Source organism: Rosa chinensis, unplaced genomic scaffold (assembly GCF_002994745.2).
Source record: "Rosa chinensis cultivar Old Blush unplaced genomic scaffold, RchiOBHm-V2 RchiOBHmChr0c22, whole genome shotgun sequence".
In the NCBI taxonomy this organism is placed as follows: Eukaryota; Viridiplantae; Streptophyta; class Magnoliopsida; order Rosales; family Rosaceae; genus Rosa; species Rosa chinensis.
The window spans coordinates 129,739-193,117 of NW_020126835.1; the positions used below are offsets into that span (position 1 = coordinate 129,739).

Genomic DNA, 63,379 nt, shown 5'->3' on the forward strand with positions numbered 1-63,379 from the left:
TTGGAGGATAATCTATGGGCAGTCGTGGAGTGTGTTGGATGTGTTCAAGGCCATGATCTTAATTAAGGTCCCTTGTCCTTATTCTTGATGGGCTATTTGTGACGCATTGCTCTTAGACACTACATATTTTTCAATAGAGTTGATCTTTTCATGAGCACCTTGAGCTAGTGAGGAGCATACGTAGAGGAAGTCAAGGCCTTGTGCCTTGAGGTTGGTGTCTCATATTTGTCTTCTCCGAAGGTCGTGAGCAATGGAGGTCTACAAAAGGGGTTTTCCGTATCTTTTCTCCGCATTTAGATTTTCATTTTCATAGTTAATTTTTGTGCCTTCGCCCGAACTTCACTCTCATGCCTAAATCCAACACGGATTTTAGCTTTCGAGCTCATTTGCAACATTGAGGACAATGTTGGTTTTAAGTGTGGGGGTGAGGGCTCGGACGCTATTAAAAAAAATAGATTAGCTTTTGTAATTAGAATTTAGTGGTTAATGTCTTTTCCAACCCCATGACGAGACATGGACTTAACTTGTTATGATTGTGGATAGATTGAGCATGATCTAGGACTTTGAATTGTTTTGTGATTAAGTGTATATGTGATCTATGCTTGACTATATGTGTGCACATAGCCTATGTTAGGTTCGTTCATCATAATTAGAGAAGCAAATATATTATTCGATTAACTTGCATGCCCTTATTTGTGAGTTTTTGTGCCTATATCGATAGTGTATGCATCGTTCATTCACTTATTCTTTCATGCGTGTACAATTTCATGACATTGCGTATCTAGAACTTGCTTGAGACCTCTCGAGGCTACTTTTAGCTTACAATGGGATAGAAAGGATTGAGGCATTAGGCATAATACCACCATGGCCAAAGAAGCATGTGCCCAAAGATATTTACCACTAGATTGCCACTTTGAGCCGATGTATATATTTAGCCTTTTTGTTCATTTGCACCACAAATTCCTACCTAGACTATACACTTTTATCCTACCCTTCCATGGTAGTTGGTGAAGCGATTCGAGAGAATGACTTTATGTTTGAGTGCTTCAAAAGAAAGAAAAAGTCAAAAGTGTGAGGTTACAAAAGAATAAGTGTGGGGGTGAGTGGATTTGTATAGAAAAGAAAGTTCTCGATAAGTTCAAAAAAAAAAAAAAAAAGAGAAAGTTTGTGAAAATAGAAAGAAAGTTCAAGGAAAAAGAAAAGTAGAAAAAAAATTGTGTTGAAAAAAAAAAAAAAAAAAGGTATTACATGGTTTACTTAGTGGGTTGTACATTGGGATTAGAGTGAGTGCCTTAGCATTCGAAAACAAAAGTCATATGTCTCTACAAGAGAGAGTTGTTTCATCGATTTCTATGGACTTTGTATTTCCTTATCCTTCATTTCTTATTGCCACTCGCCCTTAGCCCCAATACAACAAAATAAAAGACATCTTGATCTTGAATGTTGTGAGCTACCTAGCGGAGATGAGATCGAAGAGCAAGCATATGGCGGCGCATGTTGTGAAATTGCTTTTGAGTGAAACACATATATATGGCCCCTAAACACTTGAGCGGTAATACTTAGTGAACCTATGAAAGTTTAGTGGGTTATGTCGGGTCTTTTATATGCCTATTTGATTATGGTGGATTGATTTGACACATGGTCAACACATGCATATACTTGAGCATTTTTCACATGTGCATCTTAATTGCCTTACAAATTCAAAAATCTTATATTGTGCTTACATCTACTTCATGGTCATATACATAATTAGTTCTCCGAGGGTTATGGTTGGAAAGGCTAATACCGTATTTTACTTATGTTTGTGAGTTAGTAGATTTTTGGATTTTGTTTCATTTAGTTTGCTTGGGGACAAGCAAAGTTCAAGTGTGGGGGTGTGCAAAGGAACTCTTGTCCATTCTCACAATGTGTTTCCACATGAAAACGATTGACTCTTATATCTTTCAAATAAAGTTCGAATTAAGGTATGTCCAACACATTAAGTAAAAGAATCGACACTCTATTAATAGCCAATGATTACATCAAAGTTTCTCAACCAAAGTCTAATCCAAAAATAAAAATCAAACTTAGACAGATTGTAGTCACTCAATCCGTTTGGTGACTCCAATCAAATATGACCAGGAAAGTAGGAAGAGATGTCGGTGGAGCGAGGCTCTCTTAAGTATCACTAATCTCAATTACTTTCCTAGACATCATACTTAATTAGGTGAGCCAAGTGAGAAAGAGTTAAAACAAAATGTCATCTATTGATTTAAGGCATAACTACCATTACATAATTCTTGGAAATAAAAGATTATTCTAAATAAAAATCTGCGGCATTTTGTCTTCATCGCCAGATTTAAAGTCTTCTTGAACTCGATGTCTTGACCACTGTGAGGCAGCTACCTTCTTAGGTACATTGCAAACTCAGGCCCATTGATCAGACGTTCCATATCAAAATAGATACCATGAAGAGGATTCTCCCTTAATTGAGGCGCATTGGCGCAATGTGCATGGTCCCTAGGACCTGAGGCGTTGGAAGATTATGACCATGGCCAACGTTAGCTCTATGGTTTCCAACCCTTAGTCCCTAAAAGTCACGGCTCCTATGGTGGCGTGATTGTCGCCTATGGCGACTACCTTCATGAGCATTTTGATCATATGGATCATGACGTCTATGGCGACTTTCTCTAGCCATGGGACGATGCTCTGGATAGCTATCTCGAAGCCTATCAATTTCTGTTCTCACAAGCTCGTTGTCTTGCCTTTCAGCAATTTCCATAGCTTTAATAAGCTTTTGAAAGCTTGTGATCCGTCTTGCATTTATATGAGTCCGAAATTAATCACAAGACCTCATAGCATAGACAGGGAAGGTATTGAAGGTTTTCTCAATCAATTGTTCTTCTGTGATCGTCTTGCCACAGAAGTGCATCATTCCTGTGATACGGAGAGCTTCCGAATAAAATTGTATGACTGTATCAAAGTCAAAGAAGTAAAGATCATTCCATTCTGCTTCTAAATTCGGAAGGATGAAGTCACGAACGTTGCCATAACGTTCACAAAGCGCTTGCCAAAGCTTTATGGCGCTATCCTCATTCATGAACTCAAACTGGAGGTCTCTATCCATATGACGCATCATTAGGGCAAGTGCCCTGGAATTGTCAATCTCAGTTTGAGGGTCTGGAGCAGTTCCTTCAGAACAAAGCTCTTGGATTGTGTGCAATAGATCACGGGAAATAAGATGGAGCTCAACGTCCTGAGCCCATAATAGGTATCTTTTGCCTGCATAATCCAATGGAACAAAATCGAGTTTGTTTGTGTTTGACATCCTGAAAAAGGGTGAAACAAGAACGAATTAGTTTCGGAGTCAATGCTTCCACAAAAACTAATATTAATAAGAATTCCGAGCTACGCTACCAAGAAATCAATTTCAAGAATATTTGGATTAGACCGAAACATTGATGTTTAATATGGTCACAATTTGATGCTTGCGGACGCTCTTAGTCCGAATATTATGAACAATCTTAGTTCATTGATTACGAACGCTCTTAGTTCGTTTATTATGAACACTCTTAGTTCATTTGTTACGAACGCTCTTAGTTCGTTAAGCTTGAATCCCCACAATTCCGCTTATTAAATACTCGAAACCATGTTCATATTTATACAAATCCTGCAGCAAATAAAGGAATTTAAAATACAAGAAAACAACAACTTTAATCACAAAACTTACTTGTTGATTCAGGGTTTGGATCACGCGCGTGTTGATGCAGGCGTGATGGAGCGAAGCTAACCAGAGGAGATGATGCAGCGAGGCTTGCAACGAGTCGGATGCGCGGGGCTGCAGATGCAAGGGCAGCAGCGAGCTAGCTGCTGCAGGGATGCAGGCAGCAACGCGTAGGAGGCAGGGAAGCAAGGCTGCAGGGAGGCTGGGATGTAGGCAACAGCGCGCAGGAAAGCTGGCAGATTGGAGCACAGGTTGCAGTGGCGGGCTGCAGGGCTGGTGTGCGGGCTGCGGGGCAGCTACGCTACAGTGGCAGTGTGAGCTGGGCGAAAGCTGCGGGGCAGCAGATGCTCAGCGGGAGGCTGCGGTGTGCGGCAGGGAGGCTATTGGGGGAAGGCAGGGCTGCACGGGCTAGGGCTTGTGGTAGCTTGCGGCAAATTTTGGTGATGAGGGTTTTTAGGGTTTTTTTTTTTCTTTTTCTTTTAGGCTAGGGTTAGGGGTCGTGCTCGTGCTGATAACGTGTTGTAGTAAAAAGGAATTGTAGGGAGAATTATCATGTATTATTGATAATAGGAGCCCATTATATAGTTTGTTACAGCGTACATAAAAGGTAATAGAATCCGAACATAACTAGGAAATCTAGAACCTTCTCCTATTACAACTCTACGACTAAAACCCTAGTTTGAAGAGGCACACATGATGTCGACTTCCTTCAACATTTTCCAAATTTTGCCAATCAAGTCAACCAATTTCCAGAGACTTGCTTGGATGGACTGAAGCAATTCGATTGTTGTTTCCACGATTATATATATGTAGCTTCCAAAATCCTTTTGCTCAACTATATATGCACCACTTGCAGTTTGCATATCATCTTCATAATGATGTTTTCAGTATAATGAGTGGTAGATCTATGCATTCTGTTTTGGTTGGCCTTGTGTGCCTGGCCTTGCCTCTGCTATTTCTTGTTCAAGTGTTGGAAGCTCCAACAACAATTATGTGCTTGGAGAGTGAAAGGCAGGCTCTTCTACAGTTCAAACAAGGCCTTGTGGATGAGTCCAATGCTCTTGCCTCTTGGAAAAGTAAGAAAGATTGCTGCAAGTGGAGAGGAATAGCATGCAACAACCAAACAGGTCATGTTACAGGTCTTAATTTCTCCTTTAGTTATGATTCATATTTCAATTATAGTGAAGTTCCTTTAAGAGGTGCAATGAGTCCTTCACTACTTGAATTACCATTTGTAAATTACTTGGACCTCAGTTATAATGATTTTGAAGGAATTGTGATTCCCAAGCTCATTGGCTCTTTGAGTCAATTGAAAGAACTCAAACTTGCACATGCTAATTTCAGTGGACTTGTTCCTCCCCAACTTGGAAACCTCTCTAATTTGCACACTCTTGATCTTTCCGGGAACTATGATGCTAGTAGTTATGAAAACCTTGAGTGGTTATCTCATCTTTCTTCCTTAAGATACCTGAACATGTCATATCTAGATTTGTCTAAGGTTGTGAATTGGCCACAATCTTTAAGCAAGCTCATTGTACTGACAGAGCTTCAATTATCCCAGGTTAACCTTCCTGATGTCAATCTAAGATCACTTTCCTTTATTAATTCTTCCACCTCTCTTGGAACTCTCTTAATTCTTCAATATTTTATTGGATAGCCAATGTCAGCAGCAACTTTGTCCATATTGATCTCTCTCATAGCCAACTGGAAGGTCCCATCCCAGATGTCTTCACAAGCATGCTTTCTCTAGTAACACTAGATCTGTCTTGGAATAAACTTGAAGGTGGGATACCAAAAGGCTTTCAAAACTTATGCAGCTTAGAGTCGTTGACCTTATGGAGCAACCAATTGTCTAAAACATTGAGGACTCTGTTAAAACCTTGTCTTGTGCTGAGAACACACTTATGACCCTGGACTTGAGTTATAACCAGTTTTGGGGGTCATGGCCAGATTTGGCACGATTTTCAAAGTTAAGAGAGTTACATCTTGGCAAAAATCAACTAAATGGGTCTGTACCCGCGAGTGTCGGGCAACTCTCTAGTCTTGAACATCTATCTCTCTCGGGGAATTCTTTCACTGGTGTCATAACAGAATCCCACTTTCTGAAGCTCTCTCGTTTACACTATTTGGGTCTTTCTGGTAATTATTTCTCTATCAACCTGAGCTCTGATTGGAATCCACCATTTCAACTTACTGGTCTGTTAGACATGTCCTCCTACAAGCTGGGCCCAGCTTTTCCCAAATGGATTCTAACGCAAACAAATCTTACCGGTCTTTATCTCTCTAATGCTGGACTATCAGGATCATTACCTAACAAGTTTTGGGATATATTTTCTGGCTTATTTCAGTTAGATCTCTCTATGAACCAAATCCATGGAAAACTACCGAATCTGTCAACAATGAGCTTGAGTAATGTTTATTTGTCTTCTAATCTACTTTCTGGTGCAGTGCCATCATTTTCTCCTGAGCTCAGAAAGTTGTATCTCTCGAATAACAAGTTTTCTGAGCCGCTGTCTTGCTTCTGTGCAACGCAGGCTCCATATTTGGGTTTGATTGACATTTCTGAGAACCAACTGTCAGGAGAGCTTCCAGACTATTGGAAGCAATTCCAAGGATTGGAAGCTTTGAAATTGGAGAAAAATAAATTATCTGGAAAAATACCAAGCTCTTTAGGCAATCTAAAGAGACTTACGTTATTGAGTTTAAATGCTAACAACTTTTCAGGAGAATTGCCTTCTCTAGAGAACTGTACCAACACTACGTCAATAATGGCATCAGACGACAGTTTTGGACTGTCGTCTGATGAGGTTGGGCGCTGTTGTTAAAGCCTGTGCCGTCTGATGGGGTGGTCAGACAACAGCACAAAACTGTCGTCTGAAGAAGGATAGTACAAGAGCAGGTTTCTAAATACCTGTTGTCTGAACACCAGAAAAGACAATAGTAGAAAACCATTGAGGTTGTGCAAAGCAAATTAAGTCAGGAGAAGATGAAGGCTGGAGACTTGTGAGGACAAGTCAGAGAACATTGCTTTTAGAAAAAGTGTTGTCTCTATGAATCTTCAACATCGAGGAATAGTTGTTAACTGTTGAGTGGATTTTATTAACACAACATATGTTTGGAAATATCAGTCTGTTAATGTATCATAGTGCATCATTTTTCAAGATAACTATTGTTCTGTTAGTAGTTGAACAACAGAATATGTAGTTTTGTAGTTGTGTTTCGTACAGTTGGGCAACTACACTTGTTTCAGGGATATTGTAGTTAGGTTTTACACACAACAGTTTTTTTCATTTCAATTTTTTGAAGTTCAGTTATTAGACAATAGTTTTTAGTCATAATTGAATTGTCTGTGAGATAGGATTATAGGACATGCATTCTGGACATTGCATCTAACAAAAACCTATTGATCAAAATATCCACAAACACATCCAACATTGATTCCAAAAACTTTCCATTGTTCCAAAACATACAAATTCCATCAGCAGTATTCATATCCCAACATTAACATGAACATACTAACCCTGCCTAAACATAAATGTCAAAAAAATCAAGGCCAGAAACATGACCACTTCCTTCTCTTCATCAACTTCCTCTTCCTTCTCAACAACATGATATGCAAAGTAGAATCCAACACCAAACTGACCAATCATGCTAACATCAGATCTAGTAGCCAAGGCTTCCATGAATTTCTTGGTGCCAGACCTTGCAATGGTACCAAGGTTGTTGACCAAATCTGAAAACACAAATAGAGCAAACTCATTAAGTACCTCATTGAAACACTAGTCTATTTTTCCACTTGAGCTTAAACAAAAAGGAAGGAAAGAAGAAGCTAGGAAGCACAGAGGAGAAATAAGGCACAAACTCATAGGTCTTTTCATTCAAATATAGCACAAAATACTTATATTTACTACAGCTGCAGCATTATTAGAATCCCCCACTGCAAATAACCAGACAAGATAACAAGCTTAATTAGCAGCTTCAATTGGTTCAGATTACCAAAAGCAGGGAGATTAGCCAAAGAGCATCCAAGGTTGCTATTTATAATTTTGGCAACCATATAGAGTAATGCTTTCTAATGAAGTCTTTTTTGAGTTTCTCTAATGGAAGAATTACCTATTACTTTGGCAAAGGACATGATTGCTGCAATAACTGAAAGCCATTACATGCATGTTATGGAAATCTGATATCTGTGACACAACAATCTGGATGGCTCAAAATATCAGCATATACAGAGTATCCCTATATGTACATGACACCTGATGCCCTTCCTTGTGATAACAGTTTTGACTTCTAATCCCACTAAATTAACAGAACACAAACAATAAATCAATAGGCCTCAAATTCTCATTACACAATGAAAAAAAAAAAAAACAAAAACATGACTTCATGAGCAAGACGTACCTCATACTAAATGCAGTAGTAACCACATAAGAAAAACTAATCAGTAACAACGCAACATTTACTAAGCAAGTTTATAACTTCAATTGGCACAGTTTGATTAGCCAATTTTATAGTGAGCTAATGCAAAAACAAATAATAAATCTTTGCAAAGAGTCATAGAGATCTGTAAAAATCTATTTCCAACTTTGAACTAAACCATATGCACATATTGGACTCGACTAATACTAACAGATCTGTAAAATAAATGATGAGCTAAGCAACAGCAATTACCTTCTGGAGAAGGTAGAGTTAGAACTGACGGTGATCTTTTTCATTGACCACGTATGTAACAAAATGATAGGTCAAAGAACAAGAATCCAATAAGAGAAACATAAAGTCATAAGCTGGAGGTAGGAATTATTGAAACATAGAATAGGTTGCATATTTGGAAAATTGAGCACTTCCTACCTTAGCAACAGCCAAGATCTGCAGATTTTTGCAATTGAAATTAAAAACCTAGCCCACTCCATCCAGTACTCAAGCTGATTATGAGATTCCACAAACTTAACAAGATTTTTGCTTCGTATCTTGGCTTCTTGGATCAAATTAATGAACTGCAGGGCTCGGCTAAGTTAGATAGCTTTTCAACTGATATATGGCTAGCTTTTGGATAGCCATTATCATCTGGCAGCCAACGAGCACATTTAGCACACTGTAAAACAAAATCATGAGTAACTAGGCTTATATGCTACAATAATATTAACAGGGAACACCACAACAACCAAAAACAGTATGCTATAATACAATCACCACATATCTTAAAAACCGTATTGAAATGATCTTTGTGTTCAGGGGGAGTAACATATATAAGCCATTCAGCACTTGTTGGCTATTCAATGATGTACTCTTGTACTCTTTTTAGCCAAATCCAGCACTTCCTACCTTAGCAACAACCACAACCCGCAGATTCAATTTCAAAAACCCTAGATTTTGCAATTGAAATTAAAAACCCAGCCTCCTACTCCATCCAGAAACTTAAAATAACAATTCAGATCTGGGCAAAATCTAAACCGCTTTTCCCAATTTTCTCAGTTCGATTTGTGCAAATAACCCACTTTTTTTCAAAAACCCATTCAAAATAGATAGTAATCAAAACTCAAAACACGAATTAAAGCAGGGAGAGAAACAAGACCTCAAAGAGAGAGAGTCATAGAGGAGAGAGTGAGTGAGGGGTTTTTATATAAGGAACATTCCATCAGGAAATTCGTCTTCTTCCTTCTCCACAACGCCGGAGGAGTCGGCGGGGAGTAGCGGCAGAGGACCGTTGATATCGATCGGGGATTGGAGCTTCGACCGTGGTGCTTCGGCGACCATGGCTGGCTTTCTCTGTAAACATGGGTAGAAGCCGGCTTGGCCTTAGCAGATATGCGTGAGAAGATAGCCGTTAGCGCGGTGAGGAGGAGCGATGGGGAGGTGAGCCTAGGGTGGGAGCCTGGTCCCTGGATTTTAGTTTGTATCAAGGGAGTACGGGGGGCTGAGACAGAGGTCAGAGGACTGGGTCTGAGAGAACAAGAGTAGTATTCAGTGGTAAGAGAGTGTGAAAAGGGGGAAATTTAATTTTTGGCCCCAAAAAATGGGCGGGCAAAATGAAAGTTTTCTTGGTCGATGGAGGGATTGAGTAAAAAAATTGAGTTTTGGTCAAGTGTGAAAACTCACACAACATAAATTCACATTCATTGTCTGAAAAAGAGTCTCACAACAAACTATAAAAGCAACAAAAACTGTTGTCGGAATCCATTTGTTTAAAGGAATTTTGCACAACAGAATAAAACAGCAATAAATGACTGTTGTCTGAACCAAACAAGTCAGACAACATCAAAATATAGTGATTGTCTGATAATAAATTACACAATAGCAATGTAAAAAGAGTTGTCTGAATAGATTTATTCTGACGACATCAAATTTCAACCATGTCTGAATAACAATGAAACAACATCAACAATTATTATGCTGTCTAACACTAGCTATTTGGACAACAGCAATCTGAAAATCTGTTGTCCCTTTAAAAATGCGGACAACATCACACCTATTTTACAATAACTGTTGTATGATTGAATCATACACAATAGAATACTTCTTGCTGTTGTCTAATAAATTCATACGACAGTTAAAATGTGCGCAGTTGTCTGATGCCATTATTGGTGTAGTGCAAGTTATTGATGGTTGACCTTGGCAACAATAACCTGTCGGGAAAGATACCAATATGGATTGGCCAAAGTCTAACAAACTTGGTGATTTTACGCAATGTTTTAAAACGCTGAGGTATAGGCCGAGGCGTTTTCGGGAGAGCCTCAAGAAGGCGTTCGCCTTGAGGCGTAAGGCGTAAGCCTTACGTAAAATGAGATATATTCATGTAATTATTACTCTTATATATACCACATTAAGAGTATCCAAAAAAATATTATCTATTGTCATTCACTCGTGATCTTTCTTTTGTTATCCCACTAGTAGAACTCATTGTTACCTGGCATTACAAATAGCTATTAAGACTGTAGGATTGGAATGTGATATCGATCCTAATTTAGGATTGAAAACTAATCACAAGCCTAACACAAGACTGGAAACTGATATATGTCTGAACTAAACACTCCTGCAATCTATCAGAAAAGCAGCCAAACAGACAAGCATTGTAGAGGATAACTAGACAAATGAATCAGTCTTAACCAAGTCATTGCGCATGTCAAGACTGCAGCTTTGCTGCACCCAGCTCACAAGCGTGATTGTGATATAAGCCATACAAAATAAACCTTCACTACATAATGCCTCATGATCTCTCAGGATTGTACTAGAGTTTCAATCTCCATACACCCTATATAGCCTAGCTTCAAACCAGGGTATCAATACCATTGTAAAGATGAACACTTTAGTTGCGAATGAATATACAACGTTTTCCATCAAAGTCTTATTCTTTCCACTACTACAAAAAAGTCATCAGACGACGGTGGATTTCTGTTGTCTGATGACCAAGCTCACCGTGGTCTAAGTGAGTGTTGTGTGATTGAAAAATCAGACAACGGTGATTCCACCGTTGTGTGATAACAGTTTGCTCAACAGAAAACATATTTCCGTTGTGTGAATTCTGCGCAGGCATGTACCTGGCATGGCATGCGCGGGGATGACTCGGTACATTCAGACAACAGAAAGAAATGTTGCTGTTGTCAGAGATTCATAACACACAACAGATATAAGTCATTCTTTGTTGTCTGAGGTTCATAACATACAACAGATTTTACTCATTCTTTGTTGTCTGATATATATAAACACACAACAGATATAACTCATTCTTTGTTGTCTGAGATTAATAACACACAACAGATATAACTCATTCTTTGTTGTCTGAGATATGTGACACACAACCAAAGTAAAATTATTTCTCTTGTCTGTTGATCACTCAGACAACAGAAGATGATTTATTTCTGTTGTGTGTTATGAATCTCACATAACAGAATTTTGTTTGCTTTTGTTGTTGGTTGTTAGTTCACACAACAATTATATTTGTTTTAACTGTGGTGTGAATATCGTAATCAAATTGGCTAACGACCAATAACTGTTGTGGGAAAAGCCTTAATTTTGAATTCTTTTACAGTCATACAACACATTGTTTTGTATTGTGTTGTATGAATGAAATTTGGACAACAAGAAGAATATCCATATAAACGTTTTTCCAGAAATAATATTCAATATATGACCATAGAAACAGTACTACAATCCTTATAATTCAAGCTAGGACAACAGAGATTGAGTCTGTACTTGTAAAATGTTCTAGCTAGGAAGACCTAAACTACATAGATTACGACTGCTTTTCTTTAATGCACCTTCATTTGTTCTTGCAGAAGCTCTCTTGTAGGCAAAGATGATAAGCAGTCTTTCGATCTCTTAAGCCATCGATCCTATACATGATCGACAAGGACCCTGCAGAAGCTCTAGTATTGACTCCAGTTCTCTGCTCACCCAATGACCTTACCCTTTGAACACATTCAAGATTCTGGCTGATTGAAACATTCTTCAACAAGTCCTAAACGCATTCAAAATGACATTAATTGCTTGCTGCTGTTGAACACAAGTTCTGAGTGAGTACCTAGCAGGTTACCAAAGAAATTAACAACTAAAATATGTTGGATTCACAATCTCATTGGTTTCATAGTAACCATAACCTTATCCGCAAAATATCCTAGGCTTTCACATGAACAGCATTACCCGAAATCTAGAACAGTAATGGACTTCAAGTTTAAAAGCAAGCAATCATTAAAAATCATAAAAAAAGGAGGAATAAATCTCAGAGAGTCACAGGTAGGTTGGAGAACAGCCCAAATTTTCATGTATTCAGCACATCTTTGAAAAGATGATCATCCTTTAATTTCTACCGGAGTAGTCCTGACATAATGCAAACGGGAAAAAATTACTACCGGAGTAGTCCTGACATATTGCAAACGTAAATTTACAGATTAGTGTGCTAAAAATTTGTATTGACAACTAAAGGATGTCGTTCAGAATATAACATCCCCAAGATAAAGACTTCAGACGAATAAATTTTGAGCTAGACTTGTGTATTCAGATAAGAGGCCTCTACCTTGAGAAGTAATGTACTTCGTTTACATGCATTAGTTGCATCACCAACTCTCAGAGCCAGCAGCGGGATCACAGCTTTTCCAACTTCAATGCCCTGCAATTAATATACAGACCCATACTTAGTTTGTTCATTTAAGCATTTTGAAAAACAAACAATACACCAAAATATAATGAAGAAATCTTCTCCGTAAGGTACTTCAATTAGACATTTATAACACATATGAAGAAAATATTAGCAATAAGGTGCATCTCATTAAGCATTAAGAACTAGGACAAAAGCAACATACCTATTTTCACCTGATGCCAAACGATCAAGCAAGTCATTCAACTCCTTAATCATTAGTCCACCTGAACTAAGTCCCTGTCTCCGTTGCGGCACCTTGATCACAAATAACAAATGCAAAACATAAACATTAAAACCAAGAGAACCAAATAACAAAACTATGCACCAAACTCCAATCACACTCAAAGACTTTGAGTCACTAATGCTGAAAACAATGTACCAGACCACAAGGTCAACCGACTCTTACCAGACCACACACATCACCAATAGCTAATTTTAAAGTAAGAGAACACAATTCCAATGCTGAGACTGTTCCATTTGCACCTGTAGATCTGATACCTTTTACCTTCCATCCATAAAAAACAAGAAAAAAAATGACTTTATGAAATTTAGTCTCGAGTACACTGTCAAATGAAAATAATGATTTTGATAACATAAAAATTGTTTGTGTAGACTTGACAAAAGTTTTGAAAGCATACCAACCTCAGGACCTATAGCATATATAAGCGACGGAGTTGGATAGGTGGCATCCCATATTGGAACAGATCCATCTCTTGATATCCTGCTACATATAGTCTCTCGACATAAAAATTTTCAGCATCAGAAAGTTGGCTGGGAACACCACCAGTCAAAGGCCACTTTGCACCCCCCTTCTTCAAAGTGTGTTTCGCATTAGACTTGTCAACTAAAACTTCCTTAATGACCAAAAGACACAAAATCAACAAAGGAAGAGACAGGGAAGAGGAAGAATACTTGAATTCTCCTTCTATATGCTTCGTGAAGTTTTTCAGCCGAGACAATCTCATTATTATAGAAAACCTAAGTGATGGTTGATGATAGTACCAAGATGCAATGTAACTAGAGTTTATTGTGTCACAAAAGAACACTACCTTGGACAGAGCTGAGGAGTATTTCCCATCTCTATCCACCAAAGCAAGCTTTACCACTGTCATACACGGTTTAGTAGTAGGTATAAACATAGGATACTGCACTGCAGTCCCATCAATCCTTTTCTTTTGGTGAGACATTAAGGCAGACCAGCAAGCCTTGTCATAGACATGCAGTTGTCCCTGATTTGTCAAAGTGAAAAGCAATGTGTCACCATTCTCCATTGCACCAGTAGCTGGAAGTAAAACCATATCTGCAAATGAACCAACAAGTGTAAGGTCCACACGACCTATGCATTTCAGAATTTCTATTCCTAAAGACCAATCCACGCTCAGAACCTGTGATTTAGAGAGAAATTATTGCAAAGTTGAATTAGAGAAGACAAATGAAATATCTAGATCCAGGAGCAGACATGCAGAGTTAATTATACAAGTCTCCAGGGCGAAATGCTTTACATGAATTCTTAACTGCTATTATCAAGGGCTGAAATGAATCTATCTTTAACAAATACTATTACCAGTACCTCTAACAGTAATATTGAGTATCACAGGAACATAGATATAAGTAACAGAACTAACAACAAAGTACAAAACAAGATCAATTGAGTTGAAATCATACCGTGAGAACTTCTTCAGACCCAATTCCTTCACCTCCATAAACAAAGAGTTGGCCCCTAGGATGATGACTTAACCTATTTGCAGACCAGTGTAAAACTATGACAAGGAGTCTCTTGTCATCTGATGATAACTCTAGCTTCGCAACATTGTTAGCTAATTTTTTAGATCTATGATCCTTGGTAGACTCAGCAGTTGATATATCCCAAAACATTATATCACCATCTACATAGCCAACAGCAAGACTTGACCCATTATCGCATACCCAACAAAGAGAGCTTATCTCTTTCTCCACCTGTTTGCTGCCTGATGTAGCATCAGTCAGCTCAGTTCTTGTGCCTTCAAAAGAATTATGGACTGTTTCTTCCTTCACTTGCAGGTCCTTGGAACCTCTTACAAGCACAACTTGATCTTCTAAAGCATCCCGAGAACAATCAGACCATTCTCATATGCAATCAGCAGTCTGCAAAAGGACATAATTTTCTAAATGTGCTAACTAGAACAAATAACCCAACTACATATGAAACTGCAGCATCTTGTTTCATCTATGGATTAGTATTGTAGTTGATGTGAATAAGAAAATGTACATGACAGTATCTATACACATAAATTTATATGTGTGTACATGCTCATGTGTCAATGTGTTTGTTTGGGCACAAGTGTGTGTGTGCAAACATATTTTTTCAACTGAGGGAAATAGTGATGCATCAAGCTTAGGCCCTAAATTAAAAGGAGGCCATATCGACTCTGATAATCACTAAAAGAATATTCAATTTATAAACTATATGCCTAAAAGGCTGAACCCCTCATGTTCTTGCCCCTCCAGTTCAGCCTGTCAATTTGCTTTTGGATTAGAAGCATTAATATAATCTCAACAAGAAACTAAGTTTGCAATAGTAGAAAAACATGTGACAGCCTAGCGCATTGGTTATATAGAAAAATCTCGACACTGTTTTCATAAGGATTTGTCATGCCTGTTTCCCTGAGAACTGGGTTGATGGAGAACTCCAACAACAGAAAGATTATCAGGCAATGACATTCCAGCTGCTTCTGCAATATTGATAGATAAGTTTAGCATTTGAATATAGTATACAGAAGAAACAGTGATATACAAAATCTCCCTTTCTTCATGAAAATGAAGCAAGATCCACTCAGCAAAATAATAAAGAAAATTGGCAAAAACCTTAACTAACCTTGGCGGCGACGAGGGCGAAATTGCCAGCACCGACTCCTTAAGGCCATAGCTACCGCGCTCCCGATCGAGGTTCAGAAGAATCAGTCGGATTGCGCTGAAGCAATCACTTGCTTTGCAGAAGTTGTCAAGGAATTTCTGAAACTTGGAGCGCTTTAGGGGGAGGTTTCTTCACCTTCAATTGAGAGGTGACTCAAACACTCAAACCCATAACAATTTGAATAGATTCTCACCGTTTCCGACTAAAGGAAGCTCAGCCATCCAACCTAATTAAACGAAGAAATTAACTTCACAAGCATAATCATAATCATATTGGCTGAGATCGAGAAAGACTTACGGAAGCTTTGACGACGGAAGGGAGAGAGAGACAGAGTGGGAGGTGGAGAAAAAACCAAGGCTGTTGAGGACGGTGACAGCGAGAGAGAAGAGGGTGAAGGTGAGAAAGCGGAGGAAGAGGCTCCTATGAGATTGAAGCCATTCGAAAGGGATGGGTTTGTAAGAGATGGCATGGGTTTCTAGGTTTAAGGTCGAGAGAGAGCTGGGCGTCAAGTGTTGAGAGGAGGGCTGTGTTTTTTTCTTTTGGACACGATGTGGCAATTAAACCTAACTAAAAATTTTTCAAGTTATTCACACAACAGAAATCTCACCAACTGTCGTCTAAGTGCAGCACTAAAAATCAAAATATCAAATCATGGAGGGAAACATGGCGCCTTCAGTGTTTTGGCTCAAAATGTTGCCGCCCAATTCCATCTTCACACAACAGAAAATCTTAAATCTGTTGTACAATTACAACAGCTTGCACTAGGCCTATCTAGGGGAAGATATTCAAGCAAGTTTTCTCAAATTTTGATTACTGGTTTTTCAATCACACAACGGAAATAGTATAACCCGTTGTCCTAGTAGCCCAAATTTCAGTGTTTCAAGAGCCAACCAAGACTCCAAAGTGGAGGAAAATCTGCCGCTAAATTTTTTAAGACTCAGACGACAGACATTACTTCATTTCCGTTGTGTAATGTAGTTCTGATAAAAAAGTTTTCACTTTGTTGGCATTCACACAACAGAATATAACAAGTACCGTTGTGCAATAAAGCTTACTTAAACACACAACAGATGATTTATGTTCCATTGTGTGATAAGTGTTGTGTGATTAACTTTTGTAGTAGTGTTCTATATTTCCATATGAATTCTAGCTTTTCTATCAATAGCATCCTACCAATTACATAGACTGTAAAATTGCTAAAACATAAAATCATTGCAAACTGCCAGGAATTAAAAAAATTGATTATATTCTGGGCAGCATATCAATTAAACAAACTAGTTTAAGCCTATTAAGTATATCAATCAAAGGTTCAGCTCCAAGCCTCCATCAAATCAGTGCCTAACTAGTTGAATCATTTAATCAAAGTTTTTATAATTCTATGATTCCAATCAAACAAAATCTGGGCAGCATATTCAAAGTTTCATAATCCTATTCAAAGTTTGATAATGGGATTCAAAATTTCATAATCCAATCACTCATTCAAATATGAAGACTCTCAAATGAAATCTGGACAGCAAATTTGAAGACTATCAAACAAAATCTGGGTAAGGAGTCAATGATATAGAACTTCTGAATCAATTTCTTTTACTGCAATCTGTAAAATAATGAAAAGCAAAAACCAAAACATTCATCTATGGCCAATTTGATTGAATTAAGCAACAGAAATACTCAGTTGTAACAATCAACAATCACATATTCACAAAGCCTTTGAAAAGCAGAGCCTAAGCCTTGAATCACTCATTCAAAGTGCGAAAATCAAATTCATATCATACCTTCAAATCTTTTGCTGCCAATCAAACTCCCATAATCCAAATCTCTTGCTCAGTTGCTCCAAGTCTCCAACTCAAATTCCAAGTGAGAAAAGAATCTCCCTTAATGTCAAATTCTTGAGAAAACTAATGGGTTCTAAGATATTTTTATCATTTTTCTGGGTTAGGTTCGAATTTTGCTGCGTTTTGGAAGTGCAAAGGCTGAAATCTGTTCTGGAACTCTGTTCTGCTATTTCTCGCGACCTAGACAATGCTTAAAACACAAAGCCTAAACCGGCGTCTTTGGGTTTTGAAAAAAAAAATTTTTACTGCGCCTGCGCCTCTGGTTCGCCTTTCACGCCTTGGTCGACGCCTTTGAAGCCTCATCGCCTTACAACCGAAACTCACTCAATTTAAGGGCTGATTTCCGCCTTTTGAGCCTCAGGCGAGCCTTGAGGCACGCCTTTTAATTCATTGATTTTACGCTTACGGTCCAATGAGTTCAATGGAATCATACCCTTCTCCCGCAGCAGTCTAGCCACCATTTCATGTTTTGGACCTCTCTCACAACAATATTATTCAGGAGCATTACCACATTGCTTCAATAACATAACGGCTTTGGCTGATGATTTTCTTTATGCTTATATGGTTGTAGAAACTCGTGTGGAAAGGAATAGAGATTGAGTTCGGGAACAATATTTGGCATTTGAGAAGCATTGACATTTCAAGCAATTCTTTGGTTGGGGAAATTCCGGAAAGCATCACTAGTATGCAAAACTTGATTTCTCTAAACTTCTCAAGAAACAAATTTACAGGAAAGCTTCCTGAGAACTTCGGTAACATGAAGAAGTTAGAATCTCTTGATTTGTCAAGAAACCAGATATCTGGTCAAATTCCTCCAGTTTTTCGAGTTTGAATTTTCTTGGAGTCTTGGACTTGTCATACAACCAATTGTCTGGAAGAATTCCAGCAAGCACCCAACTTCAGAGTTTCGATGCTTCTAAATATATGGGAAATCTTGGACTCTGCGGACCACCACTCTCACCAAATTGCCCTGGAGATGCAACAACTGAAGATGATCATAACAGGGAACACGAAAATGATGGTCTCATAAGCTTGGGATTCTTCATCAGTACAGTGTTGGGATTCATCACTGGGTTTTGGATAGTCTGCGGCAGTTTATTGCTTAAGAGTTCTTGGAGATATGCTTATTTCAAATTCCTGGACAATGCAAAAGATTGGATTTATGTCAAAGCTGCTGTCTACAAAGCAAAAATGCAGAGGAGGCTTCAAAGATAAATCGTAGGGGCTGCTGGCGCGCATTCTGGGCAATGAGCTTAATTACCCAGAACTGGAATTTCAAGGCTTAATGTGGAAGGTTTTTAGATGTCTTTGCTTTCTCTTTCAGCAAGAAATAAATATTATGGTTGTTTCTCTTGAGAAATGTAATATGGGCTGATACAAGCCCTGATGATATTATGCTTTTTTTTTCTTCATTGAGACATTTGTATAATTGATGGATGATAGCTAATTTGAATAGCTGCAATTTGAAAAAACAAAAACTCGATGTCATTATTGAGCAGGTCATTATAATTAATCATTCATTCCTTTAGTTAGTTTCACCTTCGGTAAAATTTAAATCTTGGATTTTAGTTTAGAGGAGGTTCTTCTCCTTCTTCTATACTACACGACATTTGTCCAAACAGAGTCAGTGGGTGGCAGTTTACCATTTATCTTTGAGACTAGCTTTTGTCAAAACGGTGGCTTTCGGTTATCACGTCACCATTTATCTTTGAAGTCTCCTCTGTAATATCTCCTTGCATATACATGACATAGTATATCACAAAAGTTAGGAAAAAGGAGAATGGTTGTTCATCCTCTGAAGATAAAAGTTAGGAAAAAGGAGAATGGTTGTTCATCCTCTGAAGATATTGCGTTTTGACCATTGTGAACTGTGAAGTATGCCCACAATGTGTTTGATGAAATGCAAAACAAAGAAGATAAGTTCATAAACTGGTTCCATATAGGGTCAAGTGCAATTGGTTCTAGCTGGCAGTATATTTCATTTTGATAAGTACTGTGCTGCTACATTCTACAACATCGTGATCGTATATGTTTAAAGGCTATGAAACCTTCAAAGTCTGTGATAGCACCTGCCAGATTCTCGACTATTTTATGAGTGAGTCATACATGGACTTCTATATGATATGCTTCTATGCTTGCTTATTTGGTTGTTCAATTAAATATGTTTGAAGATTTTAATTTTTTCCAATTATTGATTGAATACATATTGTATATGGAAGATTTTAAGTAGAAGACACTAAGATGGGACAAACTTGGTCGAAGATGTATATTCTTTCGGGTATATGTTTTGAGTCCTTGACATGAAGATGTATATTCTCTCGTGTTTCTTAATCAATCCCAAAGCTCAATCAGGGTGAAACGCAGTAAAAATGCACAAATTGTTTTCATTCAAAAAGTATCTGTTTGAATTTTGTGTTCATTTTCTGTGGCAGAACTTTTATTCTAATGCCAAAAACAGATTTGAAGTTCAATAGTAAAAATGCAGACCAGCTGTTTGAGGTTTTACTTGTGCAAGCGAAGCCTTGTTTAGTATCTTCTGAGCTCTCTACAGTTACTCGTTCGCCGAGCTTGCAGGTCAGTGATGAATCTATTTTATTGATTTCATACATTCACTTTAGTATTTGTAACTTTTCAGCATTCAAGTCCACACAACACACAATGTAGCTATTTATAGCTAGATTGTAGAGATCTTTCTGTCGCTTTATTCATTATCAAATGCAGAGACTATATTTACATTATGAGTAGCAAGTGTTGGTTGGGCTTCTATGCTTGCTCGTTACCTCTGCAATTAGTTGTTCAAGAGTTGGGAGCTCCAGGCCTCCAGCATAAGATTTGATATGAACGGCCGAGTACAAGGCAAGAGTAGTGCAGGGGAGACGTCAGAGATAAATGGCAAAGTAAAATAAGTTACACAAGTTGTTTCTTTATTTGTGGTGTTTGACAGGACTTGCAATAGAAAGATATTCTAATTTATAGTATGAGTGAAGCGGTAATCATATGAAACACACAATATATGGTTGTTGAACAGGAGAGGATCGATAGACTCGATCAGGAGTGGATCTAGTATCATGCTGATTTTTTTACTCTCCTGCAGGAGAACTGCCTAACCCAATATAGAAGATTCAGCTTAAGTCCTCATCCAAAAGCACGTTAGAGGATTTAAAATGTCGATACATCAAGCCTAAATGTCTGACTGCTTTATTGAAATTTGACAAAAGCAAGCAAACTTGATCCAAACAAAAAAAAAAAAAACAGAAGAAGACATAAGCAAGTGAAAAAAGAATGACGCGTTATTTGATCCAATTGTAGGAGTATTAGCATATATAGTTGTCATTCAACCTGTTAAAATATTTAAATAGAACACAGTCACAGCAGACACTACTGATAATGCTTTCGTTTGATCACAGGCTTCTCTATTATATCACCTCAACTTGGGGTTCTTTTTAGCCAATTTAGACCCAGATGCCCCAAATTGTTATTTACAGAGTTGGTACCCTTTTGTATCTTGTGTAGCTTGCTTCAACATCTCTACTACCTGATTCATTGTTGGCCGGTCTTTAATACACTCTTCAGCATTTGGATATTGATGGCCAGAAGCAAAAACAGAAGATGACTTTTGTTCTAGCTGACAAGAAGAGCTGACCAAGTCTATGATGTAGTATTATAACATTAACATTAAAGCACAAGAAAGCATTTTTAAGTAGTAAGAATTTTGATTTTTCCCCTTAATTGACTTTCAGCTACAGAAATGGAAGAACAAGATCAGGGGACTGGTGTGTTGAAGTAAACAGGGGTTACTTATTAAGGCACAGAACTTACAGAATGATAATTTAGTTCATGCTCTTTTATATTACTCTCAAGTTTTATGTCCAATTTCGCTTTGTACTAGACAGCAAGAAGAGTGCAATGGCATTTGAAGGTTTTGAACTCAAGAACTCTTATACCATGTGACACAACCACAGGGTCCCAACAGCTAAAGCTTTTAGAGTACAGAATACATCAAGATAATGGACAGTTACCGAAGTGACAGTGTCCACCAAGGTATGTAACTGAAGGTAATTATATTAGTAACACATACAATTTTAATTCCAAAACCAGAGATGTCACTATAAATGCAGCAAACAAGTAGATGTATGACGAGCCGGGTATATGTTTTGAAAAGAATGGAATTGAGAGAAAGTAAGCAAGTACCAGCAGGAACGTAGAAGACTGTTGCCACTGCAACTGTCTGAACCAGAGTGAAAGCTTTCTCCATTTTCACGAATTTACAAATTTCTCAATTTTACAAGAGAAGAGAGTCTTGGGGTCCAGTTGAGGCCCAGCCTAAGTAAAACCACGTGATAATCAGAAAGGAGAGAAACATAGAATGATTGTACAAAACCACGTGATAATCGACGAAGGAAAACCCAATTTCCAAATTATGCCGATCAAGTCAGTCAATGAAGCAACTCCATTGCTGTTTCCACGATTGTACATATGTAGTTTCCAAAGTCCTTTTGCTTCAACTATATATACTTCACTTTACAGGTTGCATATCATCTTCATAATCATGTTTTTCAGTATAATGAGTGGTGGGTCTATGCATTCTGGTTTGGTTGGGCTGTGTGCCTGGCCATTGCCTCTGCTATTGTTGTTCAAGTGTTGGAAGCTCCAACAACATCATGTGCTTGGAGAGTGAAAGGCATGCTCTTCTCCAGTTCAAACAAGGCCTTGTGGATGAGTCCAGTGCTCTTGACTCTTGGAAAAGTGAGAAAGATTGCTGCAAGTGGAGAGGAATAGCATGCAACAACCAAACAGGTCATGTCATCACTCTTGATCTCTCTTATAGTTATTACCATTCCATTAAACGGAGAGGTGAAATTAGTCCTTCACTACTTGAATTGCGATATCTAAATTACTTGGACCTCAGTTATAATGATTTTGGAGGAATGATCATTCCCAAGTTCATTGGCTCTCTGAGTCAACTGAAAGAACTCAAACTTGCAGATGCTAATTTCAGTGGACCTATTCCTCCCCAACTTGGAAACCTCTCTAATTGCACACTCTTGATCTTTACCATAACCAAGTTGTTAGTCCTGAAATCTTGAGTGGTTATCTCATCTTTCTTCCTTGAGATACCTGAACATGTCATATCTAGATTGTCAAAGGTTGTGAATTGGCCACAATCTTTAAGCAAGCTCACTTCGCTGACCGAGCTTCAGTTATCTTGGTGTGAGCTTCCTGATGTCAATCTAAGATCACTTTCCTTTATTAATTCTTCCACCTCTCTTCAACTCCTTGACCTCTCTGGAACTCTCTTAATTCTTCAATATTTTATTGGATAGCCAATGTCAGCAGCAACTTTGTCCATATTGATCTGTCTTGGAATAAACTTGAAGGTGGGATACCAAAAGGCATTCAAAACTTATGCAGCTTAGAGCGTTGACCTTATGGTCAAACCAATTGTCTGAAAACTTTGAGGACTCTGTAAAACCTTGTCTTGTGCTGAGAACACACTTGAGACCGTGGACTTGGGTTTTAACCAATTTTGGGGATCATTGCCAGATTTGAAACGTTTTTTAAAGTTAAGAAAGTTATATCTTTCAAATAATCAACTAAATGGGTCTGTACCCAAGAGTGTCGGCAACTCTCTAGCCTTGAAAGCTTGTATCTCAGAGGGAATTCTTTGAGTGGTGTCATAACAGAAGCCCACTTTTTGAACCTCTCTCGTTTACAGTATTTGAGTCTTTCTGGTAATCGTTTCTCTATCAACCTGAGCTCTGATTGGAATCCACCATTTCAGCTTTTGAGGTTAGATATGTCCTCTTGCAAGATGGGACCAGCTTTTCCCAAGTGGATTCTAACGCAGACAGATCTTACTGATCTTTATCTCTCTAATGCTGGACTATCAGGAAACTGCCGAATCTATCATCAACAAGCTTGTTTACTCTCAACTTGTCTTCTAATCTATTTTCTGGCGCATTGCCATCATTTTCTCCTATGCTACAAGGCTGTATCTCTCGAATAATAGGTTTCAGGACATTTGTCTTCCTTATGTGCAACGCAGTCTCCATATTGGATGTATCTTGACATTTCTAAGAACCTATTGTCTGGGGAGGCTCCTAATTGTTGGATGCAATTTCAAAGTTTGTATCTATTGAATTTGGGAAAGAATAAATTATCTGGAAAAATACCAAGCTCGTTAGGCAGTCTACAGGGAATTGGGATATTCGGTTACATGATAACAACTTTTCAGGAGAATTGCCTTCTTTAGAGAACTGTACCGGATTATGATGGTTGACCTTGGCAACAATAACTTGTCTGGAAAGATACCAACATGGATTGACCAAAGCCTAAAAAACTTGGTGATTCTACGCTTACGGTCCAATGAGTTCAATGGAATCATACCCTTCTCCCTGTGCAGTCTAGCTGCCATTCATGTTTTGGACCTCTCTCACAACAGTATTTCAGGAGGCTTGCCACATTGCTTCAATAACATAACCTCGTTGCCTACTAATACTGGAGTTGGTGAAATGTGGAACTTGTGTGGAAAGGAATAGAAAGAGAGTTTCCCAATCTTATAGGTATGAGAAGCATTGACATTTCAAGCAACTATTTGATTGGGGAAATTCCGCCAAGTATAGCAAGTATGACAGAGTTGAAATCTCTGAACCTGTCTAGAAACAAATGACGGGAAAGCTTCCTGAAGACTTTGGTAACATGAAGATGTTGGAATCTCTTGATTTGTCAAGAAACCGGATATCTGGTAAAATTCCTTCAAGTTTTGCGAGCTTAAACTTTCTTAGTGTCTTGGACTTATCACACAATAACTTGTCAGGAAGAATTCCATCAGGCACCCAACTTCAGGGTTTTATGCTTCCAATATATGGAAATCGTGGACTTTGTGGACCACCGCTGACACAAAGTTGTCCAGGAGAAGGAACTGAAATTGATAACAAAGAACATGATAATGATGGTCTCATAAGCCTGGTTTTTTATCAGTGTTGTGCTGGGATTCGTCACTGGATTTTGGATGGTCTGCGGCAGTTTACTGCTTAAGACTTCTTGGAGATATGCTTATTTTAGATTCCTGGACAATTGCAAAAGACTGGATTTATGTCAAAACCGTTGTGTACAAGGCAAACTGCAAAGGTGACTTCAAAGATAAATGGTAACTAAGCTACATAATAATTGGTTTTTAGTGTTTATGTTTTCTGGCTAGATATACTTGTAGAACTCTTTCAAATTTATAGTATTACAATCGTTTGGAAACACAAAATATTTGTTCAATCTTTTAGAATATTGTTTTTTGACTGTCATTTGTTTTGACATGATGTTAGGAGATTCTGGAATTCGAGGAATGAGCCTAATGATCCCGGAGTGGAAGATTCAAGGGTTAATGTTGAAGGTTTCAGATGTCGTTGCTTTCTCTTTCAGCAAGAAATAATTATTATGCTTTATCTCTTCAGAAATGTGTGTGATAATGGATTGTATGTAGTATGAGCTGGTATCACTTTTATTCCATCTTTCTGGCTGTAATTTAAACCTAGCTTTCTCGATTGATTTCAAATAATTACTTGCAATTATATATTGTTCCATTCCAGAGCATTTCAATTAATCTGATCTATTCCAATCAAACTTCAGAGATTTTATTACTCTGCATCTATGGGGAATTTTGGACTTTGCAGATCATAGCTAACACTCAAGTCCCCGAAATATGCGACTGCTCAGATCCTGGTATCTCTAGTGCAGAGGAAAAACTAATGGTATCAGAAACCTAGGATTTTATTACGATAGTGCATAGCTTGGATTCTTCAGAGGATTTTGGGAGTCTCTGACACTTCACTACTAAGTCTTCATGAGATGCGCCTATTTCAATTCATGTATGGTACAAAATATGATTTATCTAATAATACTAGCAGATCATCATTTATTGTTTTGTACTTACATAAATGTTTGTAGTGTGGTCTTTTTTTCTTTTTATAAGATGATCTTAGAAGTTGCAGCCTACTGTTATGTGGAGGAAGGAGTTAGTATCCTACTCCGAGGGCAGGATATGGGAGGTTTTTCGATTGAGATGTCTTTGCCTCCTCTTTCTTCATTTTGTAGCTGCATTTCGCTCTTTGTTTTCTTTTTACCTTCTTTCAGTTTAGAATGCACGATGTCTAATGTAAGATAACCATGGATATGTCAATGTGACAGAATATGGTAATTTGGAAAACGGATGTATATTGTACAGTAGTTTCTTCAAGGTTTCATACATCGCTAACCAGTAACTAGAAACTCACATTGTAGCTCCAAGAGATCAGTGACATCTTATAAAATCAACTACCCTTTCTAATGAGTGATCGTGTCTTTTGTCATTCTTTTCACTCCCTCTTTATCTACATTCTTTGCTCCAACTTTCATAGCTTCAGTCTCAGGAAAACAGAAGGTAGAATGATAACCATCCAATGTACCCGAGCCCCCTCAAGTAGTACGCACACCCTCTCTCAGTAGTGATCAACCACCCTCATGTTGGACCAGAACCCCTAACTTCAGTTAAAAAGGGTGTAAAACAGAGCAGGCTAAAAGTATTTGAGGTCTGCAAATTGGAACTTACACAAAACTTCCCATTTCCACTTATCCAATCTTTTCAACCTGTTAAAAAATTTAAATAGAACATAGTCACAGCAGACACTATTAATAATGCTTTCGTTTGATCACAGGCTTCTCTCTTATATCACCTTAACTTGGGGTTCTTTTTACCCAATTTAGACCCAGATGCCCCAAAATTGTTGTTTACAGAGTTGGTACCCTTTTGTGAATCTTGTATAGCTTGCTTCAAGATCTCTACCACCTGATTCATTGTTGGCCGGTCTTTTGCATTCTTGTTCAGGCAGCTATCTGCCAACTTGGCAATTTTTTCGAGCTGCATTATAGAATACTGGTCTCTTAGGAGTGGATCTATTATCATGCTGAACTTTTTACTGTCTGCAGGGTACTGTCTAACCAATAAAGAGCTTCTGCTCCGCTGTTGGCCGGTGTCTTCTAAGACACGCCTCCAGTGAGGATCTCATACAGCACCACACCAAAACTCCATAAGTCCTATGGATGGAAAGATGGCCTGTTTCGACATACTCTGGGCAGCATATCCATAAGTCCCTACCACCTGATAACAAAAGCAAATACAATATGAACCAGGGAAAATGTTAATAGAAGCAAAGAACCAGAAAAGTAAATAATAACTAATACCAATTGTCCTCTCAATATTGCATTAACAAAATTCTGCCACCTCCAAATGAAGTTGACATCGAATTCTAAAAGAACTTGGGCTAGTAGTAAAATAAGTCATCTATTATCTACTTACTGCTGTCGATACATGAGTCGGTCACCCTTTGGCCCTTCTCTAGCAAGCCCGAAGTCTGAGAGCTTCGGCTTAAAGTCCTCATCCAAGAGCACGTTGGAGGATTTGAAATCTCGATATATCACCTATTCAAACAATGCAACAAAAAAGGTTCAACAAAGTATATAAAAATTCTTGTCTTCAAACAAAATAAGGAATTACCATGTGAGGTAAGCCAGTATCTACCATCCTTAAATACACTCTTCAGCATTTGGATATTGATAGAGAGATGACTTTTGTTTTAAGCTCACAAGCAAGATGACTAGGCTCAAATTGACTTTTGTTATAATACTACATCATAGCTGAACCAAATCTATGATGTAGTATTATAACATTAACATTAAAGTATATTTTTAAGTAGCGAGAATTTAAATTGTTCCCTGTAATTGACTTCTAGCTACAAAAATGGAAGAATAAGATTAGGGACTAGTGTGTTGAAGTAAACAGGGGATACCTATTAACGCACAGAAATTACAGAATGATAATTTAATTCATGCTTCTTTTATATTACTCTCAAGTTTTATATTCAATTTCAAATTGTACTAGACAACAAAGAAGAGTGCAATTTCATTAGATGGTTTTGAACTCAAGAACTCTTATACCATGTGACACAACCACAGGGTCCCAACAGCTTAAGCTTTTAGAGAACAAAATACATCAAGATAATGGACAGTTACTGAAGTGACAGTGTCCACCAATATATGTAACTGGAGGCAATTATATTAGCAGCAGATACAATTTAAGTTCCAAAACCAGAGATGCCACTATAAATGCAGCAACAAGTAAAAGATGTATAATACATAGTACTACATTCCAATCATTAGTCGTGGTTCTAATACTACACTATCCTAAGCAGGTCACACTGATTTGGTATTCCATTGGTCAAAATAACATATATGAGTTGCATTCTCACATGATATGGTAGTTCTACATTCTAAACAAACTGGAAGGAAATACATGGTCAAACATAGGTCAAATAAATGAAAACTATATTCACCTGGACTTCCAGTCCCTCGTGTAGATAAGCCAATCCTTGAGCAGCACCAAGCATTATTTGTAACCTCGTGATCCAAGAAGAGGGTTCAAAGCCCTGTTGAAAAGATGATCCTCTAAGCTCCTATTAGGCATATATTCATATACCAATAGCCGTTGGATCCCTCTTTCTCCATCTACAGAGCAATATCCTAGAAGCTTTACCAGATTTGGGTGATTTACCACACCAAGAAATTGAACCTCTGCAAGCCATTCTTTATGACCCTATATTAAAACAGCAAAGAACCATAAGCTTGACAACTAAATAGATAAAAATAATAGAGAGGCACACAATGCCTCCAAAATGGGTGTTTAGGAAAGGATAACTTGAACTTAGAGTTCAGTGAATGTGCGAGTCTTTCTCAACAGTTTAAAAGAGTAATGGGATGTATCTTTTACACAGACCAATATCATTTCAAGGGCTAAATCATTACATTTATCCATTCTCAAAGTTAAAATGCTATTTCCACAAAATTTGAGAATCTGTTCCAATTCATGTTCTTGAGAGCAAACCCCTCCTTTCGTAACTAGTAGAGCTTGTCATACAACAGATAGCTGCATAATAGAAACAAGTCTATTTACAATTCACTTTAGTAATGGTTTTGAAACACTATATGAAATCCATTCGCCTAAGTTTAGTACTCACTTCCTATTGGTTCTTGCTAACACTACAAATGATGATATATCTCCACACTCCTAGAGTTCGAGCACCAGATAATTCCAAGGTCCAAATTTGTCATACACAAAACTGCATGTAGGGTCGTTAACTAAATGTATACCACAGAACTTCTGTGACTTGATCAATAGAAGACATTCAGATTTCTTTCAACCTCACGGAAAAATCATTATGTCACATTTAATCTTTTTCATGTCCTACTCACTTGAGCACATTCTCTATTTGATTATTTACTTCCATATCATTCCCACTCCAATTGGCCAGGAATTAGGAATGATAGGATGGGTTGGTAACCCCATGCCCTTTTTCCTCCCCACTCTACTATGCTAGTGCCTAACATGTATTTTGGGATTATATTGAAGAATTGAATAGTGTTCTTATTAATCAACAAGCTATATTAACATGGATATAAAATCACAAGACCCAATAAATCTACTAAACAAACCACATGTACTGATCAATTAAAAAATATGTTTATTAACAAATGCAGAACAGGGCCACTACTAGAAGTATAGTCAAAACATGAACATATATATAACTATTCTTTAGGAATAATTCAACCCAAAAACAAACTACTTTAATTCCCTATCCAATATGACAATTCTTCAGATCAGAATACAATAGCATTCAATGCTACCATCACAATCATTCAACATCCAAGACTAAGTAGACAGTAGTGATGGAGAAAAACCAAGTGGAAGAAAAACAGACAGAAAAATGGAAAAAATTAACCAAACAGTTACAGTTCCTTAATGATGATAAGAATTGGAACCTGTAAGCTATGTGGATTCAACTTCTTTATGGCAACCAAAATTGGACTACCTTGCCATTTTTGGGCTTGATTATTCCTTTATACACACTCCCAAATCCCCTTCCCCAAGCTTTTGCACCTGCTGAAGCCATTGGTTGAATCCTGAGCTCTTGGAGTGAGAAAACCTTCAAATTCTGCTCCTTCTCTTTGTACAATTCTGGTATGCTTCTTGGTTAAGGTAGAGATTTCGAGGCAAGGTCTAATACCGGAGTTAAGGAGTCGCTTTTGTTTCTCAAATCCGGAGCTGATTTTGACTCCTTTCGTTTCTTCTTGGATTTGAATTTGAAGGGAAAGATGCATGCCTGCCTGTTACAGTTCTCTATTCTATTCGCAAATAGGTTAAGAGATTATTTTTTTTTGGAAATAGGTTAAGAGATTAATATATGATCCGACTACTCTAAAGTGCAAAGGCCGTGAAGTCCCTGAAGTTCGTAAAATCTCTATCTTCCATTTCATTTAATGGTTAGATTTAGAACCACATCACCTATATTGAGGCTTTTTGTTCAAACTGACACTTGATTGCCGTTAACTACATCAAAAAAAGAAATCATCTCTTCTCTAAGTGTTCGGCCATGTAAATGGTGTCATTCCCGAGGACGAGGACGATTTTGTTCAACTCTGGTTTACTTTTGTTGTCAATTTGCTGGTGTGCAATTCTTTACACGTGGTCTAGTACCTTCGGATACGGTGTTGAAGAGGACACTGTGGCTTGGGTTGGATTATAAGGTTTTACTGGAATTTTCGGGTTCAAATGCTCAAAGTAGCCTTGGAAATGGGCGTTTGGTGGTTAGAGTTTGGGCCATTTGGCCTGATGTCTCTGTATTTTCTGTTCTCAAAAAAACGACTAGGATCTGAGTATACGCATACAAAACCAATTGAAAATGCTATAGTCATCACTTGATGAACAAAATAGGGTAGTTGATTCCTTCACTCTCCGCAACCACATTAGCTTTTTGTTGTTTCATAAGACGCGCTTGAACAAGCAATTCTTCACCTCAGTCATAACATAGATGACAAGAAACAACTTCCAAAACATGGGAAGCGCCCATGACAGATTTTATAAACGAAAAACCTTGCGGGTATATTTGAATTTCGAAGGCCCTGTAATAATTACTTGAAACAATTTATTGGAAATATATACAAATCTGATAGCCTTAGCCCTTTAGTATGTTTGTGAGAGATCAACTGACGAAGACTCAATGAAAGCAAAACGGAAGAAAAGGTTTAGCATTCCTTCTCTTCTTTTAATTTGTTCCAAGGAGAGGATCCTATATGGCTATATCTGGTAATTAGTATTCCCATGAAGGATCGTGAACGGCTGTACGAGGTTTTGAACGGAATTTTTATTTTTATTTTTTTTATTTTTTGGAGTTAACAGCAGTGTAACTGGTATAAAAATGAAAACACCAATAGACTTGTATCAAGTGATGTGGTTCTAGCTCTAACCGTTGTGGTTCTAGCTCTAACCATCGAATTATTTGGACAATTGAGATTTTACAAACTTCACGGACATCCATGACTAAATTTTCTACGAAGTAACGTTATAAGACCCCACCAACATTGTCTCCTTCAAACACTGCTTAAAAGAGAATTTATTTTTATAAGCAAGCACACAACCCTTCATCATTCTCATCACATTTTCGCTCCTCTCTGCCAAACTCACAGAAAATTAAATGACGTTAACGCTTCGTTCTTGAACGTCTTTCATTAATCTTAAAGAGTACTCCAAAAGCCTGAAGAGCTCCGATGAGTCCTCGGATGTAGACATGTAGTTTGCTTTGCGCAAATCAAGCTATCATGCTGCATCCGGGCAAAGAGTTCCCTGCAAGAAGCACAGCTCTTCCGGGAAAGAATCAGGGTGAGCACCACCACTGATGATCTCCCGAGGGAGTTGCTTCACGCACTCCCAAATATAGCTCATAGCAGCAATAACAACTACTCCAAGAAGGTGCCTGTGTATGTGATGCTTCCACTAGACACAGTGACGCAAGGAGGGCATTTGAACAAGCCAACAGCAATGAATGCGAGTTTGATGGCTTTGAAGACGGACCTTCCAAGTACCATTGGGAAGGGTATGCAGAGCTTGGTGGGGATTGGTCGAGAAAGACGGACCTTCCAAGTACCATTGGGAAGGGTATGCAGAGCTTGTGAACTTGGTCCAAAAGCATGGCTTGAAGATTCAAGTTGTCATGTATTCTTTCCATCAGTGTGGAGGAAATGTTGGTGACTCATGCAGGTATGACATGTTTAAACTTAATCTCTATAGTGGTTCGGGATATAGATCTAGAAATTAATAATTACTTGGACTAGAAAGAAATTGTGTAGTTTTATGAGCTGATTTACTTACTAAACAATCACTTTTGTGAATTTTTAGTATTCCACTACCTCCATGGTTGCTTGAAGAGATAAGCAAGAACCCTGACCTTGTGTACACAGACAAATCTGGTAGGAGGAATCTCTGAGTACATATCCTTGGGGTGTGATTCATCGCCTGTTTTCGGAGGAAGAACGCCCATCCCGGTTTATACCGACTACATGCAGAGCTTCCAAGACAGATTCAGAGATTACTTGGGAGACGTTATTGTGGCAAGATACTTGCAACAAACATGTTAACTTCAATTGATGTGCTAAACAATTAAACAAAGATATTTTGCAAGTGTTCCCAGAAAGAAACTATTAAAAGATTGTAGAGAATATTGGTATATATTTTATTTCTAAACAAGGTTTTTTTTTGTCACAGTACATGAAAGCTTAACTGGAAGCATTAGCAGAGGCACAAGGAAAGAGAGATTGGGGAAGGACTGGACCCCATGATTCCGGTCGGTACAATCAGTTTCCTGATGTCACCGGATTTTTCAAAAGAGATGGAACCTGGAATACCGAGTATGGACAGTTCTTCCTCGAATGGTAGTCAGAGAAGCTATTAAGGCACGGAGATAGACTCCTGGCAGCTGCAAAAGGAGTGCTCCAAGGAAAGCTAAACTATCTGGAAAGGTAGCTGGGAGTCATTGGCACTACAGAACAAGATCCCATGCTGCTGAATTAACTGCTGGCTACTATAATACTAGACTTAGAGATGGTTACATACCAACAGCAAAAATGTTCAGCTAACATGGGGTTGTATTAAACTTCACCTGCATGGAAATGAAAGATGGAGAACAGCCTGACAATGCGAATTGCTCTCCTGAGGGGTTAGTCCGGCAAGTAAAGATGGCAACCAAGAGTGCTGGAATTGAACTTGCAGGAGAGAGTGCACTGGAGAGGTATGATTCTGGTGCATATGGACAGGTTTTGGCCACAAGCAGATCGGATTCCAGCAATGTGTTGAGTGCTTTCACATACCTAAGATTGAATTAGAGATTGTTCGAAGGGGACAACTGGTGGAACATGGTTGAATTTGTGAAAGGCATGGCTGAAGGTGGCCGGAATGAAAGACTGTCAGAGTGCGACTCCACTGGCACCGACCTTTTTGTCCGTTTTATCAAAGAGAAGAATGTCCAGGAAGAAAAGGAAACTGTTCTTGTGTAGAAAATTTGTTTAAGTGCATCTTTATGTACAAACAGTGTGTCCGAGTATATAGTTAATTACTGTAATATAGTGAGAAAAAAAAAATAGGGAGAGAGTGAGGAATGAAAGGAGTACTTAATCATAAGCAAACCATACTTGGCATCAGATGCTGAAGCCTACGATGGTTAAACAATTCCCTGTATATGTCTCCATTACCTGAATGGTCAGTTGATCTTCATTCAAACCAAGTTTTCATCTAGGTTAGGGGATGTTCAGATGACTTGAGAATAGTTGTCAATCTAGTCCCGTGTGTCGAGTAATATGCAATCATGTTTCTTAGTGAAGCATCTACAACTTCCAATACATCATCACTAATCTCTATTTTCTTTGCTTATTGTTTCAATATAGCTTTAGTACTGGAAATGGAAGACTCATACTAAACCTTTTCTGATATACTTAGTGTTGGAAACAAAGGAATATTATGTCTATATCTGTGAGAAAAAAAAAAAAAAAGTGCAGGCAGATAATATCTTGCAGCTCATAGGAGGGGAAGCTGCTCCAAGAACGGGAGGGGGATCTTAACACAAAAACTAACTAGAGATTTATATCAAACTGTTTAAGGATATGTGTATTGAGAGAGATTGATGAGAGAATTGTGTGTCCTATTATTGAGAATAGGAGCCCTATATATAGGGATTACAAAGTACTAGTTCTAATGTTACAAGGAATACCAATCCGTGTAGGATTGGGAAATCTAGAACCTTCTCTCCTATTGCTACTCCTAGTTTGATAAGGCACACTAAATCGATATTCCTTCAACACTCCCCCTTGTGCCGCTCAAAACTTGGTGGTGACGCTTCATTCCTCCGTTGCCTTCGTTAAAAACCTTGCCAGGTAACAAAAACCCTGTGGGACAAAAATAACCCTGGTCGAAGGACAAAAAGAGCACAACACGTCCTTCACTCTTCGAGATCGAACATGTAGACATCATAACTCCCCCTGATGTCGATATCTCCCCCTGATTGCTACAATCGTGGGAGTTCGGATAACTTTCTCAATCCGATGCTCTTCACATGTTTCTCGAAGGTGGATTTAGGTAACGACTTAGTGAATAAGTCCGCTACATTATCCTCTGATCGGATTTGATTCACTTCAATCTTTAGAAGTGATTGTTGTTGCTGATTATAGAAGAACTTAGGCGATATATGCTTGGTGTTGTCGCCCTTGATGAAACCTAACTTCATTTGTTCAATACAAGCTGCATTATCCTCATAAATGCATGTAGGTTCATCTGTGGTAGACTTCAAACCACAACTTCCTCTGATATGTCTAATTACAGACCTTAGCCATATACATTCACGTACGGCTTCATGTAGAGCAATAATCTCTGCATGATTTGAGGAAGTAGCAACAAGGGTCTGTTTCATAGACCTCCAAGATATCGCAGTGCTTCCCATGGTAAAGACATAACCCATTTGGGAGCGACCTTTGTGAGGGTCAGAGAGGTACCCTGCATCAGCAAAACCCATCAAGACATCATTGTCGTTTTGATGGAGGGGAATAGGGTGAGGCCGGCCACCCCTGGTGGTGATGACGGCGTTGGCGGCAACATGGCCGGCCACCTTGTCATGGTGGACGGTGGCTCCTTGCCTAATGGGGTCCGATCCCATTCTTCCGTCATTCCCCTTCTCTCTGTAGGGATAAAATAGGCCCATATCAATCGTACCTCTTAGGTATCGAAAGATTGTCTTTACACCAATCCAATGGCGGCGTGTTGGCGCAGAGCTATGTCGAGCTAACAAGTTCACTGCGAATGAGATATCCGGTCTTGTGCATTGAGCTAAGTACAATAATGCGCCTATTGCACTTAAATAGGGCACTTCTGCCTCTAATGGTTCTTCGTCCTCATCCTTTGGACGAAACGGATCTTTTCCGGGCTCAAGACTACGACCGATCATGGGAGTACTCACAGGCTTTGCTTTATCTTCATTAAAGCGCCTTAAGATTTTCTGAGTATATGCAGACTGATGGATCAAAATGCCATCACTACGGTGCTCGAGTTCTAAACCGAGACAAAACCGTGTTTTCCCAAGATCTTTCATCTCAAATTCGGATTTCAAGTATTGAGCAGTTTCCTTTAACTCATCTAGAGTTCCAATTAGGTTCATGTCATCGACATAAACTGCTACGATTGCAAATCCGGAACTTGTTCTTTTAATGAACACGCATGGGCATATTTCATTATTAATATATCCCTTCCCAATCAAGTAGTCACTTAGACGGTTATACCACATCCGTCCGGATTGTTTTAATCCATATAGTGAGCGTTTTAATCTTATTGAAAACGCGCTCCGTGGTTTAGAGCCACTTGATTTGGGTAATTGAAGTCCATCTGGAACCTTCATATATATCTCTGAATCTAGATCCCCATAGAGATATGCTGTAACCACATCCATAAGCTGCATGTCAAGTTTTTCGGAAACTACCAAACTGACAAGGTAGCGGAACGTTATAACGTCCATTACGGGAGAATATGTCTCCTCGTAGTCGATTCCAGGGCGTTGTGAGAAACCTTGCGCCACAAGGCGGGCTTTATATCTAACCACCTCATTTTTCTCATTACGCTTTCTAACAAAGACCCATTTATGGCCAACAGGCTTTACATTTGGGGGTGTCTGCGTTACAGGCCCAAATACCTGTCTCTTTGTTAGTGAATCCAATTCAACCTGGATCGCATCTTTCCATTTAGGCCAATCCGCTCTTCGTTGACATTCTTCAACAGAGCGAGGTTCGATATCATCATATTCTATAATTCCTTTTGCAATATGATATGCAAATGCATCATCAATCGCCATAGAATTTCTATCCATCATCTCATGTACACTAGTGTAATTTATGGAGATCTCTCTATTCTCTGGAGTTGGTTCTGACATTGGAGCGTCCCCCAATGATGTCTCTTGGACATAACCATAATCCGGAATATTCTCATGAGATGGATTATTTACATCGATGATTAATGGATTATTTTGTGCCAAACTCGCTTTCTTTCTTGGGCGAGAATCCATCGAACCTATGGGCCTCCCGCGCTTCTTGGCGGGAGCCGTGGGCCTAGCCACAACGTCACCATCATTGAGAGATGGACGTTGGCGCCATGCTCATGCATTCTTGAGTTGGCGTCATGTCCTCTACTTTTAGGGACATCAATCCTTGCAGGCACGTTTGCAGCAGGTATGTGTGATCTCGTCACTTTAGCGATATCAGAAAACGCATCAGGCATCGATTCTGCTACGTTCTGAAGATCGAGAATTCTCCGCACTTCAATTTCGGACTGTGCGGTTCGGGGATCAAGATGAGACAGAGTGGGGACAGACCACGACAATTCCTGTCGTTCCTGTTGAACATTTATGTTCTTATCTCCCCCTAACGACGGGAAGACTGTCTCATCGAAGTGACAATCCGCAAATCTTGCGGTAAAGAGATCGCCTGTCAAGGGTTCTAAATAGCGGACAATCGTTGGAGAATCATATCCAACATAAATGCCTAATCGTCGTTGAGGACCCATTTTGGTGCGCTGTGGCGGCGCAATAGGCACATATACTGCACACCCAAATATGCGTAAGTGTGAGACATTAGGCTCATACCCAGTCACCATCTGGGACGCAGAAAAGGGTTGAGTGGCAGTGGGCCTCAGACGAATAAGCACAGCTGCATGCAATATTGCATAGCCCCAAGCAGAAATAGGGAGATTGGTGCGCATTACCAATGCCCTAGCGACCATTTGTAGTCGTTTAATGGCGGCTTCTGCGAGACCATTTTGGGTGTGAACATGAGGAACTGGATGTTCAACCTCAATCCCAATGGACATGCAATAATCATCAAAAGTCTTTGATGTAAACTCCCCAGCATTGTCTAATCTTATAGACTTAATAGGATGATCAGGGTGGTGAGCCCTTAACTTAATAATCTGTGCTAGGAGTTTAGCAAATGCAGCGTTCCTTGTGGACAATAGCATGACATGTGACCAGCGTGTCGATGCATCAACCAACACCATAAAATATCTAAATGGTCCGCATGGTGGTTGAATAGGTCCACAAATATCACCTTGGATTCTTTGCAAGAATGGTATATTTTCTTTAGTGTCCTTTGCATAGGATGGTCTCGATCCTAATTTTGCTAAAGAGCAGGCTTTGCAGAACGAATGATGGGCTTTAGAAACAACCAATGAGGATTTTGGTTGAGCCATGAAGTCACAATGGACTTTAGAAGTAGAAATTGGAGTCAGGGGAGCAGAGGTGGCGTCAAAGCCACCCTTGGGCCGCAGGGGGATGGCGGCGCCGGCTTGTGATGGCCGGACTTGAAGGGGAAAGGCACCGTGAGGCGCAGGTGCTCCTCCTTGATCCAAATTTCAAGTTTTACTTCTTTTCGTTCTGAAAAATGGATGTCCGTGTGAAGTCTTTAATATACGGATCATCATATCACGACCTGGGTGTCCCAAACGGTCGTGCCAAAGCCTATATGTGTCGGAATCCCATAAATCATCTCTCATAACATGATTGGATTCAATGATTCGAATAGTGGTTGCATACAACCCACTAGATCGACACATAAGTTTCTCTAAGACTCGTTTATGTCCGTAGTCATTAGAGGTGATGCAAAGGAACTCTTGTCCATTCTCACAATGCGTTTCCGCATGAAAACCATTGGCTCTTATATCTTTTAAGTAATCGATACTTTATTAATAATAGCCAATGATTACATCAAAGTTTCGTGACCATAATCTAATCCAAAGTAAAATCAAACATTAGACAAATTGTAGTCACTCAATTCGTTCGGTAATTCCAATTAAATATGACCAGGGAAGTAGAGAGAGATGTCGGTGGAGCGAAGCTCTCTTAAGTACCACTAATCTCAATTACTTTCCTAGACATCATACTTAATTGAGTACGCCTAGAGGAAAAGAGATAATCCAATAAGTCATTTTATTGATTAAGGCATAATTGCCATTACATAATTCTTGGAAAAATAAAAGACTATAAATAAAAATCTGCGGTATTTTGTCTTCATCGCCAGATTTAAAGTCTTTGTGAACTCGAAGTCTTGATCACCATGATGCGACTACCTTCGTAGGTACATTGCAAATTCAGGTCCATTGATCAGACGTTCCATATCAGAAATAGACACCATAAAGAGGATTCTCCCTTGATTGAGGCGCATTGGCGCAATATGCATAGTCCCTAGGACTGGTGGCGTTTGGAAAGTGGTGCCCATGGCCAACGTTGGCTCCATGGTTTCCAACCCTATTTCCCTCAAAATCACGCCTCCTACGGTCGTGGGATTGTCGCCTTGAGCGATTACCTTCTTGAGCATTTCGATCGTATGGATCATGACGTCGATGGCGACTTTCTCTAGCCATAGGACGATGCTCTTGATAGCTATCTTGAAGCCTATCAATTTCTCTTTTCACAAGTTCATTGCCATGTCTTTCAGTAGTGGCCATAGCTTCAATAAGCTGTTGGAAACTTGTGATCCGTCTTGCATTTACATGAGTCCGGAATAAGTCAGAGGACCTCATAGCATAGACGGGGAAGGTATTGAGGGTTTTCTCAATCAATTGGTCTTCTGTGATTGTTTTTCCACAGAGACGCATCATTGCTTTGATGCTGAGAGCTTCCGAATAAAATTGCATGACAGTGTCAAATTCAGAGAAGCGAAGATCGTTCCATTCTGCTTCTGTATTCGGAAGGATGGAGTCACGAACATTGCCATATCGTTCGCGAAGCGCTTGCCAAAGCTTTATAGCGCTATCCTCATTTATGAACTCAAACTGGAGGTCACTATCCATGTGACGTTTCATAAAGGCAAGTGCCTTGGAATTATCTTTCTCAGTTTGAGGGTCTGGAGCTGTTTCTATAGGACAAAGCTCTTGGATTGTATGCAATAAATCTTGGGCAGTAAGATGGGTCGCAATGTCAATGACCCAGTATAAATATCCTTTGCCTGCATAATCCAATGGAACAAAATCGAGTTTGTTCGTGTTTGACATCCTGAGAGATGAAACAGGGACAAGTTAGTTTCAGAGCCAATGCTTCCACGACAACTAAATAATAAGATTTCCGAGCTATGCTACCAAGAAATCGATTTCCAAGAATAATTGGATTAGACCGAAACAATGATGTTTATATGGTCGTTAATCGATGCTTACGGACGCTCTTAGTCCGAAGTCTTACGAACGCTCTTAGTTCGTTAATTGCGTGAATCCCCACGATTCCGCTTTTCTCAAAGATCGAACCCACGTTATAAGAAAGGTGGGATGTAGAAGAAGGGAGGTTTTCAAGTCCCCGAGAAAAGAAGAAGGAATATAAATTCTGAAATTATAGGAACTTCAAAACTTACTCTTTTGAATACTTACTTGGTGAAAATTCGGAGCAGATTCTGTTCTGAACAGCTTGTACCTCGATTGGTGTACAGATCTCAATATGACTCCGATAAGGCTGAAATTCGGAGGTTAGATGGAAGAGACAGAGACGAACAACTTTGATGAAGAAAGTTTTTCGATCTGAGCTTCCGAACTAGACGTTTCGAGGCTTGCAAGAAGACGGATGTGCACAGGAAAGGGAAAAAGATGCAGTGGGTGTGCGTTGGCTTGTTTGCGCAGCAGGGATGCTTCGGTGGCAGCAGGCTGGAACGCAGGGCTTCAGGGAGGGGGCAGCAGGGGCTGCTGTGCAAGGTTGTAAGCACACGGGCGCTCGGGCTGCAGCGAAGGCTCGGCTAGCTCGGGCTAGGGGCTGCTTTGTGAATGAGTTTTGGTTTTCTGTTTTGTGGTTAGAGTCGTGCTGATAACGTGTTTAAGGATATGTGTATTGAGAGAGATTGATGAGAGAATTGTGTGTCCTATTATTGAGAATAGGAGCCCTATATATAGGGATTACAAAGTACTAGTTCTAATGTTACAAGGAATACCAATCCGTGTAGGATTGGGAAATCTAGAACCTTCTCTCCTATTGCTACTCCTAGTTTGATAAGGCACACTAAATCGATATTGCTTCAACACAAACTGGTTTCTTTGACTTCACTTATTACTTTCTTCAGTTCTTGAATTGAGTTTTAACAGCCACCAGTTCATCCCTGTTGAGCTCAAACCTCCCTAATTTCAAAACTTTAGAATGTTTCTTGTTTTTGCTGATGAACAAGAAACTAGTTCTTGTAGGAAAGTTCAATATCCCTTTAATAGTACCATCTTTACCATGAAGAAGAAAAAGGGCTTCGTGTAAATATTGATGTAGCATAATTTAACTAGCTAATACCTTTTTCAGTGTTTTAGCAAATTAGTTGACAACTACTGATAAAACAACCAAAGTAAATGCCAAAAGGCCATAGGCAGATACAAATCATCAACCAGTTAGCCACTAGGTTTGCATATTTCTGTACAAGAGAAGAGAGTAGGTCAGCAGAAACATAACGCTAGCCTTTCAGAAAAATAAAAAGAATATTGCATGGAAAATCCGAGATACATTTATTATTTCATCATCATGACAGGCAGGGCAAAGCCTCTATGATCCACAACAAGTAATATTGACACATTAATTCACAGAATGCTTCTTCATTAATTTGAAACACCAAAGCGTAAGATTCAACACCAACTACATTATCTAATTCATTCATCTTGAATAACAACTATGTCACAGCAGAAAGCTGCATCGTCAATGCAAGTCAGCATACAAAGGTTAAACTCCTCAGGAACGCACACTCTTCAGGATAGGTAAGATGACCTGAAAACAGCCAAAGATGGCTGAAGGAGTTTTCCAGTAAGGCCTTAAAGACAATGTTTTCTCAAGCTTTAACAAATGAAGGGATTTCCACACTGCCCACCTGATGCCATCAGCCTGCACCCAAACAACTGAATAATTCACAATCCAAACAGGAATCCCTACGATACATGAATCAAAATTCAAACTTAAACAAGAATTCACATTCTGAATGACATTTCATATATACAACTATTTCAATTCACATTTAATTTCAAGTACACGGAGAAGAGTGGCAAATATATAAACGCAGTAAAAGACTAATTACATAAGAGTGCCATCAGCTTGCACCCAAATAGAGGGATAGTGGAGCATCTACTGTCTAGGTTCAAACACCACATCATTCCACCAAAAGATGATTCAAAGAATAAAATTTAAAAGAAAGAATAATAAGAAAAAAGTTCAAACTAATTTTTATCAGCTGTAAGAATACTATGATTCCAATTTCATGTTGAGCCTGTAATGTGACATTAAAAAATCCAACAATGAGGCAAAAAGAAGAAGCACGCCCTTAGGTTTACAGCAGAACACCATCTTTATAAGTAAACTTTAACTGAATTACATCTTAGAATTATATCTTAGAGTTACAGCATCGGGATTTTACTGAAGTCTTGTAATTTTACCCAAGTCCTCTGCTTTTGGTTTTCAGTTTTGAATCAATTTTACATTCACTTGCAACAAGAGCACACATTAAACCCAACCAAGCACACCCAGTGACTCCTTTTGTTTGTTCTTGGATTTGAAGGAAAGAAGCACTTCATTTCTTAATCAAAGCTCTAAACAAAACTATAAGGCTCTAGTCTCAAATTGGGTATTTGATAAAAGTTGTAAAAATGATAGCATGATATCACAGAGATAAAAAAGAAGAGCTCAAAAGCTGAAACAGAGAAAAAAAACAAGGAGAAATGACAGAAGGTCTTCGATTGGGAGTGAGTGAGTGAGTGGGTGAGAGAATGGAAGTACCGAATGAAGTCAGGAATGAGGATCGGAATTGGGATTCTGGCGGTGAAGGTCTTGGATTAAGCTTCTGAGATCTTTGCGAGAAGATTCTCTTCCAAACATGAAGCCGTACCTGATTCACAAAAATGAAAGCAGATTCTGTTCCAATTCAAGTTCTTGAGAGCAAAAATCTCTTTCTTTAGTAACTGGTAAGAGCATTGTCAGACAAAGAACGCTGCATAATATGTTTTCCAGCTGAGAGAAACAAGTCTATTTACCATTCACTTTAGGAATGGTTTTCAAACACTGCATGAAATCCATTTGCCTTATATTAGTATTCACTTTCCTTTTGGTTCTTGTTAACACTACAAATGATGATATACTCTCCACATTCCTAGAGTTCCAGCACCAGATGGATTCCAAGGTCCATAATTGTCATATTCCACAGAACTACATATAGGGTCATTAACTAATGTACAGTTGTACACCACAGAACTTCAGTGACTTGATCAATAGAAGACATTCAGATTTCTTTCAACCTCAATAGAAAATCATTACGTCGCATTTAGTCTTTTTCAAGCCCTACTCACTTTAGCACATTCTCTATTGATTATTAACTTCCATTTCATTTCCACTCCAATTGGCCAAGAATTAGGAATGACAGATGGGTTGGTAACCCCATGCCCTTTTTTCCACCCCACTTTACTATGCCTAGTGCCTAGCGCCTACCATGTATTTTGGGATTATATTGAAGCAGTATACAGGAGGAATTGAATAGTGTTCTTATAAATCCAATGAAAATCTAAGTTCAGCTGACAAGCTATATTAAGTTATTAACATGTAATAAAATCACAGAGACCCAATAAGTCTACTAAACAAACCACACGTACTAGTCAATTAAAAACCATATGTTTATTAACAAATGCAGAACACGGCCACTACTAGAAGTATAGTCAAAACATTAACATATATATAACTATTCTTTAGGAATAATTCAACCCAAAAACAAACTAATTTAATTCCCTATCCAATATGACAACTCTTTCAGATCAGAATATAATAGCATTCAATGCTACCATCACAATCGTTCAACATCCAAGACCAAGAAAACCAACCAACCAACCAATTAAGTAGTAATGTAGAAAAACCAAGTGGAAGAAAAACAGACAGAAAAAATGGAAAAATTAACCAAACAGTTTAAAGTTCCTTGAAGTTAATAAAGATAAGAACTGGAACCTGTACGCTATGTGGATTCAACTTCTTTATGGCAACCCAAATTGGAATACCCTTGCCATTTTTGGGCTTGATTATTCGTTTATACACACTCCCAATGTTACACCCCGTATCCAATTATTTTTTTCTGAGTCTAAAGGAATTATTATACGTTTTACCGTTTTTGATTTCAGTTTTTATCAATTAAGGAGTTGCTTGAAGTTGACTGTTTATGGGTTAACAATTTGAGAAAATTTCCTTCATGTAAGTTGTAGGGGACGTTAAACCGAGTCCGTGGACATATGGTATACTTAAATCGGAGTTCGTACGTGAAAGTTATAGCTTAAAATGTGGAAGTTACTGTTTATGATAATAAAAATATATATGGAAAATTACCATTGTAGGTTTCCATTTTCGGAAACCCACGGTAACTCTCTCTCTCCTCTCCCCCGACCTCTTCCTCATTTTCACTGATTTCTTCTTCCTCTGATTTCTCCCTTTTCCGGCCGACCCACGAAGGAATCCGGACACTGGCAAGCTCGTCTCCTCCTCCTTGTCACGCCTGTGGTGTGTTTTGCGGTGGCTCGGCCAGTGGAGCTCGGAATTGAGCCGTGAAGTTCACTGTAGCAGTTTGGGAGTTTTGTCGATTTCCAGCGATTCCGGCTGTCTCCAGCCACCAAACTGGCGTCGAAGGTTCGGTTTTTGCCAAGGATCATTTCGCCCCTATCCTTGAGCCACGATTTGCAGTGTGGAGGTCGAATCGATCAAAACCCGATCCTAGGGTTCTTGAATTTTCTGGAAATTTTTCACCTTTTAGATTGGAGCTCTTCCAGGTAAAATTGGAACTTGTTGTAGTTGAGTAAGAGGTTGGGTCTGTTGAGTAGGTGGTGCTGCCAAAATTTGGTGGCCATTGGTGGTGGTTGCCGGTGGCGCGTGGGCCCCACGTGCGGCCATTGTGGGTGGCGCGTGGTGCTGCGTTTTATATACTGTTTTGGCTCCATAAATCCTTTAATGATTGTAGAATTTTATACATTAAGTTTGGTGGAAATTGGAGAAATTACGAATTGAGCATGAATTGTTGATTGTTGATTGTTGATTTACGTGAATTCGATTGCCGAATTTCTTTCGAATTCACTTTAGAATTTATATATCGATGAATGAATATTATTGGAGAATTACGGATGGATTCGATGTGAATTAAGGAGTTGGATTTTGAAGGGGGACGTTCTGAATTTCAATTTCTAATTATCGTAAAGTTAATTTTTGTCCTGTAAATATATTTTTACGAGTGCTATCCGTACAGGACGAGAGGAGTCTTCGTACGAGGAAAATACCAAGCGACGTCAGGATTGACCATATACTGTGAGTGGACTTTTATTTTCAAAGAATGATGCATGCATTTATTTATTTGTTTCCGAGATGATAATTTGTTTATCGTATTACTTTCTCGAGCATATGGTTATTTTCGGAAATGGTTTTGGATATTTGATTTTTTGAAGATTTTATGGCGTGCGGGATCACGTCATTGGAATATGCTTATTTTCTCTTATTTATTTTTGAATTTGAGTTTATCTTGGCGTGTGGGACACGTCATGGGAATTCTTTGCGAGAGTTGGGGAAGCCTTATGTATTTACGATTTTACTGTGGTTTTCGGATTTTCTTTTGCCATACTTTGGGTGACTTATCATTGCTAGCTTTGATCTTCCGCCTTTGTGGCGAGGTGATGGGATCACCGAAGCCCTCCGTCTTTGTGGCGCTGGTTACTGTCTCTGTGACAGTAATTCTGAAGCCCAGTATCCTATCGCTACACTTAGTGGCGTAAGGGTATATTACAGGAGTAATGGGAGTACTTTAGCCTGAGAGGCTATCACCCGAGCCTGGGAGGCTCACTTGTATGGCTATCGTCTTCCCCTACTCACTTTACTATTTTTTTACTAGCGGGGCTAGTTCGATTTCCGTTTAACTAGCGGGGCTGGTCTTATTTTCTTGAGTACCGGAGTTTCAATCTTTTCATTTAGTGTGTGACTAGCGGGGCTAGTCGGTTTTTCTTGTACAGAACTTCTCTTGTTTTGTTTTCCTTAAACATTGCATGCATCGGGAGTTTATAGAGAAATAAATGGGGAAAGTATAAAATTGCTTTTGTTTAAAATTGTTTATTTTTGTCTACTCACGCTAACGTGTTTTAAATTACTTTTCCCTAGGCCCTTCGGTTTTAAATGCCCAGTTTACAGAATTGCTGCTTGGCTTTCAGGAGTGAGCCATAGTGACCGCATCCGCTTCCGCCATCACATTCCGTAGGTTACCTGTTTAACCTACTGTACTCTATGTTATTTTATATTCCTAGAATTGCTCTGATTACTACGGGATTTGTGACCCAGATTTGTAATTAATTATATTTGAGGTCTACGACCTAACTTTGGTGAATTGTGGTATCTTAAATCTTGGAGTTTCTTAGACTTGAAGTATTTGATATACTATTATTATCTTTGAGTTTGAGTTGGTTGATTTATGGGAGCAAGGTGGCTCCAGGAGTATGTGGTTGAAATTTTTTTTGGAAGTGAAATTTGTTTTCCACAGGTTTTTGGGTTGTCCATTTTTAATGGAGGTTGTGCCGAAATTTTTGGTAAACCTTCTTTAAAAGTGGGTCCCGCAGGGCCACTTCGGATTTCAGAGTGGAATCCGGGGCGGGCCTTGTCACCCAAAGCCTCCTTCACCAAGCTATTGCAACCTGCTGAAGCCATTGGTTGAATCCCTGAGCTCTTGGAATGAGAAAACCTTCAAATTCTGCTCCTTCTTTTTGTACAATTCTGGTATGCTTCTTGGTGAAGGTAGAGATTTCGAGGCACGGTCTAATACTGCAGTTAAGGAGCACACATCAAACCCAACAAACCACACCCAATCTGTAACCACCATGACAAACATTAAAACACAAATTGAAGGAAACAAAAATGTATCATTATTTATACAAAATATCTGAGGCTAAACATGTCAAAACAGATTGTGTTGAATTAGTCCAAGCAGTGTCGAGTTTATCTTTGGATTTTCTACCTCTCGGGTTCTTAATGGAGGATCTTAAATATAGGTTAGAGCAGGCTTCTTCAGCCTCTTTACGTCATATTAGGAGATCAGGTAACGAGGCTATCCCATTCTTTAGCTCAAATGGCTAGTCATTTGCATATATAGAGATTTACCTCCATTATTACCATTTTTACCCTAAGAAAAAGGGCTACAGGCATAAATAGATGTAGCTTGATTTCACTAACTGATACCTTTCACAGTGTTTTAGCATATTAGTTCACAACTACTGATAAAACAACCAAAGTACATGCCAAAAGGCCATAGGCAGATACAAATCATCAAGCACTTAGCCACTAGGTTTGCATATTTCTGTACAAGAGAGTAGGTCAGAGCAGAAACATAACGTTAGCCTTTCAGAAAAATAAAGAGAACGTTGCATGGAAAGTCTCAGATATATTCATTATTTCATCATCATGATCGGCAGGGCAAAGCCTCTATGATCCACAGCAAGTAATATTGAAACATTAATTCACAGAATGCGCTTCATTAATTTGAAACACCAAAGAGTATGATCAACACCAACTACATTATCTAATTCATTCACAGCAACTATGAATAACAACTATGTCAAAGCAGAAAGCTATAATCTTCAATGCAAGTCAGCATACAAAGGTTTTAAAGTTAATATCCAAAACTCCTCAGGAACGCACATTCTGCTGTCAAGGATAGGTAAGATGACCTGAAAACAGCCGAAGATGGCCAAAGGAGTTTTCCAGTAAGGCCTTAAGACAGTGTTTCCTCAAGCCTTAACAAATGAAGGGATTTCCACATTGCCCACCTGATGCCATGAACCTGCACCCAAACAGGGATCCCTACTTGATACATGAATCAAAATTCAAACTTAAAGAAGAATTCACATTCTGAATGACATTTCATGCAGCTATTTTTAAAGTCAAGTACGCGGAGAAGAGTGCCAAATATATAAAAGCAGTAAAAGACTAATTAAAATGCACCCAAATGGAGGGATAGTAGAGCATCTACTGTCTAGGTTCACACACCACATCATTCTACCGAAAAATGATTCAAAGAATTGCATTTAAAAAGAAAAAATAACAAATAAATAAAAAATTCAAACTCTATCCTTATCAGCTGTAAGAATAATATGATTCCAATTCATGTTGAGCCTGTAATGTGACATCAAAACTTCAACAATGAGGGAAAAAGAAGAAGCATGTCCTTTTACCCAATGTTATTTTTACCCAAGTCCTAGAGTTACAACATTGGGTTTTTACCCAATGTTATTTTTACCCAAGTCCTCTGCTTTTGGCATTAACAGCGAAACCCTTTTAGTTTTGAATCAATTTTACATTCAGTTGCAACTAAGCACACCCAATTAGAATTCTTTAGTAAACAAATAACTATGAAGCCGACGAAGGTCCCAATGAAGTCAGTGAGAGAATGGAAGTACCCAATGAGGATCGGAATTGGGATTCTGGCGGCGAAGGTCTTCGATTAAGCTTCCAAGCTCTTTGCGAGCAGATTCTCTTCCAAACATGAAGCCGTACCTGATTCACAAAATTGAAACATGTTGAAATTTGAAAAGAATGGAATTCCGGGAAGTGAGAGAAAGAAAGTAAGTACCAGCCGGAAACAGCAGAAAAGAGAGGAGGAGGAGTTTTCTCAATTTTACAAGAGAAGAGAGCATTGGGCTAGACTTAAGGGCCCAGCATAGAATGATTGTACAAAACTACAACATATTCTGTCATATTCTGAGACTGAGACTGAGACTAAAGAAAATCAATAAAGAAAAAACCAATTTCCAAGTTATGCCGATCAAGTCAGTCAATGAAGCAACTCCATTGTTGTTTCCACGATTATACATGGGTAGTTTCCAAAATCCTTTTGCTTCAACTATATATTACTTCACTTTGGTTTTGTTGCATATCATCTTCATAATCATGTTTTTCAGTATAATGAGTGGTAGGTCTATGCATTCTGTTGTGGTTGGGCTTGTGTGCCTGGCCATTGCCTCTGCTGTTTGTTGTTCTAGTGTTGGAAGCTCCAACAACATCATGTGCTTGGAGAGTGAAAGGCATGCTCTTCTCCAGTTCAAACAAGGCCTTGTGGATGACTCCAATGCTCTTGCCTCTTGGAAAAGTGAGAAAGATTGCTGCAAGTGGAGAGGAATAGCATGCAACAACCAAACAGGTCATGTTATCACTCTAGATCTCTCTTATAGTTATGATGCTAATCTCGATTCCACTGAATTGAGAGGTGAAATTAGTCCTTCCCTACTTGAATTGCGATATCTAAATTACTTGGACCTCAGTTTTATTGATTTTGGAGAAATTCTGATTCCCAAGTTCATTGGCTCTTTGAGTCAATTGAAAGAACTCAAACTTGTATATGCTAATTCCAATGGACCTGTTCCTCCTCAACTTGGAAACCTCTCTAATTTGCACACTCTTGATCTTTCCTCCAATGATTTTGAAGGAATGATGATTCCCAAATTCATTGGCTCTATGAGTCAATTGAAAGAGCTCGAACTTGCAGATGCTAATTTCAGTGGACCTGTTCCTCCCCAACTTGGAAACCTCTCTAATTTGCACACTCTTGATCTTTCCTTCAATGATTTTGAAGGAATGATGATTCCCAAATTCATTGGCTCTCTGAGTCAATTGAAAGAACTCAAACTTGCATCTGCTAATTTCAGTGGACCTGTTCCTCCTCAACTTGGAAACCTCTCTAATTTGCACACTCTTGATCTTTCCTTCAATGATTTTGAAGGAATGATGATTCCCAAATTCATTGGCTTTCTAAGTCAATTGAAAGAGCTCGAACTTGCAGATGCTAATATCAGTGGACCTGTTCCTCCCCAACTTGGAAACCTCTCTAATTTGCACACTCTTGATCTTTACGGTAACCAAGTTGTTAGTTCAGAAAATCTTGAGTGGTTATCTCATCTTTCTTCCTTGAGATACCTGAACATGTCATGGCTGAATTTGTCTGAGGCTGTGAATTGGCCAGAATCTTTGAGCAAGCTCACTTTACTGACAGAGCTCGAGTTATCCGACTGTAACATTCCTGATGTCAATCCAAGATCACTTGCCTTTATTAATTCTTCCACCTCTCTTCAACTCCTTGACCTCTCTTATAACTCTCTGAATTCTTCAATATTTTATTGGATAGCCAATGTCAACAGCAACTTTGTCCATATAATTCATCTCACTTCCAACAATCTTGAAGGTCCCATCCCAGATGTCTTCACAAGGATGCTTTCTCTAGTAACACTAGATCTGTCACATAATCAACTTGAAGGTGGGATATCAAAAGGCTTTCAAAACTTATGCAGCTTAGAGTCGTTGACCTTACGGGCAAACCAATTGTCTGAAAACATTGGGGACTCTGTTAAAACCTTGTCTATTGCTGAGAACACGCTTGAGACCTTGAACTTGAGAGATAACCTGTTTTGGGGTCGCTGCCAGATTTGTCACGTTTTCAAAGTTACGAGTGTTATATCTCGGTCTGTACCCGAGATGTCGGGCAACTCTCTAGCCTTGAAACATTATTTCTCTCCGGAATTCTTTGAGTGGTGTCATAACAGAAGCCCACTTTTTGAACCTCTCTCGTTACAATCTCTGGCCGTTTCTAATAACCGTTTCTCTATCAACCTGAGCTCTGATTGGAATCCACCATTTCAACTTGATTGGTTAGAGATGTCCTCTTGCAAGTGGGCCCAGCTTTTCCCAAGTGGATTCTAACGCAGACAAATCTTACTGCTCTTTATCTCTCTAATGCTGACTATCAGGATCATTACCTAATAAGTTTGGGATCAATTTTCTGGCTTAGTGTGGTTAGATCTCTCTATGAACCAAATCCATGGGAAACTACCGAATCTGTCATCGACAAGCTTGAGTTATGTAACTTGTCTTCTAATCTATTTTCTGGCGCATTGCCCTCATTTTCTCCTATGCTAGAAAGGCTGTATCTCTCAAATAATAGTTTTCAGGACCTTTGTCTTCCTTCTGTGCAACGCAGGATCCAGATTTAGCATATCTTGACATTCTAAGAACCTATTGTCTGGGGAGCTTCCTAATTGTTGGATGCAATTTCAAATTTGTATCTATTCAATTTGGAAAGAATAAATTATCTGGAAAAATACCAAGCTCGTTAAGCAATCTACAGGGAATTCAGGTATTGCGTTTACATGATAACAACTTTCAGGAGAATTGCCTTCTTTGGAGAACTGTACTAGATTATCGATGGTTGACTTGGCAACAATAACCTGTCGGAAAGATACCAACATGGATTTGGCCAAAGCCTAACAAAAGTGGTGATTCTACGCTTACGGTCAAATGAGTTTAATGGAATCATACCCTTCTCCCTGTGCAGTCTAGCTGCCATTCATGTTTTGGACCTCTCTCACAACAATATTTCAGGAGGCTTGCCACATTGATTCAATAACATCACCGCTTTGGCTCATGATTCGGGAGTGGTGGTTTTATTGTGGACCTTGTGTGGAAAGGAATAGAAATTGAGTTTCCCAATATTAGAAGTTTGAGAAGCATTGACATTTCAAGCAACTATTTGATTGGGAAATTCCGCCAAGTATAGCAGTATGACAGAGTTGATTTCTCTGAACCTGTCTAGAACAAATTGACGGAAAAGCTTCCTGAAGACTTTGGTAACATGAAGATGTTGGAATCTCTTGATTTGTCAAGAAACCGGATATCTGGTAAAATTCTACAAGTTTTGCGAGCTTAACTTTCTTAGTGTCTTGGACTTATCACACAACAACTTGTCAGGAAGATTCCATTAGGCACCCAACTTCAGGTTTAATGCTTCTCAATATATGGGAAATCTGGACTTTGTGGACCACCGCTGACACAAAGTTGTCCAGCAGAAGAACAGTTCAAGATGATGGAATTGCGAGAGGAACTGAAATTGATAACAAAGAACAGGTTAGTGATGGCTCATAAACCTTGGATTCTTTATTTGTGCAGTGCTGGGATTTGTCACTGGATTTTGGATGGTCTGCGCAGTTTACTGCTTAAGACTTCTTGGAGATATGCTTATTTCAGATTCCTGGACAATGCAAAAGATTGGATCTATGTCAAAACTTCTGTGTACAAGGCAAAAGTGCAAAGGAGACTTCAAAGATAAATGGTAAACTAAGCAACATAATGTTGAAGGTTTCAGATGTCGTTACTTTCTCTTTCGGCAAGAATAAATATTATGCTTGTTTCCCTTGAGATATGTGTATGAATAATGGATGTATGTTGTATGAGTTGGCATAACTTTTGATTCATGCAACAAGACCTCTATTTAGCTTCCTAATCTTTCTGGCTGTAATTTAAACCTAGCTTTCTCGATTGATTTCAAAGTTATTGCTGCAGTTATATAATGTCCCATTCCAGAGCATTTCAATGTATCTATTCAATCTAACTTGATCATGTTTGTGTTATTCAACTTGTTTTCCAGAAGTTTCATTTATGTCAATCTAACTTGATCACTACAATAGTAATCCATGTCTCTTAGTATTTCAACTTGAGTCCAGATGAGAATCCAACATTTCAATATTAAGCATACCACAGCTCTTAAAGTCCCCAAATATGGGTCTACTCAAGATCCAGTTATCTCTAGTGGCAATGGAAGTGAGAAACTGATGGTATCAGAAACCTAGGATTTTAAAACGATAGTGCATTGCTTGGATTCTTCAGAGGATTTTGGGAGTCTGTGACACTTCACTACTAAGTCTTCATGGGATGCGCCTATTTCAAATTCATGTATGGTACTAAAGATAGGATTTATCTAATGATACTAGCAGATCATCATTTATTGTTTCGTACTTACATAAATGTTTGTAGTGTGGTCTTTTTTTCTTCGTATGATATCTTAGAAGTTGCAGCCTACTGTGGAGGAAGGAATTAGTAGCCTGCTCCAGAGTAACCAGATATAGGAGGTTTTTCTGATTTGAGATGTCTTTGCCTTCTGCTTCTTCAGTTTGTAGCTGCATTTCGCTCTGTTTCTTTTTCTTTTGTACCTTGTTTCAGTTTAGAATGCGTACTTCTAATGTAAGATAAGAATGGATATGTGAATGTGACAGAATATAACAATTTTGCTTTCTAAGAAAAGCAACCAAAAACGGATGTATATTGTACAGTAGTTCTTCAAGGTTTCATACATCACTAACCAGCCAAAAAGAAAGCGCACATGTAGCTCCAAGAGATCATTGACACTGAGGTGGTGAAATCATCAAAGCCTTATAAAATCAACTACCCTTTCTAATGAGTGATCGAGTCTTTTGTAATTCTTTTCACTCCCCTTTTTCTGCATTCTTTGCTCAAACTTTCATAGCTTCAATCTCAGGAAACAAAACGTAGAAATAGTAACCTTCCAATTGTACTTGAACCCCCTCAAGTAGTACACACCCTCTCTGAGAAGTGATCAAACCATCCTATGTTGGACCAGAGACTTCGGTTAATATGAAGGGTGTAAAAATAGAGGTTAAAAATATTTGAAGTCTGCATAATTGGAACTTTTACAAAACTTCCCATTTCCACATATCCAATCATTTCAACCTGTTAAAAAATTTAAATAGAACATAGTCACAGTAGACACTATTAATAATGCTTTCGTTTGATTTGATCACAGGCTTCTCTTTATATCACCTCAACTTGGGGTTCTTCTACCCATTTTAGACCCAGATGCCCAAATTGTTATTTACAGAGTTGGTACCCTTTCTGAATCTTGTATAGCTTGCTTCAAGATCTCTACTACCTGATTCATTGTTGGCCGTCTTTTGCATTCTTGTTTAGGCAGCTATCTGCCAACTTGGCAATTTTCCGAGCTGCATTAATAGGATACTGGTCTCTCAGAAGTGGATCTATTATCATGCTGAATTTTTTACTGTCTGCAGGGGTACTGTCTAACCCAATAAAGAAGCTTCTGCTCCGCCGTTGGCCGATGTCTTTCTAAGACACGCCTCCAGTGAGGATCTCATACAGCACCACACCAAAACTCCACAAGTCACTATGGATGGAAAGATGGCCTGTTTCAACATACTCCGGGGCAGCATATCCATAAGTCCCTACCACCTGATAACAAAAGCAAATGCAATATGAACCAGGGAAATGTTAAATAGAAGCAAGAACAGAAAGGCGAATAATAACTATACCAATTGTCCTCTCAATATTGCAATTCAAACAAGATTCTGCCAACCTCCAAATGAAGTTGACATCGAGTTCTAAAAGAACTTGGGCTAGTAGTAAAATAAGTCATCTATTATCTACTTACAGCTGTCGATACATGAGTACGGTCACCCTTGGGCCCTTCTCTAGCAAGCCCGAAGTCTGAGAGCTTCGGCTTAAAGTCCTCATCCAAGAGCACGTTGGAGGATTTGAAATCTCGATATATCACCTATTGAAACAATGCAACAAAAAAGGTTCAACAAAGTATATAAAAATTCTTGGCTTCAAACAAATAAAGAGTTACCATGCGAGGTAAGCCATTATCTACCATCCTTAAATACACTCCTTAGCATTTGGATATTGATGGCCAGAAGCAAAAATAGAAGATGACTTTTGTTTCAACCTCACAAGCAGAGCTGAACCAAATCTATGATGTAGTATCATAAGTTCATAACATTAAAATTAAAGCAAAAAAAGCATTTTTAAGTAGCGAGAATTAAAATTTTTCCCCTTAATTGACTGTCAGTTTCAGCAATGGAAGAACAAGATCAGTGGACGAGTGTGTTGAAGTAAACAGGGGGTACCTATTAACGCGCAGAAATTACATAATGATTACACAATGATAACTTAGTTATGCTTCTTTTATATTACTTTCAAGTTTTATGTCCAAATTCAATTAGTACAAGACAGGAAAGAAGAGTGCAACGTCATTCGAAGGTTTTGAACTCAAGAACTCTTTTACCATGTGACAAAACCACAGGTCCCAACAGCTAAAGCTTTTAGAGAACAGAATACATCAAGATAATGGACAGTTACTGAAGTGACAGTGTCCACCAACGCATGTAACTGAAGGCAATTATATTAGTTGCGGATACAATTTAAGTTCCAAAATGAGAGATGCCACTATAAATGCAGCAAACAAGTAAAAGATGTATAACGTAATATGTAGTTGCTACATTCCAATCATTAGTTATGGTTCTAATACTACACTGTCTTAAGCAGGTCACACTGATTTGGTGTTCCATTGGTCAAAATAACATATATGAGTCACATGTTCACATGATATGGTAGTTCTACATTCCAAACAAACTGAAAGGAAATACGTGGTCAAACATAGGTCAAATAAATGAAAACTATATTCACCTGGACTTCCAGTCCCTCGTGTAGATAAGCCAATCCTTGAGCAGCACCAAGCATTATTTGTAACCTAGTGATCCAAGGAAGAGGGTTCAAAGCCCTATTGAAAAGATGATCTTCTAAGCTCCTATTAGGCATATATTCATATACCAATAGCCGTTGGATCCCTCTTTCTCCATCTATAGAGCAATATCCTAGAAGCTTTACCAGATTTGGGTGATTTACCACACCAAGAAATTGAACCTCTGCTAGCCACTCTTTATGACCCTATATGAAAACAGCAAAGAACCATAAGCTTGACAACTAAATAGATAAAAATGATATAGAGGCACACAATGTCTCCAAAATGGGTGTTAGGAAAGGATAACTTTGAACTCAGAGTTTAGTTGAATGTGCGGATGTCTCTCAACTATTTAAAAGAGTAATGAGATGTATCTTTTACACAGGCCAATATCATCTCTAGGGCTTAATCATTACTTTTATCCATTCTCAAATATAAAGTACTATTTCCACAAAATTTGACAATCTGTTCCAATTCAAGTTCTTGAGAGCAAAAATCTCTTTCTTTAGTAACTGGTAAGAGCATTGTCAGACAAAGAACGCTGCATAATATGTTTTCCAGCTGAGAGAAACAAGACTATTTACCATTCACTTTAGGAATGGTTTTCAAACACTGCAAGAAATCCATTTGCCTTGTATTAGTATTCACTTTCCTTCTGGTTCTTGTTAACACTACAAATGATGATATAATCTCCACATTCTTAGAGTTCCAGCACCAGATGGATTCCAAGGTCCACAATTGTCATATTCCACATAACTACATGTAAGGTCGTTAATTAATGTATACCACAGAGCTTCAGTGACTTGATCAATAGAAGACATTCAGATTTCTTTCAACCTCGATAGAAAATCATTACGTCGCATTTAGTCTTTTTCATGCCCTGCTCACTTTAGCACATTCTCTATTGATTATTAACTTCCATTTCATTCCCACTCCAATTGGCCAAGAACTAGGAATGAGATTGGTTGGTAAACCCATGCCCTTTTTTCCACCCCAGTTTACTATGCCTAGTGCCTAGTGCCTACCATGTATTTTGGGATTATATTGAAGCAGTATACAGGAGTTATAAATCCAATGAAAATCTAAGTTCAACTGACGAGCTATATTAACATGTATATAAAATCACAGACACCCAATAAATCTACTAAACAAACCACATGTACTAATCAACTAAAAACCATGTGTTTATTAACAATTGCAGAACAGGGCCATTACTAGAAGTATAGTCAAAACATGGAGAGATATATAACTATTCTTTAGGAATAATTCAACCCCAAAAACAAACTATTATAATTCACTATCCAATATAACAACACTTTCAGATCAGATTATAATACCATTCAATTCTACCATCACAATCATTCAACATCCAAGACTAAGAAAACCAACCAACCACGTAGTAATGGAGAAAAACCAAGTGGAAGAAAAACAGACAGAAAAAATGGAAAAATTAAGCAAACAGTTGGTCCTTAATGAAGATAAGAATTGGAACCTGTAAGCTATGTGGATTCAACTTCTTTATGGCAACCAAAATTGGACTACCCTTGCCATTTTTGGGCTTGATTATTCCTTTATACACACTCCCAAAGCCTCCTTCACCAAGCTTTTGCGACCTGCTGAAGCCATTGGTTGAATCCCTGAGCTCTTGCAGTGAGAAAACCTTCAAATTCTGCTCCTTCTCTTTGTATAATTCTGGTATGCTTCTTGGTGAAGGTAAAGATTTCGAGGCACGGTCTAATACCGGAGTTAAGGAGTCGCTTTTGTTTCTCAAATCCGGAGCTGATTTTGACTCCTTTTGTTTGTTCTTGGATTTGAAGGGAAAGAAACACTTCATTTCTTAATCAAACCTCTAAACAAAAACTCAAGGCTCTAGTCTCAAATTGGGTATGTAATAGAAGTTGTAAAAATGCTAGCTTGATATCACAGAGATCAAAAGAAGAGCTCAAAAGCTGAAACAGAGAAAACCCAGAAAGAAAACAAGGAGAAATGACAGAAACTCTGGAAAAGTGAAATCCTTGACAGAAAATGAAGGAATTGAATGAATTATATAGAGGATTAAACAGAGGAAGGAAAACCCAGTTGGTTAATTGAACAGAAACTCCTACAAAGAGACAAGCCCGGATCGAATTTGAAGGTGAAAGGAGTAAGGATTGGATAGAAATGGAAACAGAGACCAGAGAAAATGGAAAATATTAGAGAGAACGAAAACGTGAAAGTATATACAAAACAAAACAAGTGTCGAAGTCCTTTGTTATAGTAGACAGAGTGAAAGTGACAGAACTAAAACACGGCCAGAGATTTTTCTACCTACACAAACATGGTTTTCTTCCAAACCTTTTCAAAGCTTAGCTGTATGAGCAATTCTCTTCCTGGATTCACATTTTAGAGAGAGACAGAGAGAGGAGTAGCTTTGGGTCTTGGTCGTTGCGCGTTTGGTTTGGTCTCCTAAGAGGCTTGACTTATTTGGATTGTCCTTTAAATAATTTTCTTGGTAGTCAATCAATCCAAAACCAGCAGTCACGTATAGGAAGCACAGATAATAACGGGCACAAGAAACAGTGATCCCGTACAGAGAGCCACATCATAATAATTTATTGCAGTATTGGAATGGTGGAATTTGGGTTCTCGTAGGACCATGCCATGTGGTTTCTGTGTGGATATGGAACAGGGAAGTGGGGATAGATAGACGATGAGGAGTGACGTATGCATATCTGAGTCGGTGACTCGGTCTGGGGAAGGTGTTTACAAGACTACTGACGTATCCATGAAGTAATTGCAGTCGTCTTTGATCGGATAACCGTCAAAGGGGAAAGAGCGTTGCAAGGGATTGAGTACCCTATCTAGACCGGTAAAGGCTATGCCACATTAATATTTGTCGTATGAGTGTGGCAATTGCGGAAAAATATAGTGAAGGTAAATAAAATCCTCATAAGAATAAAGTAAATGATCAAATATGTAATCAAGTCTTAAAAATTGTAATTCTATATAAATTTTATGACAGTAACGACACACTTTTAAGGATTGTAAGAAAGAGTCGTTACACAGAATACACTATGTAGCACTTACAGACACACACCCATCTTTTGAACTTGCTGTATCCATAGTTTGGTGCAATATTAGCCACAAAGCTTTATTATTATTTGTTTCAAGGAAGATTAACCATAGATCAAGCATATGAGATGTTTGCATCAGCATGAAGTAAAATTGGACAACCAATGTAAGTTCATTCTCAATTCAAAATTGAAATGTTAAAAACAAAAGCCTTTCAAACAAGTAGCCTGATACTTGATTCAATTGACTTCTTTTTTTTAATTATTTGATGATGATTAACCCATGCACTTAAGAGAAATTGAACTTTTGAAAATGTCGAACATAAGCATTGAAAAGTAGATGAATGCTCAGGCATGCCGATTTTAAATTTCAGTCTTTCCACTCCACTTCTCACAAGTATTACAGGTTGGTGATAGATAGCTTATAATTAGATTATTATCAGGAAGAAAAAGAACTTAACTAGTGGGTTTTTTTTTAAAAGTACTTAACTAGTGGTTTAAAAACTTAAAATGCATAAACAATTTAATGAATAAAACCAATGTTTACACTTTTGTAGGTTTAACTCCTACTTTTATTGGTTAAGAGCGTTTATTCGTGCATCAAGGATTATATTCAAAATCAATTACCGGAATTGTGTTTGAATCTGTAATTTCTTTTGATTTAACAAAAATTTCATGAGTTTTTCTATTGGAACCTCCAAATTTACTCACTTGACCTCTATGCTTTTTACGCCTCTTATCAAATCTTCAAATACTAAATTTACTCACTAAACCTCACTAAACTTTCTCAAATAACCTCACTTATATAATTTGCAAACAAATTATTATCTTTAAAATAAAAATTTAATCATTTCAATGATTTAATCACTCTATAAATTTTAACTAAATATACATTTCTTAATCAAACTTGAGTTTCAAAAATTAATGTCTAATCAATAAGAAAATGCCATGAACTATTATTTTTTTAATTTTTTTTTCTATTTTAGCTGTGCAAAAAAAAAAGAGGAAATCATTTATTTTTATTCTCAAAAAAGAAAAATCATTCGTTTTTTAATGTTTATTTTTTTCTGTATTTTTTGTACCACATGATTAATTATTTAAATATTTTTATTTTTTTTTTAATTTTTGTTTTCTATTTTAGCTGTGCAAAAAAATGAAGAAATCATTTGTTTTTATTCTCAAAAAAAAAAAATCATTCGTTTTTTAATGTTTTTTTTTCTGTATTTTTTTTTACCACATGATTAATTATTTAAATATTTTTAGTGTCTTTTTTTTTTTTTTGCAAATATAATGGATTGACTTAAATTTAGGTCATAAATCATAAGAGGATTTATTTTGTTTTCTCTCACCAATATGTGTTCAACATATATATCATACATTTTTATGTTACATGATCTTAATCATATTTTTAATTCTTATTAAATATATATATATATATATATATGAATGCTTTAATGAGTATGTAGTGAAATACTGAAATTGGAAAATGAAAATAGATAAGGAAAATAATAAGGAATACAATCTAATATTATTGAATTGGATAGTCTACATAAAATAAATATAATATTTTTGGTATAATTATTGTCCTTAATAGTCATTTTATAGTAGATTATATATGTCATTTAATAATTCATAATAGAGTGAGGTCAAGGGAGCAAATTTGGAGGTTCCAATAGAAACTCTCAAATTTCATTCATAACTAAAATTACAATCATAATTGGGGACAAAATATGGTCTCATTAAAAAACTTGCACATGAATCACAAGTAAAAAAGACTATCACTACATTTACATCAACCAGACATATTATCCATTACAATTTTTCCCAATCATAGAGAGTCAGCTTCCTTCCAAAATCTAGTGTTTATTTCCATCAATGCTTCTTGAATCTATAACATTGATATAACCTAAGGATTTGCAGAAAATTAAAAGTAAATCATCTACAAAATAAATATGTAATATACCAAATAGAGATAGGATTGAGATCGCTTGACTTTAGCTGTTTAGTGCCAATTAAAATGTGCATCCCTTTCAAAATGGAGTTATGTTTTTGTCACCCATTTGACTTTGTTTAGTCTTTTTCTTGTTCCTGAATTCCATTGGGTGCGTCAAGCTTAAGATTATGCGTTCAGTTGAAATGCTGCCGCTCGTTTTTTCCAGATGCCTCTTCATATGCTTAAAAAACAGTTGAACATTATTTTATATTGGGATGCATTTTCTTTGTAGAAAAAAATGCTGCAGCCGCCTATAAGAAAATGCATGTGTTTATTCTTCTTTTTTTTTTGGCTGGAAGAATTTATTCTTCTATGTTAGGGTCGTCATGATCTGACCCTAATATTGCGCATATATTTTTCTCACAAATCAATTCTGCCATGGCAACTGATATTTGAAGTTTCCAACTAGATGAGGTAGGCCGGTTCCGACGCCCGAACCAATACAATACGTCAATACCCTTTTAAATTGCTTTAAAAGCCAAGTTATAGAACCATATAGCCGCTCTCTCTCTCGAGGAAACCCTAAAGGCCGGTTTTTGTTCTGGGCAATCATCCTCGTCCAACGGCGCCTGGGCGCACCGGCTGGCCTTTGGCCTCGCCATCGTCAAGAGGTTGGCTACCGGACGGGTATTGGATGGGCTATTGCTTATGGGATGGCATCTGATGGGGGTTTGCTCGGGGCTTGTGGATGGCCCGGCTGGGATGGAGTCAGAGGTGGTAGTTGTGCTAGCAGATCCGGCGATCGAACCCTGATGTCGGCGTCATTGATATGGCTGTTTGGCTGTGGCTCGGGGTTTGGTTTCTCTGAGGAGTCGTGGCTCGTGCGGGTTTGGGTTGTCGATGGTATGCTTGTGGCGGTGCAGATCAAGCGGTGCAGGTCGTGGTGGCGTGTTCCGTGCGGTTTTGGGTCGCAAGAGGTGGATCGTGGGGCGCAGATCAGAACGGTGCTGGTCATGGCAGCGTAAGGCGGACAGAGCTTGGCTGGCTGGTCTGTGCGACGGGGATGGAGTTTGGCTGGCAGGTGGACTGGACCGGACCAGGCTATTAGGCCTTGGGTAGACCTTTGCTGATGGATATCCTATTTGGGCTTTGAGTTTCTAGGCTGGGGTTTGACCTTGGTCTCTCAATTGGGCTAGGGTTTAGGCCCTTGGCCCAACCCTATGTTTTTAGTTTTATCTAAATTCAATAAATTCCTTGTATTAGGAACCTAGATCTCTAGCACCTCCGGCGTAGTACCAAAGGAGGATTTCCGCTATCTCTACGATCTGAAATGTACAATGAGTTGGTCTATTTCTATGTACCACTGTGGGTAGTACCACTACCTTCTTGCCTGTCTATGTCCGTAAATGACAACGGAATGGTATGTAACGGTCTATTCTGGCTTGTAATGAATATATTAATTCGCCCCGTGTGCTTGATTCAAAAAATATAGAACCATATAGCCGAGCACCCAAAATATCGGAAACGTAAGGTAAAAGTTACTAGGAGATAGGCAAGTGTTTAGACCGATTTTTATTTTATATTAATATTATTATATAATATATAAATAAGTACTTACTTAAAACAAGAAACTGTACTGTTGGGCCAGTACAATTCGGTGTCACATAAGTCTCTCATTCGTGAATTCGATTCATGGAAGATTAATAAGTTGTTGATTTGATCAAAAAACAAAAATAAAAAATTTGTATTGTTTTTTATGGAAGAATATAAACATGCAAAATAGAAGGATCTATAAAGTATTATCAATATTAATTAAGCCAACAAGGCTTAAGGTTAAATTTTCAATAATCCTACCATTGCCCTTGATTAATTAAAACTCTAAGACTATAAACTTTAATAGATAATGGATAAAACAGTAAATTAAAAATAGGAAAAAGAAAAACAGGAAAAGGGAAAAGAAAAGAAGAGAGAGAAGAAACTGTTAATCTCAATGTGGGAGGGCTTTTACTAGACGTGTGAGCAATGAATCACCAATTATTATTTACCATAAATTCAGAAACTGTATTATTCATTATTTTTTATTGCAGTTTGATAAAGAAATAAATTATGTAAAACCAATTTTTTAGTACAAAAAAACATTAAGAAAAGTCAATTGACACACGCTTATGCGTGTGCTAAGAGGCTAGTAATTAATTAAAAATATGTGGAAAAAGTTGAGCATATAATAAGTACTTACATATAAAAAGTTATTTTCAAGAATTTGACCCCAAAAAAAAAAAGTATGAGCATTTTATTAAACTCAGCCCACCGGCCCCACCCCACTTTCCATCCTGCCTAGGGGCCACCCAGCTTATGGTCTACTTGGCAGTTTTCAATTAATGGAGTTGGCCACCACCCAAATCAATTTTTAGAACACTGTCATGTGGGGCTTCAAATCTTCTATCCCCAAAATCCTCTCTCTCCCTGTCTCCCTATAAAAATTGGACATTTGGCACTTTTGCTTGACACCTGGCCTTTTCATTGACAGCACTTTGACAACGTTAGGCCATCTCCAACCAGGGGCTAAATTTTAGCCCTAAATTCTTTACTATTTATCGATGTGACATCAACCGTCTCTAATCCGTCAAGGCTAAATTATAACCCTAAAATATATTTTAAACATTTGAATGTTATATATATACAGATTTTATCTAGAGTGAGGCCTCGCTTTGAAATTTCAGAGCGAGGTTAGGGTTTAGGATCACTTTTTGGTTTCATATCCACATCTCAACCGTTCAGTTTTTAGGTACTAATGTATAGATCATCTCTACAAAATTTCAGCCAAATTGATGATCTTTAAGGTATCTAACTCGCTTAAACCAATGGACGAACTGAATATGTTAAACTTGAACCATACTGGCTTTAAGACAGTTATCAATGCCTTAACGACTATCAATTTAGCTGAAATTTTGCAAAGATGATCTAAACATTAGTAGCTAAAAACTGAACGGTCGAGATGTGGAAATGCGACCGAAAAGTGACCTTAAACCCCAACCTCGCTCTGAAATTTTAGAGCGAGGCATCGCTCTGGATAGGATCTGTATATATATATATATATATATATATATATATATATATATATTCTTTTTTTTATCAGATTCTTACTTACAGTAATTAAAATCATTTTTATGATAAAAATATTTTTCCGATTGTAATTTTCAAATTCCATGTATTGCTTCACAAGCAATGTTGTAGTTTCTTATACGATTTCATATATGTGACATAGGTCATGAATAAAATAAATATTGAAAATATGACACATGGTAGTAGAAGGATGATGTGAAAAATAAGATTGAGGTGATATGTATTTATAGTGTAAATTTTTTAAACCATATGTTATAAAAATAAATAAAAAATAAAAAATAAACCAACGGCTACATGACGTCAGCAACGTGCATTGGTCAAGCTGACCCTAAACGTGGGTCATTATAGTTTTCTGATCCATTTCTTAATTTATAGGGCTAAAATGCTAACCAAATGGCTATTTTTGCCCCTTTGGGTTACCCTTTGCCCCTCAAATTTGGCCCTTTAGCCCTCCCCCCATGGGTTGGACACCATTTGGGTTATTTTTTTGCCCTTTAGCCATTTCCCCCATGGGTTGGAGAAGGCCTCAGTTCCCTTCCGTCTACTCGTCCAAAAAACATATACTAATCAAAGCTAAGGGGCCAAGTGCTCAACACTTCGGCCAAGTTCGAAGATCTCTTGCTTGAAGATACTTGAAGAACATTTAATGAATTCTTCTGGTACTTAGGTTTATATTTTCATTCATGTGGTTGTAAACTAAAAATAGATCACTGTGTCCTTGGGTTATTCTGTTTCCTCTAATTAGGGTTGTCAATGGGTCGTGTCGGGTTAAAATATTTGTCGTATCGCAAGATACAAACCCAAACCCAACTCATTTAATAATCGTGTCAAAAATTAAAACTCAAACCCAACCTATTTATTAAACGGGTTACCCGTTTCCAACCCTCTTAACCCATTTATAACCTATTGTCGTGTTAAACAAAAACCCCTTTTTTGTGTTGAAACGGACAAAATGACCT

General features: G+C 38.2%; 4 protein-coding genes, 3 long non-coding RNA genes and 3 pseudogenes across 16 annotated transcripts; 4 read left to right on the plus strand and 6 right to left on the minus strand.

The window, feature by feature from the left end:
* Window positions 1-4,595: 4,595 nt before the first annotated feature.
* Window positions 4,596-6,528, plus strand: LOC112181308 (receptor-like protein 19). Its single transcript, XM_024319713.1, has 2 exons — window positions 4,596-5,121; window positions 6,152-6,528. The coding sequence occupies exons 1-2, from the start codon at window positions 4,596-4,598 to the stop codon at window positions 6,526-6,528; spliced, it is 903 nt and encodes a 300-aa protein (XP_024175481.1).
* A 637-nt stretch (window positions 6,529-7,165) lies between these two features.
* LOC112181294 lies at window positions 7,166-9,568 on the minus strand. The gene is made up of 3 exons (XR_002928754.2): window positions 9,276-9,568; window positions 8,552-8,795; window positions 7,166-7,436 (listed from the first exon to the last, which is right to left on the minus strand). It is a non-coding gene; the product is annotated as an uncharacterized LOC112181294 (long non-coding RNA).
* Window positions 9,569-12,085: 2,517 nt separating this feature from the next.
* On the minus strand, window positions 12,086-13,548 carry LOC112181296 (DNA ligase 4-like). Of its 9 annotated transcripts, XR_005804283.1 has the most exons (6): window positions 13,479-13,548; window positions 13,243-13,341; window positions 13,000-13,091; window positions 12,714-12,806; window positions 12,432-12,517; window positions 12,090-12,221 (listed from the first exon to the last, which is right to left on the minus strand). XR_005804283.1 is itself a non-coding variant. In XM_040512310.1 (3 exons), exons 1-3 carry the CDS (start codon window positions 13,429-13,431, stop codon window positions 12,782-12,784), a joined length of 306 nt encoding a protein of 101 aa, XP_040368244.1. In that variant the 5' UTR covers window positions 13,432-13,465; the 3' UTR covers window positions 12,566-12,781. The 9 variants fall into 9 exon arrangements, 1 of the variants encoding a protein (XP_040368244.1); XR_005804285.1 differs by lacking the exon at window positions 12,432-12,517 and having other exon boundaries at window positions 12,086-12,158; XR_005804284.1 differs by lacking the exon at window positions 12,432-12,517 and having other exon boundaries at window positions 12,086-12,221.
* A 4-nt stretch (window positions 13,549-13,552) lies between these two features.
* Window positions 13,553-16,044, minus strand: LOC112181298. Of its 2 annotated transcripts, XR_002928760.2 has the most exons (6): window positions 16,027-16,044; window positions 15,923-15,955; window positions 15,691-15,827; window positions 14,502-14,960; window positions 13,886-14,136; window positions 13,553-13,690 (listed from the first exon to the last, which is right to left on the minus strand). It is a non-coding gene; the product is annotated as an uncharacterized LOC112181298 (long non-coding RNA). The 2 variants fall into 2 exon arrangements; XR_002928759.2 differs by having other exon boundaries at window positions 15,923-16,036.
* A 7,789-nt stretch (window positions 16,045-23,833) lies between these two features.
* Window positions 23,834-25,321, plus strand: LOC112181309 (receptor-like protein EIX2). The gene is made up of 5 exons (XM_024319714.1): window positions 23,834-24,064; window positions 24,222-24,516; window positions 24,627-24,711; window positions 24,881-24,935; window positions 25,229-25,321. The coding sequence occupies exons 1-5, from the start codon at window positions 23,834-23,836 to the stop codon at window positions 25,319-25,321; spliced, it is 759 nt and encodes a 252-aa protein (XP_024175482.1).
* Window positions 25,322-26,229: 908 nt separating this feature from the next.
* LOC112181293 lies at window positions 26,230-30,961 on the minus strand (annotated as a pseudogene).
* A 156-nt stretch (window positions 30,962-31,117) lies between these two features.
* On the plus strand, window positions 31,118-33,195 carry LOC112181292 (annotated as a pseudogene).
* A 13,564-nt stretch (window positions 33,196-46,759) lies between these two features.
* On the minus strand, window positions 46,760-47,658 carry LOC112181299. Its single transcript, XR_002928761.2, has 3 exons — window positions 47,568-47,658; window positions 47,395-47,491; window positions 46,760-46,778 (listed from the first exon to the last, which is right to left on the minus strand). It is a non-coding gene; the product is annotated as an uncharacterized LOC112181299 (long non-coding RNA).
* A 790-nt stretch (window positions 47,659-48,448) lies between these two features.
* On the plus strand, window positions 48,449-49,687 carry LOC121050889 (receptor-like protein 12). The gene has a single exon (XM_040512311.1). It carries the CDS (start codon window positions 48,449-48,451, stop codon window positions 49,685-49,687), a length of 1,239 nt encoding a protein of 412 aa, XP_040368245.1.
* A 2,810-nt stretch (window positions 49,688-52,497) lies between these two features.
* Window positions 52,498-56,633, minus strand: LOC121048931 (annotated as a pseudogene).
* Window positions 56,634-63,379: the final 6,746 nt, after the last annotated feature.

Coding starts and splice junctions, on each gene's coding strand:
- LOC112181309 (XM_024319714.1), top strand. CDS start 23,834: ATGGTTGACCTTGGCAACAATAACTTGTCTGGAAAGATACCAACATGG. Junction 24,065..24,221: donor CGTTGCCTACTAATACTGGA/GTTGGTGAAATG, acceptor GAACCTGTCTAG/AAACAAATGACGGGAAAGCT. Junction 24,712..24,880: donor GGTGACTTCAAAGATAAATG/GTAACTAAGCTA, acceptor ACATGATGTTAG/GAGATTCTGGAATTCGAGGA.
- LOC112181296 (XM_040512310.1), bottom strand. CDS start 13,431: ATGTTATCAAAATCATTATTTTCATTTGACAGTGTACTCGAGACTAAA. Junction 13,092..13,242: donor TTGGTGATGTGTGTGGTCTG/GTAAGAGTCGGT, acceptor TTTGTGATCAAG/GTGCCGCAACGGAGACAGGG. Junction 12,807..12,999: donor TTGGCATCAGGTGAAAATAG/GTATGTTGCTTT, acceptor TATTAATTGCAG/GGCATTGAAGTTGGAAAAGC.
- LOC112181308 (XM_024319713.1), top strand. CDS start 4,596: ATGAGTGGTAGATCTATGCATTCTGTTTTGGTTGGCCTTGTGTGCCTG. Junction 5,122..6,151: donor TTCCGGGAACTATGATGCTA/GTAGTTATGAAA, acceptor TTTCTGGTGCAG/TGCCATCATTTTCTCCTGAG.
- LOC121050889 (XM_040512311.1), top strand. CDS start 48,449: ATGAGTCAATTGAAAGAGCTCGAACTTGCAGATGCTAATTTCAGTGGA.